Below are 65,986 nucleotides of genomic sequence, written 5' to 3'. Positions count from 1 at the left end.
CCACCAAAATTACGTTTCCAGGAATGTTCATAACGAGATCCTTTTTAAACGCTAAAGCATTCCATATTTCATATATATTTCGAAATGGCCGTGCCGCCGTATTTAACATTCCATGTATATGGGAGCGCAGAATAAATATTTTAATTTGAAAAATGTCGACCGCCGAAACGGAAACAATTCGAATTAAATTTGTTTCGTCGGTTTCGGCCGCTACTGACGGACCAATCTCCTATTCTATTTTGTATTATTCTCCTTCATAAATTCGGGAACAGATGTGACTCAACCCGGATAATACGGAATGGCTGTTATTGAGGTAAACGTACTGTGCAAAACATTCTTTTATGATAAAGGCAAAGAAATATTTTAATAATAACGCGATGCGTATTTAAAAAAACAGTATAAAACCCGTTGACAGTATTTTAATTAATTCCTTTGTGAGATATAAATACAATTTTGTTTGTGTGTATCCTGAAAACGAAGCCTTTGTAGTGCTTTTGTACAGGATGTTTACGAATTTGGAGATTTGTAGCGGTTTTAAGGTTTCCGCGGCCTGTGCTGCCCTTGTTGTTCTCGGGCTAGCCTCTGTGGGGCCTCTGTGTGTGTTTATAAGCCATCTATTTTATACAGAGAGTATTTAATTGGAATTGTTCCTATTCTAACGTACGTAAATGTGCCTCTATCTGCGATAAAGACGCTCCACTACGCTTCTCCCTTTCTCCAACGGCAGAAGAAGCGCGTCGGCACTTACTATTCATAACCCTATTGATTATACGTTTTCGACCCAAGACGCGGCCGAGGGAAAGTCAATATTTACGGGCAATATCGTCCGAGGGCCCCCCAGCAGAACAAATAATGAAGTCCGTCTCCTGTCCCCACTAATAACACCTTTCGGTCTACCACGGACTAGGGTGGAGCAATTACCGAACACGGTTCGATGATTTTATCAACGATATTGGAATATTACACGTACAACACGCGGTGGAGGTATCAGATTTAATGAAACCGCCCTGCCAGTCCTTGATAGAGGATGATAATTATATGTGAGAACACACTCCCTGCTGTGTTAACGTGATGGATTATTACATTCTCGACATGGTTAAGGTGGAGGTTGACTTCAGAAATTGGAAAAAGTTCGGAAAAAAGCTATTGTAGTGCTGTTGCCAACATATTTCTTAATGTACAAGTATTTGTGGAATTGTTTGCAAATTTTCAATATCAGTTGCATAACTAGAATTTGATTGGAATCCCTTTGGAATTGAAATACAATTGGAATTTTATTAATTTTATTAAACATCTAATAATTAATAGCATCTATAGACAGCTTTTATCAATTTTTAATTCGATTTTTGTTTCCAAATATTGGAATACAATTGGAATTTTATTAATATCTACTAATTATTGACAGCTTTTGATGATTTGTAGGTCAATTTTCTTTGCCAGATATAATCTGTATTAAAATCTATTAAATTTAGACGCATACAGAAAATTTTCACCGATTTTTATTCCCCAGATACACTGAATGGAATACAATTGGAATTTTGTTAAATTTATTACAAAAATAATTTAATAGCATTTGTAGACAGCTTTCATCAATTTTTAACCCTATTTTTGTTTCCAAATAAATTGGAATACAATTGGAATTTTATTAATATCTACTAATTATTGACAGCTTTTGATGATTTGTAAACCAGTTTTGTTTGCCAGATATAATTGTATTAAAATCTATTAATTTTAGACGCGTACAGAAAATTTTCACTAATTTTTAATCCCCAGATACAATCTGAATGGAATACAATTGGAATTTTGTTAATTTTATTACAAAAATAATTATTAATAGAATTTATAGACAGCTTTCATCAACTTCTAATCCTATTTTTGTTTCCAAATATAAACTGATTGGAATAGAATTGGAATTTTATTAATATATACTAATTATTGACAGTTTTTAACGATGTTTAGATTAGTTTTGTTTGCCAGATATAAACTGTATAAAAATCCACTAATTTTAGGCGCACGTAGAAGATTTTCACCGATCTTTATTCCCCAGATACAATCTGAATGGAATACAATTGGAATTTTGTTAATTTTATTAAAAATCTAATAATTATTAATATCATTTATAGACAGCTTTCATTAACTTCTAATCCTGTTTTTGTTTCCAAATATAAACTAATTGGAATGCAATTGGAATTTTATTAATTTATACTAATTAGCTTTTAACAATATTTAGGACAGTTTTGTTTACCATATATAATCTGTATTAAAATCCACTAATTTTAGACGCATGTAGAAGATTTTCACCGATTTTGATTCCCCAGATACAATCTGAATGGAATACAATTGGAATTTTGTTAATTTTATTAAAAATCTAATAATTATTAGCATTTATAGACAGCTTTCATCAATGTTTAATCCTGTTTTTGTTTCCAAATAGAAACTAATTGGAATACAATTGGAATTTTATTAGTATCTACTAATTATTGACAGCTTTTGACGATTTTTAGGTCAGTTTTGTTTGCCGGATATAATCTGTATTAAAATCATTAAATTTAGACGCATACAGAAAATATTCACCGATTTTTATTCCCCAGAAACACTGAATGGAATACAATTGGAATTTTGTTAATTTTATTAAAAATCTAATAATTAATTGCATTTATAGACAGCCTTCATCAATTTTTAACCCTGTTTTTGTTTCCAAATAGAAACTAATTAGAATACAATTGGAATTTTATTAATATCTACTAATTATTGACAGCTTTTGACGATTTTTAAGACAGTTTTGTTTGCCAGATATAATCTGTATTAAAATTCACTAATTTTATATGCATGCAGAAAATTTTCACAGATTTTTATTCCCCCAGATACAATTGGAATAAAATACAATTGGAATTTTGTTAATTCTATTAAAAATCTAATAATTAATAGCATTTGACAGCTTACATCAACTTTTAACACTATTTTTTGTTTCCAAATATAAACTAATTGGAATACAATTGAAATTTTAATTATTGACAGCTTTTGACGATTTTTAGGTCAGTTTTGTTTGCCATCTGTATTAAAATCCATTAATTTTAGACGCACATAGAAAATTTTCCACGAATTTTATTCCCCAGATACAATCTGAATGGAATACAACTGGAATTTTGTTAAAATCCGTTAATTCTATTTTCCAAACCTCTTCCTAACTCACTTAAAACAATCTCTACGCCAACGTATTTCCCCAATATTTCGATACAAGAAATCGACCAGCTCCGTACGGGCCGCCGAGGTCCAGACGGGCCCTCGAAGCTCGATGAAGCAGGTCGTAGGCCCGGGATATGCGTTAACCTGCTCACCTTCTTGTTCGCCACGCCGACACAGTAGCTGCTGGCAGGTGTTGTTCTACATGATCGCTGGTGTCGGAGGCGTGATTATGCAAATGGAACAATAGCAACAGATGGCCGGGACAATATTGTGGGGGGCGGCGCAGCATCCCGATGTACACGCCGGCAATCGGGTGCTGATGTTTATGAAAACGGGGTTTGTTTATGCTGGTCGCGCGGGGTGCTAGCGCGGAACTACGGAAAACCGGGAAAAAAGGGTGTTTGTATTCCTGGCGGGGGCGGATTAGCCACTATTCGCTCCTCTGGGCTTATTGAATATAATATACTGGAATATGTATACGTATATTTTTTAAATTGCTTGTTCTTAACAGTTACAGTTTTAGCATTTCACTATTCTGTTTGAAATGCACCATAGTTCATAGAAAATATTGATGCCTAAAGGTACTTAAGAGAAAAACACCGTCAGTGAAAATAACAAATCAATACCAAGAATAACAATTATACTAGAAATTTTTCGATACAGGGTCCCCAACTTTTATAGTTAATATCACCGGAGTACAAATCTCCTTTAACTGTATTCCTGCATTCCCCTGCCCGCCGGAATTGATTTCGTCCTTGTTAATTTCGCTAGGAATTTTTGTTTGCGACGATGGTCCGGGTGCCTGGCAACAAGCTTTACAAGTGACGCTCGTCCAGGTGAAGCACCACTTCAACAATGCATTTCATAACGTCGTTCAGAATATCATCGCCCATTATATGTGGATCGGCTGAATAAAATTATACTGTCAGTGCTCAGGGGGACAAATAAGGGCACTTGATACAATGAAGGCGCATATATTTCCATATATTCGTCCCCGAAGCCACTCCAGAACCTATGGCTATTTATTTATCACGAAAATATTAACGTGCGCATAAAAATGTAATAAATAAGGTTACCTGGGACTGTCAACCAGTTTTTTTTTTGTATTTTGCTTTGTTTCGTCTCTTATTTTTCTATGTTCAATTCAGTGACTATACAGACAGAGGAGAGCATGCAATAGCGAATATTTTTCATTGAAAAATGATATGAATAAAATAAAATACAATAAATCTCTTCTTTCCTTGTCCTCTCTGTGCATATTTTTAAACATATAACTGTAAAACAAACCGAATCAAGTCGCCATCAATCACCTTCGCATAATTAAATTTCAATTATGCATCAATTTTTTCCCACCGCATTCAATGCAGGACACTAACATTTGTAACCATTAGAAGCAAGTACTTATATGGCAACAGTCAAATTCCAAACCGGAATCTTTCTTCTTGATAAATTACCAGAAATTAAAACTGTGATAAAGAATACTTTGTAAACATCTTCATTAATTTCGAAATATTCCATTATAACATTTTAGGCTACTGCACCTTAGTGTCGCAATCAATGAACTATGCTTTCCCTATGTACACAAATCTGTCCGTAATCTCTACTGGCTTTGATTTATACTCGGAACGACCAGAAGTATCTAAATTAAAAGCCCATTAAGATATAATATTCGTTTAAGTAGCGCCTTGCTTTTGAATAAATTAATTCCTGTCGACCGGGGCAAACAAGAATATTTTTATCGCGTTTTAATGAAATTCGTTTGGAATTATTGATGACAACCACCAACATAACTCCAATTCAATTGTTCAATAACAGTTCCTAAATTAAACTGCAGGCATAGAGGCTTTAACTTACCATTTAAACCAAATAAAAACAGATACAGTACATAGTAATTTTTATCAGTACGCATTTTAGCAGCTAGAAGTTATTTCTATTGTCTTTGCATAGCAATATCCGCTACCGGTTGCTGAATGTTAATGTTGGTATTAAATTCACACACTCAAATGAGTATAGTACTTGTTCCTGGGTGGTCTACTGGCCAAACTTAGTCGAGGCAGAGCTTTGTTTTAAATTCTGGTAGTAGAACGCCTTGATATGTTTCTGTTCTATTCAGCTGCATTAACACAAAACAATGAATACGACATGTGCCCTGAATTCCTTGTTTTAGCTAAAAAGCTCATATAATTCCCGAAAACAACTTTGATAAATACTTAGACCGTATTTTAAAGTATACATAGGTTTTACCTGGCATAAAAATTTAGTTCAATTCCGATTCAATCGTATGCAATTGGTTTTGTTAACTGCACCGTAGGTAACACGTAAGCTTTATTCAAATTTATGTGAAATTGTTTATCGTACCTGCAGAATTTAATTTGGTGCTGTAACTGTTAGAGTGACGTTGCCACGTCATATATTAATTAAATTTAACTTTAATTAAACGAATACGTTGCCGTGCGATTAAATTATAGCGGATACTATAATTGATACTGGAAAATCCAATAATGGGGACCTGTAACGATGAACAAAAGTGAAGTGTCTTTTGGGCTATTTACAAAACACAACAAGACCTGCCTACTATTTGCCTGACGTCATGGTAATATGCAAATCGTTGATTTGTAACAATTATAGGTGGAAAAGTTAAGTGTGTAAATATCCCAGTTATTTTTTTTATGTGTACAAAGTAAACAAACGTGTTACATTTAAGTCAAACTTAAATTGGTGTCTGGCTGTAAATATGACATAACGACCACATAAATCATTGTGCGATGACCTAGTTTCTACTTTGGTTAAGTTGCTAAATAAAAATTTTATATTCCTTATTAAAATACACCGCATAGTAACAGTGAAGATTGATTTGTTCGCCTACCCCTCGAATAGTTACTGTCCTTCGGCACTTTAATTACAAAATACACAAAGACCTGGAATCGAATGAGAATTGGTGGCTGTTTCCAACAGGTACCTGAATTTTATTTCAGTATAGCTATTAAGACCTAAGAGAGATCGTAAAATATCTGCAGTCTCATAACGAAATAACGGAATTTCAAAGTAATGTAACTCTACGTATCTTCTATGACTCTGGACTGATTGATCTTGAAGTCATTGTTCGACATATATTGTGATTGCCTGTATCTATTCCGACTTCATTTACATTTCAATGAACTTTGAATAACCCAAATAAAAACACGCATTCGTTCCACGAATATACACAATATCTAGTTGCGTCGATAAAAAGACGCCAGTTCAGTAAACTCACTGATATTTACACAGGGTGCGGTAGCCGTACGAGGTACGAATTTTGTTTAAATTTTGAAGCAGATTGTACTTTGGAACGTTTTGGATGTTAAAAAAACGACAAAGTAGCTATGGGTATCTGTTCAACGGAAAATTAAGATGGGGAAGAAAATTTTGAACGACAACAATACTTGTTCTGCGGTTACAGTAGTAATGTACACCCTGTAGATGAGGCTAGCACGGCGAATAACTTTTCATCCGATGCGATAAAGCTCCTCTCCCCTTAGGTGTATCAGGAGGAGGGTGGAACGTGTTTGGAAAGTATAAGAAAAGTAATAAAAATTCATTTAATAACGGGTATGCATTTATACGAACCCTTACGTCTATTCAACGTACAAAATACAGAAACGCTGAAAATCTCAACAATAGAAATGAGATTGTGAAGCGGCCGATGAGTTTTTCCGTATCTTCTTTGGTATTCAGCAGGAGAATCGCTGCGAGCATTCTATCCCCAACTTATCGAAGTAATTTAAAAGCAGTTCCTGTCCGGACTTTTTCCAGCCGCGCTTTTAGACGTATTGTCGCAACAAAAATAATTAAAACACTCCATCGGATTATGCCTACTGTCGTCGTCGAGTTGCATTCGGGACTGCGCGTGGAGCCCCGTTCAAAATTTTCGCTGCCCGTTTGCAACCGATAATTCCATTAGACGCGAAGTGTCTCTCTGGCTTAGCGGGTTTCACATGGAAAGTGTTTTAAACTGAATCACTGTTTGCTTTTTCGATAAATTTATCCGCTCCGATCTAATTCCGGCAAATTACACGGGTTCTATTTTGTTTTTTCTTCTTCGGCCACAGCTGGCTTTGCATAAATTTCAATTTTTCATATACAGGGTGTTTTTAAGTCTTTTACAGGATATAGTGTATTGAGAAATATACATGGTGTTTTGAAATGAATGGGCCATACTGTAATGGTCGTATTTCCTCATTATTTTTTGACATACGGTAGATATTTGGAGCAAATTCGGTCTACGGGAGTTCATCGTGAAGCGGAATTCAAATTTGATTTGTATTTTGCCATATTTTATAGGCGGTCCTACGATTGGCATCTACAGTACAGGTAAAAGGTATCAACTCTATTAGTACTCACAGTATCTGATTTCTGATGTTAAACATTGGTTCTTCATACTTTTCCACGAATAAAAAGTATTCTTAGAAGTTATATTCCTTAGGTCTGCTAGAGACCAGTTATGTTTCAATAATTCAAATGTATAAATCTTGTTTCTTTTTTGTTTTTATAATAATTCTAAATTAAACAATATTTTAAAGTTTTAAAGACAATGTTACCATGAGAAGTCCAAAAAACAGACATAAAAACTTTTTTTTTTGGTATTTCTAAAATAATCAAATGCCTACGCCAATGATTTTTGTTTCTTTATATTAAAAATCGAATTTCCAGCAAACAATTTAGGATTTTTTTTTGTGAAATGAATAGTTCCAGTTATCTTAAATTTATTTAGTTATATGATGGACCTTTATCTTAAATAATTCGAAATAATAATAGTTCATCGAGGTATTTTTGATAAAAATTATGCAAGGAACAACCATCACAAGTTACAACATAATCTTAGTGTAATATGTTTTTTCAATACCTTCTCTTTCATTTTTATTCTCTGGACGTAATGAATTGTGTACTACTGACTATATTTTTTTTTGTATACGAGTCACGTATACATACAATATACATCTCTTTCCTGTTTAAACCTACTTTTACTAAGAATATATTTAAACTGATCATTTTATAAAGATAAATGTGGTATTAGCCATCGACGGCTGAATTTAGAATAGGTTTCTTTTCCACACTATGAGATTCTTGCCTTTATAAAAGGTTTTAGTTACATCCAAACGAAAATTTGCAAAAGAAAAAATGACTTTATTAGAGAGTACATTTTTAACAGTTTTATAAAATTCTATAAATAGGTTCCAATTATTGGTCAAGCAAAAGCTTCCCAGATTTTTCGAATAGGTAAGAAAAATATAGCAAAATATGAGCATTTAAAATACGGACAAGAACATTAAAAAAAAGGTATAGGTTTAATTATTCTTGGTTTTATAGTTTACGACTATTGCTACTGTTTCAATAATTTTTCTGATCATAATCAGAATTGAAGACAATTACGATGAAACCAGCAGTATCAGATTCCCTTTCAGTAAGGCCTATCTCAATCGCATCGTTTAGTGCTTATCCGAGTTTAATCCTCGCCTCCACTCGATCCGATTTCCTCTTGTTTGTTTATAATTAAACGTTAAATGTCTGTAATTAACGAGTTTTCCTTATTTAACTCCTTGGAGAATGCAAGGTTCGAGATTTCGAGATTCAAAGATTTGTTTTCGATTTCACCAGTACTTTATTTCCGTAAAGATTATTTCGAGGGGGGATTGCTTGTTGTTCTATTGTTCTGCGGTTCTCGTTCTGTGAGAATACGTATAAATTTAGAACGTGAAACATAAGAATTAAGCTGAAATTTAGACGTTCGTATGTACCCTCGACTACTTCTCACGATTTAATAAGTCGAGCTGTATAATTCGAATTGTTTTCATGAACACGAACGGAAAAAAGTAAATGTTTATATCCCAAGACTAATATTTAATACATAATTATTTTATATAACCGTTATGCACTTTAAGGAAAGGAATAAACTTGGGACTAAACATGTTCTTTTCACAATATGTCTTCTGTGGTTACATTTAAATGTAATAATTCTTGGAAAGTCACTCCATCTGTTCCGTGACTCCTAGTCCTTTTTATTGGTCTGTTACAGCACAATCAACATTACCGCCATAAAAATAAACAAAAATCCTCTCATGAACCGTAATCTTTCACGCCATAAGCGTACGGTTCACTGGATGTGATCTAAAGACCCCATTCAGTACGAGAAGGGGATACATCTGTAATAAAGATGTCACCAAATAAGTGGAGACACTATGTACTGAAACCAACATAGTGGCAGTGGCCAAGAAAAAGAACTAACATTTTATGAATAAAATTTTTAATATCGAATAGTGGTTTTTCTCAAATGTAAGGTGTAAAATGACTTACTTCTGAGAACAATGCATATATTGTTTCGTCGCCATAAAATAAACACCATTGTTTTTATGAAACGTGTTCGATAATCAAACAAAGACTTGTTATAATTCACTCTTCAGTCATTATTTTTTATTTACCGAGCCGTCCGATGGTACTTCATAAGCTTTAGCGTCGAACGATTTCCAAAAAAAAGAATCTCATTTTAGCTTTTAATTTGTAAATTCTTTCAGGTCAAGTAACTGTAAATAACAAATATTATATAGCTCGTTTTCCAGCCTCGAGCTCGCTTCCCGAATCGCTCTCGCGTTTCGTACATTTAATTACACAGGACGGGCGGGATCGTTTATATTTAAAAAATATTTATAAAGGTAGATGAAAAACGTAAACTGTGAAACCTGCTGCGATACCCGCTTTTGCTTCCCAACTTCAAAGGTCTTAATATACCAGTAATTGGAAATACTTATGAAAGCAAATATTGCTTCTTCTTGGGGGGATAAATATTTGCCTTCTTAAATTCTTGTTTGGATAAACAACTTTAACGATATGAGCATCGGGTTATGGATTTATGACGACCTTTCGAAATGCTTGTCCTAATCTGGATCGTGCCAACATCGACTTGCATTTTTTACTCAGTAGGAATTTTTGGCGCTTTCCTTGTATCTATCAGTAAAAATTGGATTAAAAATCTTTTCCTCAGTGAACAGTTTATGTCATTTATAAATATTGTCGTGACACAGTAATTAATAAAAAAACTACCGAATGGCATTATTTGCACTAAAGTATCTGACCCGTGGATTAACAAACAATAACAAATATCATAAAGTTTCAATTACAATGATGTTTACAATCCACATAAACTTAATATTCAATAAAACATGGGTATTTATAGAAGATATGCGGGAAACGGGTCAACTATCAAGGCTGTTTTCTATCTGCTCTGATTAAAACATCGATCCAAGTCCGCATCTGCAGTGGTACGGTCTGATATATATTTGAAAATAAATAACTGCAAATAGAATGCTAATTTTTGAGATTTCTTAATGAATTTTTAAACTATTTTAAGCTAATTCTGTACAAAGCGTCACAAAAAATATATACTTTGTTATTCTTTTTCTTTACAGATGAAGTAAATGGAATATTAATGACAGCGACTGCAAAGGCGACCCCGCACACTCAGTGGCAGCGAAAAGTCTGAAGCCTCTCAGGACTAGATTGGGATGTTTGGAAGGACAGAGACCGAGCTTGTTGCTAATCCAGTCCAATCCACACCAAAGCGTCCGGTGACTTTATAGGATAGGTAGCGGCCAGTGACAAATGCGATTGGCCGGACACCTCATTAAAGTTGCACGAAACTTTAAACATATTTTCATCCGGCTTTGCCGGGCGACGCGACGTAATAATGTCCAGATGAAATCGGTTTGAGTTTATTCGGGTGGCAATGCAATAAGGAAATATGTCAGTGTTAAAATCGTATCCTACTAAGAATAGTTAGTTTGTCGGTTTGTAGGATAAAATAGGTAATAAAATAACACGAGTTTTTGTGCCAAGTCGACGTTTCGATTCAATTTTAAGTCTTCTTAGGGATTACAAAACCAAAAATACATTTAAATTATTGTCTAATTTCGATTATTCCTCTATAGACTTGAACAAAGGCAAACAATTTTGGAAAACCAGGAAAAATTGGAAGAAATAAAAAAGTAAATTAGACTAATAAAAAAAACATAAACTCTTAATTTTTCAACAAAACCTGGGCTCAGAAAAAAACATTGCCACACAAATTTAAGTACATCTATGATGCTTCTGAACCTGCTAATCCCATATTAGATACTCTTTATTATCCCGAATTTTAACTAATGATACTGTGGGAAGCAACTACTCTGCGACTACAGGACCCATTCAACAGTAAATTACACCCCCAATATCTAGTATAATCTTTCCGGTAATTGAAGAACCAAGAGGTTGGCAGTATGTACCAGGTTCGGTCGCTGACGTAGCAACTCGGCATTGAAATATTTGAAAAACTTATTCCCATATTTATTTAGCCATACCCTTATACAGGTCTGGCTGAACTAAACGTGGCAGTGGTAGAAATGTATACGCCCAGTTGAAGAATGCTCGCGGGGGCAAACGGCGTATAACATAGCCGCACTAGGCAACTGGGCAATAAATTTCAGTTGTTGATAAGTGGTTGACAAGTTGCCTAGCAGTGCAGTGCAGCAATGCGGAATTTGGTGTGATTCAGGTAATTTTAATTTATTATAGACACCTTCTATTAATCATTCATATTACAATTGCGAAAAGGAGAAATAAGAGGGATATTTTGTTTTGGAGACCTTTTGAAACGGATCAAAACGAAATTTACCATCAATATAATAAAATTGTTTGAGGACATAAATAATTAAAATATGTTGATGGTCAAATGAACATATAACAGAAATTTTTTACACGTTATACAGAAATTATTATAATTTTTTACTTTTAGCAGAATACTTCAGAAAGACTATAACTACTATGTACAAAGTAACCATTTGAGCCAGTAGACAATGGCATTTAATATATGACATATACTTTATAGGTTATATATCACCCATACCCTGATATTCCAATTATTTACCACTTCCTAAAAACGGAAGTAGTCGATTTTCTTATTGAGATAATCGTTTCTAATAGTTATTTTGCTTTTAATATGAAATAATATTGATATTGGACGATGTAATGGCTACAATCATTTTTTATATCCTGGATTGGATACAAAAGTTTAATTTTTTCGCTTTTTTTTTCAAATTTTTTGAGAAAAACAAACGGTTCTTTTCCGATATTCGACTTCTCCGGAAATATTAGACCTCTGAAGAAGATTTAAAATCAAATAGAAACGTCGATTTAGCTGAAAAAGAAACAAATTAACACTAGACATTTTCTGTGTTTGTAATGCAAATATAGATTTTATTTTCATTAAGCAGTTTATCATTGTAAATATAGGTGTTATTTGTAGTATTTCATCATACGATACTTGTGAAAATATATTATCATAAATTCTAGTTTAACAAAAATTTCAGTAAATGTATTTTTTATGTATTTATAAAACATAAGATATATAGGTATTTTGGCTATAAAATTAGATATCTCGTTTATTATTTCTTTAACAAAAATTTGGGTAGAAAAGCATTAGAAATTTTCCAATTTTTTTTAAGACGGTTTAAAAAAACATTTTATCGTCGCATTAATAAAAATATAACTAGCAATTGTTTTTAAATTGTTTAATGCAACATTTTAGAGATTAGTGAAAACTAATCTTAAAATTGCTTCTGGTCTATATTAGCCCGAAAAATTAAAAAAAGAAATTGTAAAATTGTATCTGAGATTCGACAGATTTATTATCCTCAAGTTTCTAGGTATTATTTTTCAAAATTAAGTGGACATTAGTATATGTTCAATTTTTTTCAAACCTACTTTGTCATTTCATTTTCTATTCTATTCTAGAATTGCTGAAATATTTTTGGTAGATGGAAGGAATAAAGTTCGCAATATTGAAAGTATTCTTCAATGAAGTCATTCCAAAAACTTATCAATGGATCATGTACCTTTTAAATACTATAGTTGCAAAACTTTTTCGGTAAAAATAAAAAGTAAAATAGAAAATAAGCAGGGAATGTTATAAAGATAATAGTTTTTAACCTACAAATCAACAAATTATAGCTCCGCAAGACATGTCAAAGCAAACGTGAACGACTGGCAAAAATAAACATTTCCCCGCATTAAATATCGATACAAAGCTATACCGCCATCGCAAAAACCCCGCAAATCACACGCATTCGTACAAATGCCCCCCCATCGAACCGGCAAAAAACTCTCACCTCAATCGAAGCAGAAGTAATCCTCAGGCAATAATAATTCACACCACACTAAACTCTACTACCACCGGAACCATCGGAACTGGCACACAATTAAACAATCGATCGGATCCAAATCCGACAGAATGAAAACAGGCTCTATCCCTGTCCAGTCTAATCAGTTATCACCGCGAAATAGCCCGCCTCAGTACAGGATCACAGGAATTTGGGAGCGCGTGTCGGCAGGCCTGTGGAACATGTTGACGGTAACCTCACCATGCAGCGGCCGCCAACGAACTGTCACTCGCGCTTGCCCAAAGGTTGGAGTTGCCCCTTCTAGAGCCAAGACTACCCCACTATCGCGTTATGGATATTTTATATATGGCCAATTTCGGGGTGTGCTCCCTGAATTTTTAGCAGGTGAGCCGCGCAACTACAGGTTGTTCCTGCCGGTGTGTTCCTGCCGAATCGTTCCTAGTCGGGGTCCTGAGCATTATCGAACACCGGAATTAGAACGAAACGAATCTCGTGCGATGTACGTTGATATTTAACCGTTTTAAACTATGCAAGATGCTAAAAATACAACCCTATATTCCTTCCGATTGCTGTATTGTTGTCTTTCTTTCAAAAATAGTTTTCTCGAACACTGTTACAGAAATTGACATTTAATTTTGTTTCCTGACTGCTAATAGGTGTTAATAAAAGTTGCTCGTTAGGGGCTTCTTGTATAAATAGCCTCCAAATCCTTCTTCAATTGATAAATCGTTCTGTTGTAATTTGTAATCATAGCAGTTGTATTCCTAGATCGCGCGCATACGTAAGATGAAGAATTACATCTTTAACCACCCTTTTATAACCCACCCTCTCTGTTAAAGAAACAAATAAATCTCCCAAGCCAATTTGCCTATTTCCACGCCACCAACTTTGATGGGCTCATCTGAATAATTGAATTTATTCCGGTGATATTCAATTTTCGATCGCGGGGATGGCAGCATTCCTCGGCAATCTCCCGCGACTTTTATCTTGTCGTTCTGAAAAATAAACACGCATGGACAACGCGCGTGATGGAAATACTAACTCGCTTTGGCTATTTCCCCCCCAGACCCAGTGGAACTTCCGGTTTGGAACCGTGATGTTATGTAAGCGAAAATTCCGCAACCGTTTCCTCCAGTTCTGTGGGAACGTATGACCGATGCGAGTAGGCAGCGGTGGTCGGTAGGCCTACTGTAGTTTTGGTATAAATGATGTCATAAATTACTAGATCAAACTATATATCAGTGAAAATAATGACTATACAAAAATTCAAAGGAAATTGGTTGGATTTTGATAAGTATCCCACTTCTGATCAATATCCCACTCCTGATTAGAGGCAAATACAAATTTCTTTAGCCTAGTAATTTATAAAACAATAATCATATCTGCAAACCGACATACGCAACTAAAAAGTGTAAGTAATATAATTGCATAGGAAGGAAACGAAAAACTAAATCAAGGCGCCGGACTGGCACATAAATTGGACCCAACTAAATTCGGTTAGAGGCCCATTCGGACATAATTATGACACCTAATTGGTCCTATAGATCAGGCCCATCGAAGGACCGTATTGGCAGTCCGACGCCGGTCGAATTCACTCGGTCCCTTTTGAATAAAATTATTCGCGGCCGGCGACTCCATTAGAGTCTCCTTTAACCCCGTCCAGAAGTGAAGGATAAAGGGAAGGACAAAGTGGCCACTTGGACGTATCGGCCGCTCGGCAGTAATTGCGTTTGCGGCTGTGTCTTTACCTGACGCAAATGGCGCATCTGGCTCTAATTACATTTCCGTGCGAAAAACTCCAATTACCGCTCTGTTTTCCGGGATTTATTTTGGCGGCGATAATTTAATTTGATTATCCCGCCGGAAGCTCCTCACTGCGAGCGGTTTTCAAATTATCGGTTCGAACAGAAGGCTCAGAAATGGCAGAATATTTGTTTTGAAAGAACTTCATCGATGGCTCATCCCAGAAAGCAGGCATAGGAATTTAGTAGCCTTGTCAAAGTGTTGACCAGACGGAGCTTTTCCTCCTTTAAGGATCAATTTTTTGAGCTAACTAAGAAGCACTTATCCTGTTCAACATTGTCTCCAGCTTTGTCAAATAACCTTCCAGAAGAAGATGCATATGCTTATCAACAGGAAAGCGGATAGTATCTTAGTGCATAGCGTTTACAAACAGCCGACCCACTTTGACAAATATCTGAACACTGAATCACCATTTGCTCCAGAAACAAGGCATTATCAACTCATCAGTTCAAGTGAGCGAGGAGGATCAAAAGGATAGCTAAGAACAGGAAAAAGGAGGAATATCTAACAACGAGAAAACCAAGACAAAGGCCTAGAACTTCCTGGAATTTGGAAACCAATCAGGAAATTGTTTAATCACTGACAACTCTTGTAGAAGTCTAAGACCAAGCTAGAAATGCCGGTGTAGGTCCAAGACTGGTCCAATCAAGTCATCAAAATGGTCCAATTTGATAATAATATTACTGAGGAGGCCAATACGTTTTAAACTACCAGAATACTGTGGTCTAATGACCACTAAGGCATAATCAGTGATCAACAATTAAATTAGAGAATTTTAGAGTTCAAGTTGAAGAAGACAATCTGTCAAAGGTATTATACAGTTACACGTTTGTTATAGTGTAAACTAGGAATGTTGTAAGTTGCAATTTTTTTTAATTGGGCACAATGATAACTGCTTCTTGGTCCACATTGCACGACCAAAAATGGACCCATCAATAAAATGTCTAATGTAGCTCGCAACAGGTGTAATTGCAATAACTTTGGTATGCACCTTACTTCGTTCCCTACGCCGCGCCGCTGTCTTCGTTTATCCAGATTTGCCGATTCAGACCAGTACAATGGAAAATTGCAGCTACCAACTTCGCCGTAATTGATACTTCATGGAAAACTTACCGCAGAAATAATTTGCATCCGCACGATAAATGCACTCCGTTTGCTTCTATTTATCCGGAGCGGGCGATGGTAATTCCAGCCCGCGGAAATGTTGGCAATCAAATCTAGCGGCAGCGTTTGTTTCCGTTAGATGAATACAAGTAATAAGCTCCATCTGAAAAAGTGGCGTTTGGATACGGATAACTAATCACGAAAGCCATTTTGCTAGGAACTTTAAATAATGGATGGTACGTCTGCGTAAGCGAATGCAAGGAAAAAGTAATTGAAGAAATGTTTCTGTTTTATACATGCAAGATATGCTGGTGGATTTTTCAGTGTACAACGTACAGACACGAAACAGAAAATGTTCAGTTTTTTTCAGAAAAAAATTTCCTGTCCCTGCGAGAGTCATTTGGAGACGAAACTCGTGTTTATCTGAATAACGCACGTCGTTGAATACTATGAAATGTAGGTTCTTAGACATTTTTACTTTATTTTACGTTATATTCTGTTACACAGCCGGTCTGTCGCGTCTGCCAACTTTGTTCTTCTTATTGTCCAGCTACACTTTCCTCTGCCCAAACGTCACGCCTTTCTTGGAACGGACCGAAAAGCAATACTTTTATTTCGTTAACATTTGTCAACACCTCGATCGAAAATAAACAACCCGGACAGAAGTTTCAGCAAGATCGCGAGCCACTTCAGCAACTCGATGGCAGCTGTAATATAAGTTACTGAAAATATAAACATGCTCGTATACCAAACGAGGAAACATTAATAATTTTATCAATTTTATCATAGCTCTTATGACAGTCTTCAAACATGTTTAAATACAAATTGGTGGGTAGAGTCTCACTCACCACATGACGTCACAAGTATCAAATAAAACCAGTTTTAGCATTTACATTTTATTGTAGACACTTTAATAAACAAGTATGTTTAAAAAAGTAGTCATTAATTAACACTCATGTAATTAATGTTTTAATAATGTTTTGCTCCTTAACTTTTGGTATTTATGTAAAAAATAACACTCGTTCCCTCAGAAACAGTCGTCGCGTCTCTGAAATATTCCATGCTCGTAGCCTCTCAACTTGACCGGGTCACAGCGGCCAGTGGAAGCTGCAAACAAGCCGTAGCTCTGTTCAACAGTTAATTACAGTTTTAAATATATAGAGAGCTCTGCGACTGGCAGTTAAAACAAGTTCATTTGAAATTAATCTAGATGCACAGCAGTTCTGAATAATCAGGGAAACATGTTTTATAATGTTGTAATTACGGTTGGGAATCGAACTCAGAACGCCGGTGAAAAAATGGAGGTCAGAGAGTTGCTTCAAAGTTCGTCAATTATATTTGGAATTGGAATACATACTGATGGTGAGATGTATGATAAGTCATTTATAAATAAGGAAAAAGGTATGGGTCCCCGATAGGAACACTGTAGTAGCCCTGACAAGGCAACGTAGTAGAAAAAAAATAGGGTTTCATGTTCTGGAATATCAAGTTTTAATAAAAAAAAAGATGTGTTTAACAGTCATGATCTGGTAACTTTTTAGATCTTCCCTTCAACACCACTTAAATGTGATGTACTAGCAGCTGATTTTTTACTAATTTTACAACCACGTCAATTTTTCTTAATTCCACTCCTACAGCCCAATTTTACTCTACGACAGAGTACATTTTGATGTGATTTAAGTTAAGTTATTATAAATTTACTTTCTCAAGACGTGGCTACTGGCGAATTACTTCCAAGAAGGCAATTTGGCCGAACTAATTGGTTGATGATTTGGAACGGAAATGTGTGGGATACTTTAATACGGCCCACATCAAATGTGCAAAGAAATCTGCACCTATTTTGTGAGTCAGTCGTACCCAGATAAGTAAGTTAATTAAACCAAAGTAATAAAATGTCAATTAGATTTTTAAACAGTACCAATCTGGCAGGGAAATTTATATGAATAGTTACAACTATAACCTACTTTGAGTTAATGCCAGTTGAGGTAAATACCTACTAAAAAGGTCTAAAGCTAATGAGTCAAGATAGTACAACAGTCGATAATCTCAAGTCAACTAATCCAAATATCACACTGGGCTTATAGTCCAGTCCCTTAAGGCGAAAATAAAGTAAAAGCTCCCAATTTTTTCGGATAGCATGGATTTTCTTGAAAATTTGCATACAAGCTCATCTGACCCCCCATTTCAAAGGTTATATTGTCTAGATGTGTGTTTTTTCTATTTTTTTCTACCCTTGTACGAAAATAATGCGATAATCGCACGATTTACGTATTTTAAAGGTTCAATTCATGTTCAAATATGTTGGATCAAGTTCCTTTCATATTTTTTAATATCATTTATGAAATTTAATTACTTTTCAACCATTAAAAATCCTTAAAAACTACCCTCCCATGGCCAAAAAAATTGAAAAAATGTTTCATTAACAGTTCAAAATATTCTTTTGGTGTTTATTGACCATGTTAAATTGCATACAATCTTTATGGCAAGTCATATACAAAAACAATAATGTATGTATGTATATAATGTATATGTACACAAAAAAATAAATTAATAAAAAACATATCACAATAAATATTACAAGCAATAGAACACAAACGAGAGAAAAGAGATTATATAAACATCTTAGTCTAAGATAAAATATTTAATTTACATCACTATCATCATTTTACCATAACTTTTGTAATTTTAAAGTTATAAATTAACTCAAAAAACCATTTCGTAGGGAATTTAAAGCACTTTAAGTTCTGTGATTTGCAGTTTTTTTGAGGTCTTCGTTTTTTAGATTTGTAAGCTAAAAGGCTCAGGAAAGGCAGTCCTGGAGCTTAGTTTTGAGTTTCTAACTCAGTCAAAATTTTTTCTACAAAAATTTTAAAAAAGCAAATTGTTCAGTAAGAAAAAAACCTACAATTTTTTATTCTCTCATTTTTTTATAACTTTGTTAGTTTTTGAAATATGCTGGAAAAAAGGAGATTTTTTAAAAAATTTAAAAATTTAATTCAAAAGTAAATGAAATATTTTTTTAAATTTAGGTTTCTAAAATCGTTGAAATTCCCAGAATCTACGGTTAATATGTACATAAATAAGGTAAATTGCAGAGGGAATACGTTTAATTTTTTTTTTCTGTCAAGGCATTAATTTTAATACCGATTTTTTTTTTCTCAAAAATCAAGACAATCATTTTATTCTGATTGTAACTTCATTAGTTTTCATGTTAACGACTTCTACCACCACTCAATTTAAAAGTCTTTTCAAGAACTTTAATAAGTGTTACATAAGTTTTCCTCGAAAAATCTTTAAATTTTCTGCTACAGGACGTTGAACGTTTCAATTATCTCTGAAATTGACTTCAACTTCTGGGAGTCATAACTCGGGTTCTATACCACCTACAAAAACGCAATCTCTTTGCTATTTAATTACCTTCATTTTTGCTTATGATAATTTTTTTGATAAAACTTGTAGTTTTTGAGATATTCGCGAAAAATGGCTCAAAAACATGCATTTTTGGGTTAAAAACGAACATGTTTAGGCGCAAATAACCCAAAAAGTATTGACTGTACACAAAATTTTTAATAGTCCATTTTTGCTTAAAGTTCGTCCTTCTATCGAATCGTGAGGTTATTTTTAATAAAAAAAATCCCACCCTCCATCCACCCCTAGGGCAAAAGCACACATCGGCACTATTTCACGTCAATCCATTCCATCCGAAAAAATTGGTAGCCGAAATGCTTCAGCGACTGGACTGGACCAAAAATCAATAATTTTGCGTTTAACTAAGGACGCCGCGGAACACCGAACCCTTGTCTTTCGTCGCTTCCTCGTACCCCAATATTCGTCGGCATAATGAAGGGGGCCGCGTGGCACTCTTTTCTTTGCAATGCCCCGTCGAGAATTCTTCATTATGCCGCTCGAGCTGGGACACTGCATAAAGTAAACTAGTTATTTTTCGCTGTGCAGGTTGGCTGTATCTCTCCCAGATTTAATTAGTTTTTTTCCGGAATAAAAATATCTCCTCTACGAAAAATTCCAGCAATCTCCGGTCGCGATTAATATTCTCAGGATGCAGAACGTCGTCTCGTCATTTGACGGGATTTTAATTTACAAAATATGCAGAGTAGATTAATAAAATATTTCCTAGTATAGCGCAGAGTAGTTTTTAAATATATGAAGGGTATCCGGAAGCTATGGACAAATTATTTTGTAGGTGGTTTTGTGAATTTTTTCGGAAATTATATATCAACGGGGTCACATAACCTCAACGGACCAATGGACAGACATCTGGTGCGCATTTAATACACTCTTTTGACCTTCAAGGTAGCCCCTAAGCTGTTGTTTTCGTTCTAAAACCGTGAACCCCGCCCTGCACCCATCAGGCTGCACTGGCAACATAAAAGAGGCAGAGAGGCAGGATTTAACTGCCTCATTTTGTGACACCTGCCAACTGTATAATTCACAACACTTAATTTTAGAACTCTGCCCCAGTCAGGCGTCTTTTCAGGAGTAAATCGCTCCTAAATGTACGTTCGGGGAGTTTTTTATTTTCAATTGTATGCCGTCTCAGTCGGAAAAGTTTGGAATTATGCTTTATTAATGACGGCTGCATTGTGTTTAAATGTTTGGGACGACGGATTACTGTTATTTAACAACTAGGACGTAAATGTTGCGCGAAAGGTAATTTCAGAGGACGGGAACGAACCGTATTATTATCTCAGATGAGATAAAATCGTAAAAAGTAGGGTATAGAAGAAGTGCCATACAGGATGTTAGTTACAGCTACGAACGTTACAAAATATCATTTTGTGTAGAAACATATGTTTCGAATAACAAAATGACGAGAGATTTCCTTCATCTAGATCTGAATGAGGATTATAATAGACTAATAATGTGAAAAGCCAATGGAGATGCGATAAAATGAGCCGTAAACAAATTTTTTAATTATTCTTACCGCAGCCAAAAATTAATTTGGGTCCGTAATTATCATTTGTAATTGCTAATACCGCCTGATCCGTCGAATAAACGTCCTTACCGCCCTCCCGGAACCCCTCGAATTATTAAAACCGTCACTTTATATAAACAATTTTCCAGGGATTGGTTTCGCCGCATAAATTATCATCTGAGCGCATTCTTAGGCCAGGAAAATAAGCTGGGAAATGTTCATTTCGCGACTTTTTGTTTCGACAAGCTGAATTTATCACTATGGATGCTAAATATTGTGTACAGTAACATATTAGTTTCCACAGTCATAAAAATGGGGTAAAGATTGTTTACAGGGTGGTTAATTGTATAATTTTTAGGTAAATTCACGATTTTCGCTTATAACTTTTTTCCGTTGATTTCCACAAGAAAACAGTAAAATATATTTTTTTTTCGCCTTCAAAAGACCTACAAAACTAGCCCTCGAGCGTCAAAAAATATTGATTAAATCAAAAGTTATAAACAGAAGAATTTTATTTATGACTTTTGAATTAAACATTTATAAACTGCGTTATTATTACCAGAACGTTTTGGCATCGCATCCTGTCATTCCTTATCACTGTCTAATAACTCACACGAAATCTGAAATCGGTAAGTTGAATAGTTTACAAGTTATATTTTTTTCATGGTATATTTCATAATAATACATTGAAATCTATAATTCTTTTTAAATTTCAAATTTGCAACCTCGAAATTTTTTTTATTTTTTAGCCTTAGTTTCAAAATGAAATATACAACGTACGAGCGTGATCTAGTTATAAATTATTACATATTCGGAAAGCTTATGAAAAGAGCTTTATGCTAAAAAAAAATCGCCAAGATTCGTTGAAAAACAACGGAGTTACAAACTTTCAAAGTTGATGGCCTATTGTTAAACAAATTAGGTTGGTAGCGGCAAAAAAAAATACTGTCATAACCGGCAACCCAAGTACTTTCCCAGGTAAATATATTTTATTTGTGGAAGTATGTCAAGTACATAAGAAATATTTTCAAAAGTCGGTGGGTCGCTTGATTTTCGGCGAGCCGTGGCGCGGCGGAAGGGTAGGAGAAGCGAATCACAGCGAGTCCGAAGAAAATTACGATAATATTCATGGTCCTGCCGTTAAATAAGCGAAATTCGCTAGAAAATAATATATTTGATAGTCTGTAACTCCGTTGTTTTTCAACCAATCTTGACGATTTTTTAACTTAAAGCTCTTTTCACAAGCTTTCCGAATATAGTAATATATAACTATATCACGCTCGTGCGTCGTATATTTCATTTTGCAACTAAGCTTAAAAATAAAAACAAATTCCAGGCTGCAAATTTGAAATTAAAAAAAAAGATGAGATTTCAATGTATTATCAAGAAATCTACTATGAAAAAAATCAGTGCGATTGTGGAAGATCCTCGGGATCGTCCAGACTAATAATTAGTTAATTTGTTTATAAGGCCATAACTTGTAAACTACTCAACTTACCGGTTCCAGATTTCCTGTGATTTATTAGACAGTGATAAGGAATGAGAGGATGCGATGCCAAAACGTTCTGGTAATAATAACGCAGTTTATAAATGTTTAATTNTAATAATTAGTTAATTTGTTTATAAGGCCATAACTTGTAAACTACTCAACTTACCGGTTCCAGATTTCCTGTGATTTATTAGACAGTGATAAGGAATGAGAGGATGCGATGCCAAAACGTTCTGGTAATAATAACGCAGTTTATAAATGTTTAATGCAAAAGTCATAAATAAACTTGTTCTGTTTATTACTTTTGATCTAATCAATATTTTTTGACGCTCGAGGGCTAGTTTTGTAGGTATTTTGAAGACGAAAAAAAGTAGGTAACTTACTGTTTTTTGTGGAAATGAATGGAAAAATGTTATAAGCGGAAAACGTGAATTTATGTAAAAATTATACAATTAACCACCCTGTAAACAATATTTCCCCATTTTTATGACTGTGCGGAAACTAATATGTTATTGTACATAATATTTAGCATCTATGATAAATTCAGCTTGCCGAAACGAAAAATCTCGCCCAACTCTATAGTTCCTGGTCTATCTGTCTGGCTTTGTCTGAAGAATAAATTCAGTGCCGCCGTACGAGGTATATCTTACAGAAAAATTACCCCTTATAATCCGTTTGAGAGTCAAATTAAAGGAAATTTATATTCATACGAGCTATTTTGTCCACGCCGTTGGCTCCGTCAGGGAAACTTAAGAGGATAAGACCCGGTGGCTTCAAATAGCCGCCTCCCCTTAACGTTGCCGAGGTTTTTCGCGATTAACCACACTCTCACACTCTCTCTCATGCCTGAGCAACGACGTAGACTCCCGTTCAAGCCAGATGCATGTGCGTATACGCGCAAAAGTTTTTGTTATCAACCCCGTACAATATGCGTGCCATTATTCTTGAGAACTTGCACGTGGTAGATAAGAACGATGGCGCGTCCCGCGGGTTACCTTGCTTTTTAAGTAGCCAGCCATTGTTTAGCGGGAAAATAAGAAGATGCTTACCTTGGCGAATAGCGGTTGCTGTCGTGGGGAAATAACGGTGATTTATCTTTGATGTACGGGGTCCATTCCAGAACGCATCCTCGGCCAGGTGATTTGCTTCTTGATGGCCGAGGAATCTGGAAGTAAAAGATTGCGAATGTGATCTACTGTTGCAAGAAAATAATGAATGAGGTGATATAATGTAGTTTGGAATGTATATTAATATAAAACACACGCTATGGGTTTGGTTTTATTTTATAGTAATGGCAATGCTTCTAGAAATACACATGGTAGTGTAAAAATCAAAATTTAAGTGTAGCTTCTTGATATTGCAATCAGAATTGTTAGTGAAAGTTAAAACAATTATTTAACAAGAGCGATGGTGGTGTAATGGTCAGCATAGTTGCCTTCCAAGCAGTTGATCCGGGTTCGATTCCCGGCCATCGCATCTATTTTTACATAATCTTAAAAAAATTGTTAGAGGAATTATTAGTGAAAGTTAAATAAATTATTTGACAAGGGCGATGGTGGTGTAATGGTCACAGCATAGTTGCCTTCCAAGCAGTTGATCCGGGTTCGATTCCCGGCCATCGCAGATATTTTTTGCGTATAATCAGAAAAAATAAACAAAACTGAAAAGTGTTAAACTATCCATTTTCCAAACAATATATAGCCCAATCGGGTTGTCATTTAACCTGGAAAAAATTAGGCACTACAATTTTATTGTTCTAACCTTTAGGTGGGCTCAATAGTAATGTAGAAGTTGTTGCAAATGCGATTTCCTACAACTTCCTTTATAACAAATTTTATCGTGAGATCGATATTTTTCAAGTTAAGGGGGAAAATAGTGACAAAGTATAATTATTGAATTATCTCGTTTGTTATTGACTTTACGACATAAATATACATAAACAAAGTTGGAAAGAATTATATTTTCTACAATTTTGGTCTCTTTGATTTTTTCGCTACTACCAACATTTAAGGTCCTACGCCTATGGCAAGCCTAACTAAACTAAAGAGATCAACATTCCATAGGCCTGACGTCTCCGCAAGCGTAGGACCTTAAATGTTGATAGTCGCGAAAAAATCAAAGAGATCGAAATTGTAGAAAATATAATTCTTTCCAATTTTGTTTATATATATTTATGTGGTGAAGTCAATATCAAACGAGATAATTCAGTAATTATACTTTGTCACTATTTTCCCCCTTAACTTGAAAAATATCGATCGCACAATAAAATTTATAATGAAAGAAGCTGTAGGAAATCGCATTTACAACAACTTAAGTCCTTACCATTTTTGTTGTAAAGTTGAAAATGGCCGAGATATTGAGCAAAAACGATTTTTCCTTAAATTCAAGATGGCGGCTGACGCAGAGGTGGAATTCAGTCGCGATTCTGAATTTACACCACTATTGACCCCCCTAAAGGTTAGAATAATAAAATTGTGGTCCCTAATTTTTTCCCGGTTAAGCCCTTTTTTTTGTCTAACACGACTGGAGTAATAAGCTTCCGTTGGTGTGTCGAACGGAGGGTCCTTCTAATTTATTAAGACTTCAGGACCACGTAGTCTATTATGGAAAAGGAAAGTAATTTTGTAAAGACAAACAGAAATGAAGTGAATTCTAAAAAAAAACTTCAGTTCTACAATAGTGAAGGTAAAAAAATAAGATGAAGACTTAAGCGTGAGGGTATTTCTTAGCAAAAGCAGTTAAAGAAACGGTCATGGAAAATCTACATTTAATTGGTTTTTAGTTTGTCTGACTTAGTTTTGTATTGGGGTCAAAATTAGATGACCATTTAATGACGTCTTTCTTTCTTTACTTTCATATTATGCGAAGGAGAAGAAGATATAAGCGATGGTGGTGTAATGGTCAGCATAGTTGCCTTCCAAGCAGTTGATCCGGGTTCGATTCCCGGCCATCGCATCTGTTTTAAACAATTTTTAAAAATAATTAAAGAAAATTATACCAAAGTCGTAACTAGTATGACCCTGATAAAATTGTGACCAAACCAATGGAAATACTACAATATTAGTTTATCTGGAATTTTGTTTTTTTTTTTGAGAGAAATAAAGAGCTCTGTATTGACTTTAATTTTTAAATTTTTAATATTTTTCTTGTCTTCTTCGTAAGTGTCTATTGTGAAATTTTCCCAGTAATAACACTGAAAAAGTGAATAAATACTGAACAGATCAAATTTAAATATCCTCATGATAGTTTTATTTGACACGGTTATTTTCCAGCTCGAAAATATGACGAAATGAATTCTGAATAAATATAAATACCTCTGCTCTGCAACAAAACGCCATAATAACATTATTTGGACAGTTCCCCGACACTGTAATGGCTAAATTGTGTTTTGCCCAGCAAAAACCTATTTATTTTAAATATATTCATATAATCCGGTTTTATTGTTTATTTGCGCTAGACAGTGGAGCAAAATTTTAGTATCAATACACAAGGGCCGCTATAAATTTTAATTTTATAATCTCTTAACTGACACAAAATTCAAATTCTACCAACTATGGATATTTTACTGTCAGTATTAAAGTTGTCAGTGAACTCTTTGGTACGAATTACCATTTGTCCGATATATCTGCATTTGTAGGTTATAAAAATGTGTATTTTTAAATGAAAAAAAAAACAGTTTAATGTCACAGAAACGTTAGTCTTAAAATTTTAAGGGAAATTAAATTTTTTTCAGGTGAAAGGAAGATAAAACAAAAAAGAACGATCAAACAAAAACAGCATTAATTTAACTATTATTCAATGTACCCTACTGATTTTCTCTATACTTACTATTTATAGTATCTTTGAGACAATAAATGAACTGAAACTTTATTACTTTTGCTTGAAAAAAAGCTGCGATGGCCGGGAATCGAACCCGGATCAACTGCTTGGAAGGCAACTATGCTGACCATTACACCACCATCGCACTTGTAGATAACTTTCCTTCTCTAAGAGGCGATCATATTCATTAAATTTTATTTACATAGTTATATTATGGCAAAAATTATTAGCTAAATTGAGTTTTGCGCTGTTTTAGTACATGGGATAATAAATTAGCTATAAAACCATGCTACAAATAATCTGTTTCCTTGTGTAACATAAAAGTATTAGTGGACAAGTTTTAGACAGATTTGTTCTTTTTTTTTCATTAAAATTTAGACCACCCCACAAATACACATAATCTATACAACGTATAGATGTTCTGTGTGTCAAAATTATCTGTAATAATTTATTTATTTCCAGATCTTTTACTTATTAAGAAACATATCGTCTTTGCAGCAGTGTAATCTTTACATGTCACATAAATAATTATCAATGCGTTTTTGGTAGTTAATGAGGTGATTAGAATTAGAATAATTAAAAATTATCTCATAATTATTTATAAACACTTTTTTATACACAGTTTAGCTTTTCCTAATCCAAGAGAATTGATAATTTTGTCGTAACGAACATAGTTCAACATTCTATAAAGTTCAAGATGAAGATATTTGAAAAAGAAAGGGAAATATTACTAAGGTTATTTATTATTTATACATTTTATATATCTGAAAGTCTGTAGGTATTAAATGAAACAGGTGCTTACTTTACCAGGCAATATCAGAAAACTAATTGATAAAATATAATATTTTTATTGCAATCTAATACCCTTAACAGGGGAAAAATGTAATATACGGACAAAAGTGGTATTTTGTCATATTACAATTATATTTTGTAGCCGAGTATAATATATACTGAATCAACAGTTATAACTGGGTCAAAATCGACTGATTAAATTTGAATTAATAATATCTCATTTATATTTACAACAAACAAAACAGATGCGGTCGAACGTGAAGCATACGTTTGAAATTATTTAATATTTCATAAGTTATTTTTATAAATTTATGTAAAATACAATTAATTTATTTATTAATTAATTAATTATGATAAATTTATTTAGAAATGATTTATTTCATGCCATTGGAATATGGAACAAAAACTATTGTTCCAGAATTAATAATTAATTATCATGATGGTTTTAAATTGAAAATATTCAGCCCTGTGAAGAATAAATGTAAGAAAAATGTATGAATTCTTAAAAAACCTCGTAGACTTTGCAAAAATAAATGCGATGGTCGGGAATCGAACCCGGATCAACTGCTTGGAAGGCAACTATGCTGACCATTACACCACCATCGCTGTTGAACAATGATTTCTTAGATAAAAGTAAGTGGTTTTCTGTTTACTTTCTCGTTTTTTTGCTCTAAGCGTAGTTAAATCATGTTGCAATCTATTCTAGGTCAATGAACAATTTGGTTTTGTTCTAGATTTGAATATGCTAAATCCTAAATCCTCATTTGAACAAGCCTGACGAATTTTTAAATCTTGTATAATAAAATCCAATTTGTTTTAATGATTTTGTATCATTGTAAGCATTTAACTTAGACCCTCATGGCTCAAACCTTGGACCTTTATTATTCCTTCTTTTTATTAATGACATTTGCTAGATATTATTTGCGGATGATATAAAAAATCTTTAATATTTTTTTAATCTTTATAATTTTATTTATTCCACAGGTGACTGCTTTACACATTGTTTTTAGGTTTCGTTATGGAGTAAAAATGCTGTTATTATTAGAATTATTATAATTACAAACATTTAAGAAATTTTAAGACTAGATTCCTCCATAAAAAAAAATATCAATACGTTATATCAAGCGGCTGAGGTATTTGCCAATATTGGTTTCGAATTTGAGACAATTGAAAGGCTTGCACGGCCGCTTTGATTAACGCACCGGCAAATGAACAATGTTTAAATTTTCATAATGATTTCGGCATATTTTATTATCGCCACGTTCGGCAACGGCGTGAACAATAATTAATTAAACTAGAACCCGTGGGGCACGGGCGATTTGAGCGATAAAATTCGTGATTTTTCACTCCTGGACTTGGGCCTGCAACTAATTTCCGGAAAACCGGCGATGAATTATTCAGCATGTATGAAAATTTAATAGACCTTAAAAGCTCCCAATTTATATTACTTGTTATATATTATTATGACCGGATGAATTATTCATATCGCGCTGTCACGATAATCATAGTAATAATAATTATTTATTTATCGCGATAGGAAGTTAATAAAGTTTGTGTTGAAAAGTGTTAAAAAATAAATATCTTCTTGCTTGTATACAGGGTGTGGCGTGTATAATCTATAAAAATTAAACTACAACCTCTTAACGATATTTGTAATAGAAAAGTCTTATACGAAAAAGTTCTATTTTTGCGGTTTTTTTCCGTAAATTAAAGTTCAATTATGGATCAAAATATTTTCTTAATTCTGACCAACATTTAAAAGATTGTTCTAAACATACCACGTGACAATAAACAATCGAAGATCAGAAGCACATTTATAAGTAGATTTGATCTTAATTTTTTTCTGACTTTATAGACAGTATTACAGATAGATAAAAAAAAACACCACAGAATTAAATTACATCTTGGTTGTGCCTTCCCGTCGCACAAAAACAAATGAATGCTTCGTAGGTAGTCTAGACTCCGCCATAATGGAGTTTTCTAATTATATGCACCCATCGGAAACCTAATCGCTAACGTCAATCACTTGATCTGCAATCACAGGAGAGATAATGAAGTAATCTTCCCGACTGGAATTGATTTACCTTTCTCCAACATCTTTATTTTTCCCTTCACGCACGTGAATGTGTTATTGTCTATATACAAGGCGATTACTTTTGTTAGAGCCACCGTCGATGTCGTCAAACAAAGAAAAAATATACAAATTCTAGATATTCATTCATTTTCGTTACATCAACCCTCAGCTTACGTACCTAGCGACATTATTATATCGACTGATGCATTAAACATTATTTTTATTTCATCGCTAGGCCGATACGGCGTCGCACAAAGCAATTTTAAACCCCATTTTTCAAACACGACAAAGCCCACTCCAAACATTTGTTAACTCGTTGATTCCATTTGACTTTTAATATTCGGAGACATCGTCTAACAGCACAATAAAATGGGGAAGTTGTATCTGAAAAATTGCACAATGGCATTAATGCCGATGGTCATTTATAAGAACTGTCGCCGGCATCTACGGCTTATTTCTTGTATACGGATGCCATTGTGGGAATCTATTCGATTGATTAATGGCCGGTTTTAATTTGGAATGAGTTTTCTTCTTGTCGGAGTGAGCCTAATGCATCAAGCTGCTCAAATAAATTAACTTGAAATAATTATACACCTCAGGAAGATCCAGCAATAAGTACAAAAAAAATTGGGAAAAATTTGAATGTTTTACATATTCTTATTTGGAAAATTCTCCATGACTTTTTATTATATCCCTACCATATCCAATGGGTTCAAACTCTACTACCTCGTGACTTTCCATGACGAATAAACTATGCCTATGAAGTTCCATTATTTGACACTGAAATTTTATTCACCGATGGAGCCAATTTTTCCAGAAACGCCATCCAAAACTTCCACAACAATCACATTTGGGCTGAAGAAAACCCACATGCAATCTTGTAATCCCGTTACCAGGAGCAGTTTTCCGTTAACGTGGGTTGGAATATGCTGTGATATGTGATTATTTAATTGGACCCTATTTTCTTCATGAGAAGTTAAATGGACATAATTACCGGCAAGAAGAAGAAGAATTGTCAACTATTATAACCACTTACGGCATTTTTCAAAGAGTACGTGGGTCCATGAGCAGAGACATGCATATTTGCAGGAGGTGGACATTTCCAACATCTGATATAATTTATTTCTTTGCGCGTTCAGGGTAATTTTCTTTTACCATTCCAAAATGTATGTAGATTACTGTAATTTCATAATTTCAACGTTTAAAAGTTATTATCTTAAATAAATTATTGTTCAGTTACATAAATCTTTTTTTTTTCTCGTAGGTGGTCCAATAAGATGCAAATGAATGAATTCTATTTTTTTATGCGAAAACCGTATGTCAAACGAAAAAAATTCAAGACACCACATTTGCTCAGAAAGGAATGAATTGATTTTTTCTTTAAGAAAAAAACAGTGGCGTAACATTTTTCTTCAAAAATATTCAATATAAAACCTGTATAGACGCCACTGGCAAAAATAATAAAATTGTTTGTACATCAGAAAATGCATCTCGATGAATAGAAGGCGCAAAGACAATGAAAAATAAATAATCAATTTATATTTGCAAGTTATTTTTACGTTTTTGCAGTCCTGTAACCCCTTCTGACGAATCAAAGCCACGCGCGCCGCATTGTCAGTCACAGTGGGCCCTGCCAGAGCTGTATCCAACAACGGATCTATAAGTGGCGACACCGAAACATCGATAAATCATGTTCGGCGACTGCCGGGTGTAGATTTCGGATAAACGCTGAATAAATTATCAATTTTATCCCCCCAATGTATCTCCGATGGAGCATATTTCTGAATATGTTGCACAATTTATCGTCGCACTTAGCGGATGAGTTATGGCCGCTGGTTATGTGGTGTTAAAGTGTTTTAATAGTCAGCATGAATCGGGTGTTGGTAAATAATAAAATCTAGGAAGGTATTTACGGGCGGGTTATAAACTCACGCAGGGAAGTTTAGGAGCAGAAAGAGATGTTTTATATAACGGAATATTACGGCTTCTGGCATAAAGGAGGGTGTTGGACGTTTGTGCGACAAGTCGAGATCAATTTCAATAAATAACTGGTAGGTATATTAGTCATCATTAAGAAAATGTGGACTATAAAAAGTTTCAGACCTTAATCGCTTATTGTCCGTCATAAAACAGTATTATTTGTTTGTATTTTATTTTCAGACACATTCGCAGCTGCTGTTCTGTTAAATTATAATATTTTTTTTTTTTTCATTAAAATAATGGATAATAAAAATTAAAGACACGCAGCGTCCCAGCCGATAACGAAGAGCAACTCCAGCAGTTCCGTCTCTATCTCGCGAATCGCGACGCTGCCTCATTACCGCCAACGTATTCCACACATGCCAGCGAAACTCTTATTCAGCGGCGCGCGATAGCGATCTTCATGACGGCCGAAAACCGCAGGGCGCGCGTTTTACCAAGGGCCCGTGATTAATTTGTATGCCCGCTCGAATTAATATCGGGCCATATTTGCTACGGCAGTCATTTAGGGACGTCGCCGGTAAACAGGCTGTACGTAGCGATACGGCCGCTGGCTGTGTGCGAAATGCCAAATTACCCGCCTGTAAATATTTGCCATCGGAGGAGGGAATGGGCAGAGGCTGCCTCTCGCGATCGGCAGAGTGCGCTTTTCGGTATTTGTTAATGTGTCGCGCCTTATCTGCGGAAAACCGTTCGCCCTGTTTACACTTTTTAGTACCTGTTACGGCGGTTATTAAAAATCGATGTTGTTGCCTGAAAGATAAAGTTCACCTCAGTTTTGAATCTAATAGGTTTGTTCCTGCAGCAGTCGCTAACTGTTGTCAACCTTTCAAGTCACGTATGTACATACATTCAGAAAATTTAAGAAATTTAAAAACTTGAAATTGAAATTATACTAATAACCCCAGTTAATGAGTTGAAAAGCACCAGGGTCTACATTCGATCACCTTCTATGTTGGGTCTGCAGATGCTCCGCAGCGGTGTCCCCCTAATGTAGTTTTAGACATTTGGCCTCTCCGGATTTTGCCTGTCTTTGGAATTTGTTCCCTTCGGGCGAGTTGTTGACCTTAGATGAATATGGTGGCTTGTTTTCATGTTGTTCCCCAGTTCAAAATTTCATAATATCGAATTCGGAACTGGGATGATTTGTCTCCGTATGTGTCGTCTATTGTGGGTTTGCTGATTCGAGATGTCTAGTGAACGACTGAAACGTAAACTGGGAAAGCTCTCTCCTTTATTCGGTGGGCCCTACCGATTTCACTTACGGTTCTTTATACAAGCTCACATTTTTATAGTGATTAATAATGCTTGTAGTTTTATATTGCTTAAGCGCGAGAAAGAATGCACCAACGTCTGTTTTAATAACCGAGCGCAATGAGGAATCCCACATGCACGATTTTTCCGTAATCAGCCCTTTTTATTTCCACTTGTGGAATTACCTCTTCCCGCAGGTATGGGCCTGTCGCTCACCACGTAACGAAGAAGGGAAAATAATGCACCATAAAAACACTGTCTCATGCTTAATTAATCGTACCGAACCCTCTTCAAATGAACGGTTAAGGATTTTTATTGCAACTTTTTACGGCATCCCATTTACGACCGGCCATATTTGCTAAATGGAATATATGAGCCAGTTTCTCGAAAGCTGTTTTTGGATAATGAGATATCGGTAAGAGTGCACCTAAATGGTACAATTTTTTACTGGTTGTTAATATAAAAGAATTCTTATATTAAGATGTTTGAAAAAGCATAAGTGTAGAAGTAGAGTAAAAAAAAATAAATATGCAAATGTGCAACCTAGAACTTTTGTAGGGGCAGTATAAAATTGTGACAACATATGCGTTTCCTTCTAGGAAAGCGCTGTCTCAAGTTACTATCCCCAACAAGGAACCAGAGAAACCTTGTCAGCAGCGTGGCGTTTGTTCTCGTATGAAATGAGTAACGAGATAAAGAACACGTCTCTAATCTTTTTACAGCGAGTTATCATGGCCGTATCACGTCGAGTATGAGCGGAATAAAGCTCCGAGTTGATGGTAAACACAACCTGTATCTATTACGGGTCGCTCGAGGTAAATAAAATGCGCCGTAATCCATTCTGGGGAAGACAAGCGAGTTAAAAATGGGTGTTCGCCTTGTTGACATTAAGTCTCCGTTTAAGAACGTATCGCGTGTCTTGCGGTGGCTCTGATATGTGTCGTTTCAGGCCGAAGGAGAACTAGGTGACGCTTTATTAGCACATCTATGGTGTAGCTGTCAGACTGTTGTTTATCGACAGCTCTTAACAGTGATGAGCGATGGTACCCTCTTGAATTGAACAGTACACAACATTAATAGGTACACTTGCACACAATGAATTTTCGAATTTAGTTCTTGTTTATTTCAAAATTGTAGAATTTATGATACAACTATTTGTACCAGTTTTTCTGTTTGTCGTCTCATTTTTATAGATTTCATGAATTCTGAAGAAAAATTTATTATACGACGCGTTTTGAAAGAGATGCTATCGACTCAGGAGCTTTTTGAGCACCGAGAAATACGTTTTTCTCCATTTCCTATTTATTATTTTTTGATGTACCTATAAATTTCTGAGAATGTTAGAACCGTCTTTATTTGTACCAAAGTTCATTGCAACACACTGTATTGTGTAAAAGACATGATAAAAATATTTAGTACCATATATTTCAAAAACAAAACACAATCGACCCTGGCACTTATTTCAAAGCACCCTAGTTATATTTTCAATCCTCAATTGCCTCTTCAGTTGCGTTATCCTTTTACAATTTGTATTATTCATTTTTGTAAACTATAAAGGAATTATTGCATCTATTTTTCATGTGAAAAATTCCTCGGATAACGAGTTCGTGGCACACTGAGTTTCAGCCTGATGCCTCGTATGATTTGAGAAGCACGTCTACTACCGCGTTATGTAAAATAGCGAGCAAGACGTCCTTAGTTCTTTTGTTTCTCGAGCAGGTAGGTGTAGTACATGTTTCAGGAGATAACGGATGAAAATATCATGTTACACGAGAAAATGCCTTTGTTTTTTTTCTTGTTTTATAAAAATATAATGAGCAGCGCGTTGTGTACTACAAGTAGTATTAGTAGTAGTTGGTCGCTCGAAATGCATGACGAACCATGCATATTTCAACTGCGCTGGTTAAAAAATTTATGTAGAAATTCTGTAAGTTTAATTAAAACCAAGTTAAATTCCATAACTCAGCACCCACACCGAACTACAGTAACACACGTACAAAATACTGAGAATCCGAAGTCTGTTTATAAATAAATATGTCCATCTGTCTACAAACTAGCAAATATTCTTTACAGAGAAGCTTTTTGAAGTGGATTTTAATCCAATTAGCACCTCTACATTATTACTAACCAGAAAATAAGAAATAATCGTTGGGATAGAAGCACTCGCCATCTCATATTTCATCATGATACCAAAAACACTTATACAAGAAAAAGGTACTTGTACAAGAAAAAGGTGAAATTATGATCAGTACTTTATATAGTGCTTGTGCATAAATGATTTGATTGGTAATAAACTAATAAAGAATCCAAGGTAGACGTTCGTCCACGCGCGTTGCTGGCTTCGCCAGAATTCCCAATATAAAACTCGCCTGGTTCATTCGAAAGGTACGAGCAAATTTTAACCTTATCATCTTCGCTCAAGCGCTTATAAATGTTTGTATGGGGACATGAGTGACTGCTTCTTGTGGATGTGGATGTGCATTGGTCCTCGACCTGTTTCGCTGAAAGAGCTCGAAAATTAGAAAGTGTTCTCTTTATTATCTTCTGTTGCTCAATAGGCTTCTCCTCTTTCAACAGATACTATAAAAGCTTTCTTGAATAAACCTTTATAATTACAATACAAAATATTTATAAAAAATATCTGGATAAAACTTTTTAAAAATAAAAATTGCGATGGCCGGGAATCGAACCCGGATCAACTGCTTGGAAGGCAACTATGCTGACCATTACACCACCATCGCACTTGTTAAATAATTTTGTTAACTTTTACTAATAATTCCCCCAATAATTTCTTCAAATTTATCTAAAAATAGATGCGATGGCCGGGAATCGAACCCGGATCAACTGCTTGGAAGGCAACTATGCTGACCATTACACCACCATCGCACATACCTTTCTATTTCCTTAAGAATTAGTTGCATTGTATAACACATAAGCGGAAGAACTCTTGTCGTGGATCGCTGCTCATGACTGGAGATCTAATAGTCATCGCAATACAAAGCAACTTCATACCAATTAAGAACAATTGAAATAAATTGATGTTTATGTTTATTATTTTAAAAGCACTTTTCATCTGGTGCCTATTATTTGGCGGCAGTTATGCAATTATGATAATTTGATAATTAAACAAAATATTTCTAGATGTTGCTTGTGTTTACAGTCATCGCAGTACAAATTCTATTACACTTAAGAGCGTAACTTCTCCATTTTTGTTAAAGAATCTCAATTATGTAACACAATTTCAATAAATATGATATTTTTAAGTTCTCAAATATACAAATTTTCTTAGATTAAGGAACACGCTTCTGAAAAAAATAATTGGGAGCAAAAACAAGATTGTAAATAAGCAGTAATCCTCAGCAATAAATTGGAATTCATATCGACTGGAATGGAAGATACTTACGGCGGATAAAAGATAAGCTCCTCTTTTTTACAAACTTCTTTCCCCGATATTTTTGCGGACGTACAACCGACCGATTTGTACCGCTGACTCACCGTGTCAGATATCCCCGTAATGCGACTTAACTGTTATTAAATTATGCCAGATGTGGCCCGAAAAAGGTTAAATCCAAATAAACGCGGTGGGACGTAAAAATGATTTACGAGGAAGCGTGTCCCATTACGATTCAACCTCACTTAGGGATTAGGCAGTGATTGTCAGCCGCATTGTTCGACACTGGGATGACTTTGCGTGAAACAAAGCCGGGGTTTTTGGGCGGTTCGGTAACGGACATCTGGTGACTTACATACACTTTATGCCCCAAATTTACAATAAAACCCTCAGAACGAGGTCTGGGTTAAAGAGTTTTATTGCTGAAGTAAAATAAAGGGCTGCCAGAAATATAAATCGCAGCGGAATTTTATTGGGCGGGTGCTTAAGAGTTTATGTTACTGCCTTGAAAGCTGGAGGAGGCTTTAAAAAATGGAAATATTTTTTATTATTAAAACAATAAATTTAGTCTAATAATCCACTTGGGATGTCGTTGGTTAAGCAATAAGAAAGGGCATAACATAAAGTCAATATTGGATGTCAGTCACCAGGACTTGGAAATTATCAAGAAAAAGGAAACAAGAAGATGACCAAGAAGGGCGAAAAGGACAAAAGAATATCATTGGTCAGTTGAGGAAGTGAAAGACATTAAATATGTTTATATATGTTGCTATTTCTGTTTTTGTCAGAACCCTCCAATTGCAGCAAACCTAAATTCCATTCGTACATTTTATTTCAGAACTTGTTGCCTCATCTAGAGAGAGAGAGAGAGAGACAGTAGCACAAAAGTGGAAATCAATCTTATGATTGATGAGGAACGTACACAAAACATAATTACATTAAGAACCGTCAACTTTGAATACAATCCGCATCCATTATCTGGATTTTCCCATCAGTTTGGGAGTACATCGGTCTATTACAGTAAGTTACAAGGTGTCCCGTTTTCTCACTAAGTAGTAGCTTTCCCTCAGGAGACAGTGACATATGGAAACCATATTGAGTAGATCTGAAGATCTAAATTGTTTTCTCTGCACATATTTTTATAAAATAAAATTTAAAAAAATAACAAGTATCTTTCAGAGCCTTTGTATATATTATTAATTAACTCTCGTTATTTTTTATTTACTCCTTCAGTTGAAGGTGGCCATATGCCATATCCCTGGCCGAGAAATGGTGAAATTTCTGGCATTTTTAGGTACTGAAATCTTGAAAAGTAAAATGTGTAGAACAAAAGTAAGCACAAAAATAAAATCCTTGATGTTTTGTTTATTCATTGTTACCATTTAAATTTACCCAAATAAAATAATAACTAAAAAAAAGCGTTTGTAAAACATGCGTTTTCTGTTATCCTAACCCCACATTTTAAGAATTATTTTCACGTACTTATAAATAAAAGTAAACAATTTTATATGTAGGACTAAGCAAGTAAATGTTATAAGAATATTTACATGTGGAGTTATATATAAAAAAGTTAGTATTTTCGTAGATTTCAGTACCTAAAACCTTGATGGTTTGATCGTTTTTTGCACCTGTTTATTCGTTTTACTGCGGCGTCTTTGAAAATACTCAGGTGGCATGACATAACATTCCTATTATTTGATAAGCTTTAGATTATTCAGTTATTAAATGTTTGAAATCATTTGTCTTTGCGGAAAACACTATTTAAAGAATATGGGGCCCTTAAGTTGTGAATGCATTATTTTATCATTAATTCCTTCCAAGCGAACCTCATTGGCTTTTAAGCGCTCTGTAGACTGCGAATGTCACCATTCCGCCGAATGCGACTGCAGAAACAATGAACCCCCCCCAAGCCCGAGGGCTAAGGCTCGAAACAGCAGCGATTAAGGGCTGATGGATCGACTTTAATATCAGGGCAGATATCCGAAGGTGCAGCGAGAGCTTTGGTTTGCCGCTCATTACAGTCATTACTCCCGCTTCTAATAATACCTGTCGCCGCCAGGGCACGCTGCCACTTCCCCATCGATCACCGAACAAGATAAACACGTACGGTACTTAATTTCTGCGAGCAGTCGGCGAAAATTGCTGCAGTCGGCCTGGGTCACCCCATCTAATGAAACCGCTGAATTGTCGGTGGTGATGGGGGGGGGGGTCTTGTCGTTGCGATTCAGATCTTGAATTAAAACGAAAACCAAATCGAAGCAACGTATAAAACATACCCAAAGCTGCAAATGTTGCATAAAAAATTGATAATTAAAGATTTTTAAACATCAAGATCTTCTCTTATTGTTAGGCGAAGTCAGGGAGTCTTAGATCTGGTAACGGAAGGGGCCGGTATCTTTATAATTTAGGCTGTGTCTGAATCTCCGTTCACAAAGCTATGGTGGATTGATTCAAGGAGAATCCTGAAGAAGCAAGCAATGTAAAACAACTTTTATGTTTTTGACCTTAAAAGGCAATTATATCTCAATAATTAAACATGTTTTTGCATGCATTAGCTTACGTCAGTTGCATATCTGTCTATTTAAATCGACGTCTTATTAAGTTTTCGCTTTAAAGGATGGTGTATTTCGTTACTACACAAACAGAGAATGTTAATTTATTATGAAAACCCTATTTTTCATAATTCCCTTTTATTTAGCACCCCTGCCGCGCGCTGACGATAAATCGGGTCTTTTTTCCAGAGCTAACAGTTAATTATTTACTTGAGAGAATAATTAAATGTCCCGAAGTAAATTTTAATTTGCCAGGGGCATTAAACGGGGTATAAAAATGGAAGCATTTAGGTAAAAAGTAAAAACCGACCCTCTTGCTCTTTTTTATTAAACGTAAGATATTAAATCAGTTTATCATAATATCCTGGAACTCGTTGGCAGGAACTTTTCCCCGCTTCTGTGAGAACATTATTAACTCCAAACTGCTAAACGGTTTGCATCCGATACGCCTAGATTGCTGTTCCCGGCGAACAGTGGCGGGCGAATTTTTAATAAGACCGCATAAATTTCAATACTCGCGCGCGTAATGGGTGTACATGGTTCTTACTGGTCGGTTCGAGAAAACTCTTCAGGAAAATGTTGCCCAGGAAAACGAGAAATACAAAATATTCTGCAATCTTGACACCGGAACAAATTGCAGCAAAATCAGTGTAAATGTCAGCAGCAAACTAACTGATAGGAAAAGGAAGTAAAACGCCTTTCAACAGACTTAATACACATTTTGAGATGCTTGATTTGAGATTACGTTTAAGTTATGCAGCATTTTGAACGACATGGATACATAAATTGACGAATTGCACTAAACCCATAAAGAAATGAATCCTTTGGCTTTATCGTTCAATTTAAAACTGGAGTTGGACGAAACAATGGACGCAAAAATCACTAAAACATCAAAGACTCTGTCCCAAACAAATGAACGTAATTAACCACCGAGATAGAGCCATTATAAAACGTTTTGTGGCGTTTAATGGATAGATGCTAGATACGTTATTCAATTAATACGAACAAAGGATTGCTCCTATAATTGGGGGACACAGAGCAGTGGCTATCGTTCCCCACAATGAACGTTTTACGCTTCGTTTCTACCGTTGTGTTTTCCTTCTTTCCTCGGTAGGACTTAATGAAACTACTTGAGTACGCATTTGAATTTCTATTGCGCGATGGGTATTATTATTAAAATTTGAGGTAAGTTTATTACCTGTATACGCTGGTGGGTCTATTAATATTAACAATCGAAGCTACAGGAGGTTCATATCTTGCAATGTATGCGAATCCCCAAAAAGGGTATATTATTGCAGGATAAATTCTCTTCCAAGAAGCTCATAGGGACAATTAAATGAATGTCGAATCTAAATTTCATTCGGATTCTCATCTGACCAATGGTGAGAAAAAGATTTAACAATTTTTTCCATCTTTGATCTCAGGAACCACCATAGTTCAGATTTTACGGAGTCACATTTTTCACCACGACATGTGTTTTTTGCCATACAGTAATTTTACAGTTTACAATACGCCTGGGTATTAATAAAATCCTTTGAAGGTTGTACGAAATGGGGGTACGACTCTACACACGTGTTAATAAGAACGCTTTTAAAAATGCGATTTCAATACTAGCCAGAAATGATATCGCAGAGCTCATCACGAGAAAGGGAGCGAATCCCTTTGTAGGGGATAAAAAGCCAGACGCTTTCACAGAAATACATCGCGTTATAATGAGATCCACGCGACACCTTTGAGGAAAATGTATTTTAATCCAATTTTATATTTGCTGCCACTTACAAAAGCTGGGGTATCCGGTTATCAGAAAAATAACGATATTTGCGAGATTTTACGACACTTCATTCCGATGGAAGGCACTTCGCTGCAGATGCCTGATTTATTGCCTTTTTAATTAATTTTCGACACCGACACGTCTCTTCTGGAGTACATTTTCAGTCGAGAGTTCTTCAGGTAAAACGTTTCACGCCAAATACAATTTTTTTTTGTATAAAATAATAAGAGGCAAGAAAATATTTAAAATTTCAATGGAACTAATTGTATCGCCCTGGTAATTCGGTACTTCAACCTGGTTATGATCATGACAGTGAACATTTTTTATTTAACAGCAAATTATTTTTAGACGTGCTAATGAATATACGCAAACAAACCGCTAAAGTAAGTACAAAGAAAAATCCCCATATCCGGTTAAACAGAAACAGTTTATCACCATAATTTTTATAAAAAAACAACGACCTTTAGATAGGTGAAAGCAATAATAAGTTACACCGTGTATATGGTGTTCTTTGAAAAAAATTGAATGAATTTAAAAAAAATCTTAATCAATAAGAAAAAAGGACAAAAATTCAGGCAAAACTACAAATTATGTTAAAAAATGTCAATGATTAAAAAAAATATATATGTATACTATACATAATGAAACAGGACAAAATACAAACAATTACGTTGAAAACATATTGCCATTAGCCCCGACAGAGCCTGGCTCGAGAGTAATAAGGGCAGGTCAAAGATCCCTAGTGCAATGTAAGCCTTCAGGTCAATTTGGGACTACACTATAAAAAAATGTCGTGGATACTGTAACTACTACTATCTGCAGCCAGATAATTCGATTCGTAATTGTTTTTCAGAGAAAAAAGATTTCTTCCATTTTATTAGAAAAACTAGTAATTTTCTAATAATTTTTTCTTAATTTAAAATGCATATGACTAAATTGAAAAATTACTGGAAAACCAGGGTTCTTAGTAATAATGTCACGATGTCACCAAATATCTACAATTTTTTATCTCTATTTGTTTGAGTGTCCTTAATTCCCCTCAAGCATATTTCAGGATATAACAAAACTAAACTGTTTCCTTTTCTCTCCTCTTTTGAATATCGTGAAAAAAGTCACACATACTCAAAAATATGATTCAATACTAGATGATATGATAAAATTACAAAAATATAAACAAAATAAGATTATTATATTACTATTTAATATAAAAATTTAGGTAGAGGCAACATGAATCTGTACTAACAATGTCCTCCTTGTATCTAGCATGTCTGTGGAAGCAACAATCACGCATAATTATAAAATAACAATTGTACAGAATGCGGTGGATATGATGGGCATAATTGTTGTTTATGGTATATAATCAGATTATGTGCCTACGGATCTAGAGAAAAGTTAAACGAATCGTTGATGTAACTTTGGTGAGTTGTGGTCCGAAGCTGCCAAGTCGAATTTTGTGAAGTATACGGTATGTCACATTAATCCACCTTTAAAGTGTTTAAATAAAGAGTAATTTTGTCAAATATAGAACAGTTTCCTAGTTTAGAGCAACCTTAGTTCAGATAGGATTGTTTGTTTACCTTTATGGTTGGTCTCTGCTTTCTGCATGTAAGGTTTGCTTTTATCTTAGTTTTTTTTGCACGAAATTAAAAATATTGCGTTTTTGTTGCCCTGAATACGGTTGCAGGGCATTTGATATCTGTAATCCGAGTCAGATATTAGAGACAACAGACATTTGATATTTACCCGCGGATATCGACCACTCGGCTCTAATTGGTGGAATGCAAGAGTTGGCGGCAGATGATGCTACATCATTAGCACACCTGAGATAAGCCCCTAATAGGACCGATAATTAGTGGAATCCGTTTATCCATTTTCCGGCAGTATCGCCGGAATAACGGGGGGTAGAACAACGGTCATTATAAGGGAGGGGTGATTCGGTATCAATTAAAATTTGATTTTTCATTGCGTTCGTTCGCGATTTCCCTGCAAATTCGATATAACTTTTTAAGAATAATTGCACGGAAAAAAATGAAAATAATTAAGAGTATTTACCAATAAATTTGTTTGTATTAGGGAGCTCATCAAAAAATTGCAACTACACAATTCAAAAATGAGATAATTCAGTGATTTGCATCATTATAAAGCACAAGTAAATATTTTCATACCATTACTTCGTTTTTGTTAGCGATTGTAACAATTACTGACATAACAAGTCAAATTTTGTGTACCTAAATGTTTAGATAACCTTTCAAAAACAATCTTAAAGGTCAACTTAATAGGTATATTTTTGGGACACCTTATATAAAAACTTTCGCTTCAGCTTGTCATGGTCGTGATCAGCGGACCGATACTTTATTTACAATTATCCAACCATAAAAAAAAGGATTTATGGTTTTTATACAGAAACTAAACTTGTATCGCTAAATACCAAATAATTATCTAGCCATTCGTGTTATGTAACGGGGATGTACCACTACATTGTTAGTTGCGCTCGTGTCTGTTTTTTTTTTTTAGTAATATGTCATATAATTATTCAAAGCAATAATTTCCTGTAAAGAAAATTGCGGCGCATATCATCAATCCTAACGAGATTTTAATGTAACCCAATAAAAAAAATATAATCAATGATTTCAAGAGGAAAATGAGGCTTTACTTTGGGGAGTCTTAAATGGAACACCATGTAACTGTCCTATGTTCAATATAAGTCAAATTTACTTGTACCAACTCAAGTCATCACCATTAATAAATATATCTCTCAAATCAAAATCAATAACACAGGCCGACAAAATTAAAAAAAAAATTCCAGAGATCACACACTACGCTCCCGAAGGCATTTGGCGCGCTGAATCCGAATCTGGCCTCAGAATTGATCCATCACCCTAGGTTTCCGAGATATTCTAACCTAAAAGTGCAAAAAACACGTACTTTTGCTATATTCAAGGTTATGTAACTTGGCGAAAAAAAATTCTGAAAACATCATTGGAAACGACTATCTTTCCCCTTCAAAACGCATTCTTTTATTTGGAAAAAGCTCTATTTTTCGCGGAGATATCGTCAGTTTAAGATGACTAGTATGGCTATATTATTACATCACGGCTAACCCCATAACACTGAGCGCTGCTAGCCCTAATTGTTAGGAACGTTAACCCCAAGCCCTATAACCCCACAACACTAAGCGCTGTGAGCCCTAATCGTCCATGAAATGTTACTAGTTATCCTAAATATTGTAATATATTGAGTAATGTCATGATACACTTATTATATTTTAAAGCAATCATTTACTATATTCAATGAACCAATTGGGTTATTGGGTTATTTGGGTTATTGGGATTAACCTTCCTGGTGGTTAGGGCTTGTAGCGCTTAGTGTTATTCAGTTACAGGGCTTGGGGTTAACCTTATATCTCGGAAACCTAGGGTGATGGATCAATTCTGAGGCCAGATTCGGATTCAGCGCGCCAAATGCCTTTGGAAACGTAGTGTCTGATCTCTGGAATTTTTTCCTTGTTGGCCTGTGTAATTTACCATTTCGTGCAGTAATGAGTTCTATCTTCATTTAAGGTCACAATACCCTTCGAAAAAAAAATATTTACTCAAACCCGTCTGACAGTGGTTGTGTAATAAAGTGTTTTGACTTTCCCTCAAGCCCATTTCAATCCCCTAGTTACATTGAAGACCTCCGCAATCGATAATGCAAGTGCATTTGTATAAATCCTAAGACTCAGGTGCAAAACAGATCCTAGTCCGGAAGCATTTAATTTTAATTGGATGAAGCTATTGGTCTATAGGGAGGGTAGGTGGCTGGAGAAAAAAAATACGTCGGAGGGTATTAGAAGTAGGTGTATCCAAACTTTTTATTGCCCAGACCAGACAGAGAGTTCAGAAAAAATAACACTTTGTCATTGATCAATTGCTTCTATACAATATTTTGTTGGACATCGTCTACAAGAGGTGATACTTTCCTTATACCTTTGAGGACTTCTTTATACAGTTTTCTTTGACTTGATACTTCTTGTTGTACCTTGCATTGTCTATACTCCTACATTCCATGATTCCTCATTTTCTCCAAGCAGGAGAGTTCTAGCGACATTATTCGCATCGTCCCGTCAGAAGACATCCAATGAGAGAAAAACGCTGAAAGAGTATAACCTCCCTGTATTAATATCTGTCGCGGCGGTCGAGTACGACGATTCCAGTCAGAATTTATGATGATAGCTAACAAGCGCATGTTTCTTGCTTAGAGGTTTGTAATTCTTTTGCATCGCATGATAAACGATTTCCTGCCTACGTTGTGGTCCTCGCGTTTTCTTTGGGTCCTTTCATTTTCATTGTCAGCGTCGGCGGAGTGACTTGATGGTCGATATTAATCGCTGGGAATTTTACGGAATATTTTTAGTGGTTTACTTTGCATCGGGAAGGGGAAACAGACATATTTGCCTATCTTTCCAATATTCTCGCTTTGTTCTCTTTAGGTACTGGCTTCCTTGAGTTGCGTTCTTGTATTTTCAATACAATTTACAAAAAAATTTACAAGCAATTAATATACACCATTGAAAGGTTCGTCTTGTACCGAAGAGACTTCCCATGGAGGTTTTCTATGAGTAATGTTCCAATTACCGCCCGAACAAAGTTAATACAAGCGCTTTGCCAAAGAACCGTATAAATAACATTAAAAAATCGATATAAATAGTGGCGATAAATAATCCCACAGCCATCGAGGTACATTCCAACGATTTTGTTCTGGTGTACGACGGGGTGGAGCATGTAAATAATATTCATAGACTGTGTTCATAAATATTTTTGTGTTCTGTTAATAATGGAGTGGAATATGTACTCCACTCTACCGACATGAATTATTTTGAACCGGTACGAGCGCGAGCTCTGGCCGCCTTCCAGGAGGATTTCAGCGGAACTATTTGAAATTTATGAATTTATAATTACAGACGGAGAGGGGCAGAGAGGCACATGTCATGTTCGGACAGACTCCAGAAAGGTTAACCGTGAACCAGTATTTTTATTGTTTTTCTTAACAAGTCTTGTTTGTGTATCGGACAAGTAGAAGACATGTTCTTTTGTAATGCTAATGCTTCTCTCTAAATGTTCGATTTTCTCGAGTCGTACTTGTACTGGCAGACTCTGGTTAATTAATTGAGGAAAACTAGGGTCGACGTTCGATCACAACTATAGAAGGTTCCGCCATTACTCGTCCTGGATCTCCGCTGTCGTTTCTTGCTTTTGGTCTATCTGGATTTTGGCGATCCCTGGTGCTCTCTTGACCCACCATTTTACAGAATTCGTCTGCTTTGGCTTTCTGTGTCCGATCTTGGTCTCTATGGACTGCTTCAATGGCAAATTTGGAAAAGTCCGTGAAAATATTAATTCCCCACCATCGGATTCTGCATGTGTTCGAACAAGCACAGTTTTGTCTGAACGTTTTTATAACCTTTTTGGGTTCTATGGGTCACTTTCTGTTTCGATTCAGAACATGGGTGAAATTTGAAGATTTTATTTATTGGATTATTTCCAGTTTTACATCTTCTGTGATCGCTACGGTTCTATTCAAAGTAACCGGCTTTGTCCCGCGTACGACAAACACAAAAACGCTTCCAAAACCGTCAGAGTTGGACAAAAGCGTCCTGTAATCCGCAAGACCTGCGACAGCGGCAATGTCAATATTTGCCGACATGTAAAAATGCGCGATGCCGTGCGCCGCCCCCTAATCGTAAATAAATTTGTCAATATTTCCCGTCCGATCTGGAAACGTTTCATATTTTGTTTGCGGATCGGCCGGTGGCAGGCACACACGAAGCGGAGCGACGTAAAAACACGGAAAGCTTTTTAAACATTTATTATGCACGGCACCCGCCTTGCGGGGTCCGATCGACTGCCTGGGCACGCCGTTCACACGTAACGCGGTAAATTTTAAACAGAAGCCGAAAATTGGGACGAGGGTTTTCGGTTAAATTCCTGGACGCCAAATATTTATTACAACGTCTGTTTCTACGCCGAGAAAACAACTACTTTTGAAAAAATTTACGATGAAGTTCGTCTTGGTATAGAAACATACGTCTCAGATTTCCAAGTGGAAGCGGTGGTCATTGGTTAGGATCTCACAAACGATGTGATCCTAGGATATCAAATCCTAAAGGCTAAGGAATGGACTCATCCATCTCTTGTACCATTACTAGTAGATTCATGCAAGAATTGGTAACAAAACAACGCACCAATGATGGTAAGACACTGGATCAACACAAGCTGAACAGTTCTTCAAAGTACCATTGAAGGTTACAGATGAATATGGGCCACTGAAAACATCCGAGTAAAACTGGTCTGGTCGAAGACAGTCTGTGCAGGTTCTGCAAGAGAAAGAAGAGATCACAACTTGTTTATAGTGCTAGGTGGCAGTATAAAAAACTTATTATTTCTAAGGGTAACGTCATCAAATGATTCTAGAAAATCTCATGTGATGTCTCCCTTGCTACGTATAGACTACAATTCTCAATATTTATTGCAGATTCCTTGTTACACTTCTGTAAACTACTGTCCGTCACACATAAATGCTGGCATCTAATGGTGATAAAAATAGTAACTCTAATAAATTGTTAATATGTTTGGAATGTTTAGCGTCATTTATCAAACCTCTTAATCAAAAACCGACTTCAAACGCTCTGGGTTAATAAGAATAACAACATACTGCCACCAGTCTTTCGACTCGCACTTAATCAGTTGAATCTCAGTTTATGCTCCTTTACAATAAGCCCCACACGTGCTGGAGGCTTCTAACGGAGTAGATTATATAAAATTTAAAAAAACTAAATTTATGTGCATCTACCTTAAATATAAAAAAATGTAGATCTCTTTTAGGCACCCTTTATATCAAAGAAAACTAATTAAAAACTCAGCGTAGTTGATGTTAGTAGAACGTATATGGGCTTCTGGTTTTGCGCCATCTACTGTACAATCATTAAAACATACAAGTGCGCTGTAATGTAAGCTAAATTAACTGCATTATAAATTGACCAAAATGTACATTACGTCGACTAAGCTTGTTAACGAAGCCTGAGTAGGTTCAACATTGCTTCGTTTGAAATATGAAATTTTAATGACGTAGATTACTACTGTTAAAAAAGTCCTCGCGAGAATATTACCGTGATTATAAAGTATTTACTACATAAATGATGGTTTTAAGAGAGGTTTTAGTTTACAATTAGTTTCGTGATGTAACAGCGTACAACAAACTGGTTTCACATAAAACTAATTATAAATACATATATTTTTTATATTCAACATTTTTTATAGTTTTCTTGTACTGTTTACATGAACTTAGTCACTCTAATCTCTGTCAGGGGAAAGAAGATAAACATTTTTTTTGCCCTTTAATAAAATAAACCGGTGGTGTTTCTGGCGCACGGTGTTTTAATAATAATTTAATTCAAGTGACTGAACAAACAAAATATTTATCCTTTAACCAAGTGACGATGACTTTTAACTCTGGTTCTCCGACTTCCACGGTGGTACGGAGGCATTAAATCACTATTAAATATTAAAAAGGATTCTTAATGTGTGTCCACTGCGTGCCACACACAATTTATGGATGGTATATGTGCCCGTGTGTACACGGTGGAACGTGGAAAGCTGCCGATGAATTCGGGAAAAGTTTAATTATGAAGAAACCGTTGTTGATCCCAGATACACAAATAAGAACAATTTACAACAACATTTACATTTACAATCATTCTGTAGTTAGTAAGATAAATAATATTTGATATAATTTGAGGAATCATTCATACTTCCACCCTGTATACGAATACTGGTACAAGGATTGTATAAAGAAGCTTTCGTGCTGTCTGCTTGCATATTTATTTTGTTGTCAATTAATACTATTGTTGATAATAATTTAGTGTACCTTGGGTGTGTATTCGACAAGCACTAAAAAGGTATGTTGTAAATAATGTTCAATTCTGCTTTAATTATTGTTAGCAGTGCAAGTGGATTTAATTTTGCATTTTAACCATTCATAAACAACATTCAAGTGAAGCTACATGCGGATAGTCAGTTCAAAGATGCGCGTTTACTTATAGTTTTAATTTTTAACGCGATGGCTTGTTATTGCGAACTATTGACTTAAAATCACGCTGCCTAGCAAGGCAATTTCTTACTGCATTAAAATTTATTATCCGATTCTTTACCATAATCCCATTCGGAGTTCACGGAAGCGGAATAGATGTTGTTAATTTAAAAATATTCCATTCGATCTTGACAGGCTCTGAAATTGTTCCTCTTTGGGTAAATGTGTACGAAAATGGATGGAGCTATGAATGAGGTGAATGACTGGCGTTTTACCGCGGTTTCCTTTCAATTGAAAATTCGCTTTGGTCTTGCTGGGGGGTTCTGTTTAGCTGATTTATGGCGGATTATTAATACAGAACTTAAGCGGCATTCCTTTCCTTCTACCCGGCGACAATTTAAATTAAATAAACGTATTTGTTTAGTAAGTCCTAGAGTCAATGCTAGTTGCAATGTCAACAATTAGGAGTGTTGTCTCTAAGATGATATTTCAAACCTATGCATTATTGGATAGTTTTTACAGTATGTTACAATTCCACTTGACGTGTTACAATTAACACCAGACTACTGTCAATTGTAACAAAAACATTTACATGCTTTCCTTTTAAGTTGTTACAATTATATGAGATGTTTGTTATAGAAATAATATTTTAGACGTTAATATGTTTTAATATAGCTTCGTTTCACCGACTTTGTATAAGCTAGCGGGATGCCGCAAGGGGCGCATCCCGTATACATAACTAAATGATGCCCCTGCGGTAAACACCCCATGCATCGGAAATTTTATTAGCCCTCCAACAAGCAGAAATCAATTCGAGCCTCAGCTACGCCCTGAATAGAGATTTAGCTGATATAAAACGACAGAAGGGCTTAGCCTTCCAGGTTTCGGTGGATGAAAACTCGATTTAATGCCACGAACTGTTTTGTGCGGGTAAGGGAAACGGGGGAAAATATTTAGAGCTCCGGGAGTAGTTTATAAACTTCTGGCTGACGAATTATGGATTCGGAGTTTATTTTGAACGCCGAGCTTCGGATTTCAGCTTTGATCGTACACGGGCAAATGGTAATTTCTCGTAAAAACGGCAGTATTTGTTGGAGAGTATCTATGTTGAATCAAAACAAGCACATTACATTATCCTTTCCAAAATACTACAAATATAGTTTCTATTCAATTTTTTATGTTCCTTCGAGATCAAACAAAATGTATTAAAAGTGCTAGATATACCTAAAAGCATAAAATATAGATTATTAGTTTGTTTTCCGGCATTCTTTATAAAATTTTTGCTTTTCTTGAAACTTTGATTAATAGTCTTATAATTCAAAAACTTTTACAGGGAGTTCAAAAAATTCGAAAGGCCAAAAGGTATCTTAGTTTAAGAGACAAAAAAATGTTATTAAAAATTTTTCACTCTGTTTCTACCAGTTCCCGATATTAGAAATGGGACACCCTGTATATAAGTTTGTAATTACTTAAGAATAGCTATTTACTTTTTTTTACTGCGTATCTGATTAAATTTACCACTTACATAAAGTGGAATCCTGTCAGCATTTATTTATTAATAAGCAGGCATTTGCGTTTAAACAAGGAATTGGCCTTCACAACTTAACTTACGTTTTTAATTAGTTTTCTCAGTCCTATTTCTCGTTTCAATTAAGGTAAAGTAAGCTGACTTTATTAGTAACGTTTAAACGAATTATTTTTTTACAACTTTTTACAAAAAAGTACTCCGTTTTATTTCTATATTCTTTTAACTGTAAAAGTGCGCGCTATTTAATATCTTTAAGTATTTCATCAACATTTTTATAATCCAGTCACTACTGAAGCATTTTGCCTACCATTTTTTTCGGATGGAATGGACTGACGTGAAATTTCAACTGTAGCTAGGGAATAGCCCAAGAAACAAAAGTTATATAGTGCCGATGTGTGCTTTTACCTTGGGGGTGGATGCCACCCCTTCTGGAGGATGGGAATTTTTTTTATTAAAAATAACCTCGCGATTCGATAGAGGGACGATTTCTAAGCAAAAAGTGTTCTATAAAAATTTTTTGTACAGTCAATATTTTTTGGGTTATCTGCGCCTAAATATGTTCTTTTTAGCCCAAAAATGCAAGTTTTATCAAAAAAATTATCATAAGCAAAAATGAAGGTAATTAAATAGCAAAGAGATTGCTTTTTTTTGTAGGTGAATGAAGTTACAATCAAAATAAAATGATTGTCTTGATTTTGAGAAATAAAAAAATCGGTATTAAAATTAATGACTTGACACGAAAAAAATTAAACGTATTCCTTCTGCAATTTACTTTATTTATGTATTAACAGTAGATTCTGGGAATTTGAACGATTTGAGAAGCGTAAATTTAAAAAAATATTTCATTTACTTTTGAATAAAATAATTCAATTTAAAAAAAAATCGCCTTTTTCCAAAATATTTGAAAAACTAACAAAGTTATAAAAAAAATGATAGAATAAGAAATTGTAGGTTTTTTCTTACTGGACAATTTGCTGTTTTTAAATTTTTGTAGGACAAAATTTGACTGAGTTATGACTGTTAGAATCTCAAAAGTAAGCTCCAAGACTACCTTTCCTGAGGAAATTTTTCTATAAGGGGTAGGGTTTTTTATGAGGGGTAGGTCTTCCATAAGGGTTTTTGGGTGACTGAAAAATTGCAATATATCATAGATCATTTGAAAACCAATAATTCCCGTTAGAGATGTGATCAAACGTCGACTTTGACTACTTGACCAGTTCGTGTGATGTACGATCCAAAATTAAAATTGCCAAATTATGAGAATCGTGAGTAGTGAGTAATACAGGTATACGAAAATGACCGATTACTATTACTGTTATATAAATATTTGTGAATTTTTCGAAAGTCCTATTCAAAATTCAATTTTTTGACTTCGCTAACACCCAATCAAATACCAAGCACAAGTTGCAAGAAAATTAGAGTGTACCATACGCGATGTTATAAATTATAAGCCTATTTTCTGTGCAAAGTGCAGATATGCTAAACATTTTATAGCCAAATTGTTACTAGGACAAATTAAGTATTTCAAAAGAACCGTGTATAAAAAAATCGAGTAAAACATTTATTTGAATTCAACCATTACAGTGATTATTTATACATAATATCCGTATAAAAATATCTCCGCAAAATAGCCTGCAACTTTTTGCTATAAAAATGTTATTAAATTCCTACATCTGTTAGGAATTGAAATTTTTTAATATTCCAAATGGACGCAACCCCCTTCTCCGTTAAAACATCTGACCTACACCGTCCCCCTTTTCCGATTTACATCCTAGCTGGCTTTGACACGACTCCAACGCGAACAGCACAACAAGAAATCAATCACCAGGCCATGATCGGGCCTGGGTAACCCGAGGATCCAATCAAGCAGGTCACGGTCCACACTTGCCATACATATAAATTCGCCAGCTCGGAAAGGTACCTACGATAGTCCGCGGCAATAGCCCCAGCCTTGGCACTGTTTTTTTTTTCCGCGCCGTAGAGAGTGAAGCGCGGGATTTTCTTGCGTTTAGTATCACTTAAATTTTGAAGCGGATAATGAGGATACGCCAAATTAGAACAAGGCATTAAACAATTAGGACTGTATTATGAAATCAATGTTAATCCGTGAGCCGCCTCTTAACGTGGTTCGTCTGTTTTAGTGCGATGGTTATTTTCTTCGGGTAGTTCGTTGTTCGTGGTGCGATATGGATCACTGCTTGCGGAAGGAGAGGAAGACCAACCCGAGGGAGACGGCAAACGTGCTGTCCTACTTCACTTTTGGGTAAGAGCTTGGTTTTTATGCTTTTTACTCCAATTATCTAGTTTGGTGCGAGGGAAACGTTAATAATACTAACTATATAATGACGCAGACAAGCCTTTCAAGTTTTGGTGGTCAAGAAATACAAAAAAGACTGTTGCTGCGTTAAATAAATAAGTGTTGTGGACGTTATACAGCGTGATACAAGCCTAGGGGCACTGGAAGATTAAATGAGATACGTTGTTGCTTATTCAAAATTACAAATGTTGATTTAATCAAAATGATTAATTAAGTATGCTTATCTGGAACTGCGATGTTTTAATTTAACAATCTAAGAAATAGAAACAAAATTAAATGAGTTAGATCACAGTTCTAGTATTGTCTTTCCTCGAGGTGGGAATAGTTTTCGAAAGTGAGTGAATTAATTGAGAAACAACTAAATACGCATCTAGAATATATGGATGGAAAAAAAATTATATAGTTCTGACGTTATATTCAATCATTTATTTCTTTTTTTTTTTAATTTAGAGATATAGACATTAATAAAATATTGATCTACTTTTATATTACGCACGTACCTAAAGATTTAGATACACATTTTACTTTCACTTTTTTTCTAACGCTTTCTCTTGTATACCTACATATTTCTGCATAACAATACAATCCTCGTGACTTATGACGTCTGAAACAGTGGTGTACTAAAATATGGGACCTATATCGAATAAAAACTCCAAATTTGTCTACCAATATATTTCGGACGGAGAGAACGGTCCAACGATTATGTCGTAATCTAATCGGTCATTCTCTCTGAAAGAGTATATGTATCAAAATTTGATTGTATTTCGATTTTACAGTTACACATTTGGACTGTTCAAAAGGGGCTTTCGGAAAGATTTAGAGGAAGACGACGTCTACGAAGTCATCAAAAACTGCAAGTCGAAACAATGCGGTGATAGAACTGAGGAGCAATGGAAAAAGTCCACGTCAATATACAGGCTCCTGTGGAAAAGATTTGGAAAGACTTTCATTGTTATAGGCATCATTACTATCGTTTGGAAGGAAATTTACAGGTAATACAAGTATAATTTAACTACTCTCGTTAACAGCATTGACGACAAAAACTAAGTGAATACTTTTTGGTTCAGCATTTTGCAGCCTTACACCATGAGTCGCCTCATATCATACTTCGAGAAAGGACAAACCAAGATAACGAAGTCCAGCGCCTACTACTGCGCAGCAACCGTCATTTCATTGAATATATTTAGTTTTTTATTCAACCATAACATCTTCATATACGAATACACCTTAGCCTTGAATATACGCACATCCTTAAAGTCATTGCTATACCGAAAATCTTTGAAACTGGCTCCTAGTTCTTTTTCGGAGACTAACCTTGGAAACATCGTCACTATCCTTACCAAAGACATAAAATCAGTAGAAGAGAATTTATGGCTGATTATGGATTTGATAGTTTATATCATCCAGTTTCTGACCTCGTGTTATTTGCTTTGGTCTAGACTTGGCAACTCTGCCTTTATCGGTATTGGTTTACTTCTTGTGGCACTGCCCATACAAAGTAAGTAAAAACGACATCTAAAAAATGACAATAATACTAGCACTGCTTTTTAGTTTGTCTCAGTAATTTGCTCACCAAGATGCGACTGAAGGTCGGAAAGAATTCCGACCAGAGACTTCAGGTCACTCAAGAGGTTCTGTCTGCTATAAAAATTATAAAAATGTATACCTGGGAGAAGTTCTTCAATAATAAGATAGCTGAGTCCAGGAAGTATGTATTATGTCACCTATCATATCCCAAATTTTATAAACACAACACTCATTCAACGCTGATTCTGCTATTATCTCTTTCACTTTTATAATTTTTAGCACAGAAGTAACGGTGATGATGAGGGCATTCTACATCCACATCGTCATAGTATGCATAGGCATCTTAACCTCCAAAGTAACCTTCCTCATACTAATCCTATCCTACATTTGGATGGGGTACACCACGAACACCGAATTGATTTTCTACGTGCTCAGTATATTCCACCAACTGACCATATCTTTTGGGATTCATATTCCTATAAACATTTCTAAAGTAGCTGAATTTCGAGCTGCTTTCATCAGACTGAACAAGCTTTTACAGAGCCAAGAAATACAGCAGCGTGAAGAAAATTTGTCTGGAAAACCATCGATTTATTTGAAAGATGTGACTGTTCACATCAAAGATAAAGAGATCTTGAGTAGTGTCAGTTTAAAGATAACCAACGCAAGTCTAACTTTAGTTACAGGAGCTGTTGGGTCAGGAAAAAGTTCGTTGTTGAAAGCAATCCTTCAGGATTATCCCACATCGAAAGGTAAGAAACCGAATGCTTCTAGAACTGTTGTAGATTTGTGTCTGATTCCAGGTGATCTAGAAGTATGGGGAACTGTTTCTTATGCTTCACAAGACCCTTGGCTTTTCCCATCATCTATCAAACAAAATATACTGTTTGGTGAAAAATACGACGCAAAAAGATACGAAGAAGTTATTAGAGCTTGTGCCTTGAACTACGACTTGTCTCTTTTTGAGAAAGGAGATGAAACAGTTGTAGCGGACAGAGGATTAAATCTGAGCAAAGGGCAGCAATGTAGGGTCAACTTGGCCAGAGCTATTTATAGAACTAGCGATATTTACTTGCTAGATGACTCTCTGACCGCTTTAGATGGACATGTGCAAGATTATATTTTCAATGAGTGTATTAAAAAGTTCCTAAGTGACAAGGTATGCGTATTGGTAACACAAAACGTCAACCACATGAAACAAGCCGACAATGTCCTGGTTATGGACCAAGGAAGGATATTAATTTCTGAAAAGCCAGACAATATAATACCAACAAAAATCAACGGCATTTCCAGTAAATTTGAAGAAAAGGAATTAAATCCAACCACACCAGACAGAAGTGAAAAAGAAATTCCACTTTTGGAAACAGAGCAACAATCTTCCAGAAAGCAGGTGTATCACGAAACGAAAAAAGTTGGGAAAGTTGAATTAATTGTATATAAAAGGTATTTCCAGTTGGGGGGAGGATTCCTTATATTTTCTTGTGTGATTTTCCTGTATGTTATTGCTCAAACTTGCGAGAGTTTCGCTGAAAAACTTATCACGCAGTGGTAAGTAACAATGAATTAAATCACTTTTGTAAGTAACAAAAAAAAAATAATTTTAGGATCGATTTGCAGCAGAAAGTATTAGATCTTCAGTTAAATGCAACAGTGAATGAGACATATTACAAAGATACAGTCTCTAAGAAGGACGATACTTTCGGCGTGTACACAATACTGGTAATCCTCAAAGCAACGCTGGGATTAGTAAAGTATTACGCCCTTTTAAGGTTCTGTCGCAGCGCATCCATAAATATTCATAGAGTGATGTCGACCAGAGTAGTTAACGCCGTTATGTCGTTCTTTGATACGCATTTTATCGGAAATATACTTAACAGATTCTCCCTTGACTTGAATAATATAGATGAGAGCCTTCCCTTCGTGTTTCCCGGTTTGTTTGGGGTAAGCTTCCTCAGTTCTATTTTCCATTTCAATAACAGTTTCACTTTTACCAAAAATCATCTACCAAAAAAACGTAACATCTTTCGAGTTTAAAAATTTTTCGTTTTAGGTGTTCTTCAGCTGTATCGGTGCTGTAATTTTAATAGCAACAGTGAACTGGATGTTTCTGCTACCAGCTTCTCTATTGTTTGTTATTCTGTTACTTATACGAACGATATACATGCCAACAGGACGAAGTTTGAAGCGACTGGAAGCTGCAAGTAATGCCAACATCATTGTCAATAAAGCATGATAAACACGTATGATTCTTTTAGCAAGAAGTCCTTTAGTGGGCCATATAAATTCGTCCTTGGAAGGGTTAACGACGATCAGAGCCTTCAAAGCAGAGCAAATACTAACGAACGAATTTGATAAACATCAGGACCTGTTCACCTCTGCTTTTTTTATGCGGATATGCTCGTCCAGTGCTTTTGCTTTTTATATGGACTTCATTTGTTCCATTTTTATGATCACGGTGATAGCAAGATTTTTATTTTTCGAACATGGTAATTCCTAATCTATTATTTTGCAACTGCTCTTTATTCCATTTCAAATTTTACAGACATTTCTGCTGGTAACGTGGGTCTAGCTCTAACGCAAGTCCTCATGCTGTCCCACCATATCCAGTGGGGTATGAATCAATGGGCCCAATTAGAGAACCACATGACGTCAGTGGAGAGAGCTCTAGAATATACGGAAATCAAACAAGAGAGCGTCTCTGGCAACGACGTTAAGAACTGGCCTAGCGAAGGTAGTATAAAGTATGAAGAAGTTTCGCTGTATTATGAGAATTCAAAGAACCCAATGTTGAAGAATATTAATTTCACTGTGAAACCAAAGCAGAAGATTGGAATTGTAGGAAGAACTGGTGCTGGAAAGTCTTCCATATTGTCGACGTTGTTTAGACTCTACGAATATGAAGGCAAAATTTGGATAGATGGAGTAGATATCAGCAGTTTATCCCTGCTATTCTTAAGGTGGGTACCACTAGACTAATATAGTGATCAACAGTTCATCACTTCTTTATTTTTAGATCCAATATAGCGATAATACCTCAAGACCCCGTTCTGTTCACTGGGACAATTCGGGACAACATAGATCCAAAGAAAAAGTACACAGACGAAAGAATATGGAAAGTCCTAGATAGAGTAAAAATAAAAGACCTGATCCCAAGCCTGGATTTCGAAGTAAAAGAGAAAGGATCGAGCTTCAGTTCAGGACAAAGGCAACTTATATGTCTAGCTCGAGCAGCTATTGGCAAATTTAAAATAGTGGTACTAGACGAAGCCACCGCTAACATGGATCCTGTTACCGATAAAATGCTGCACGACGTTATAGAAGAGATATTTTCTCAATGCACAATACTGATAGTAGCTCACAGACTGCATTCAATTCTAAATTGTGATCTGGTTATGGTTTTAGACAGTGGTAGATTGGTGGAGTACGATAATCCCAGGAAACTTATCCAAGACGAGTCCACGAGTTTCTATAAAATGTGTAAAGAGTCCGAAACGTGACAATAAAAATTAAAATGTATTGCGAATGCTTACTGCATATATTAATTAGTCACAGAAACTGTACCGTCCCTAACGTTACATATGTTAGCTTTTGCCTGGGAAAAGAGTTAAAATTAGGCAGCTTAAGATTTTTGGACACTTTACATATTTTTTAATTTGTATGCGTGTTTACTAGTGATTTGTAGGTAGTAGTACTGTGATAATTTTTTTACAGAGTATGTATTTGGAGGTTCAGTCAAAGGATCGATTTTGTAGTTTGTGGACTGTAAATTTCTCACAATATTTGAAAATTTATAAACATGTTTTGTACATTTAATTGTTGTACCTGATGAATTTTACTTGTTATACATTGAACAAATAAAGTAATATAGAAAATGAAGGGTAGTTTTAGTAGTTGTAGTAAAATATTAGACATGATTTAAAAAATACAATTTTTTTACTTTAATGCAATAGTTGTAGTATATTTCTGATTGTGAATATTTTTTTTAACTAAAGGTACCAACCAATTTGTTCAAATTTCACCGCAAACAGAATTTGCAATACATGAAGAACACATGTTTCTGATGGACATATCAAAACTAGACGAGTAAGATAAATGGTATTCGTTGAACTTTTGAACCATCCCACAATGGCCCTGACATGTGATTTACAAATACCACAAAATCGCATATTAAATAATACTTGCCAGATGCATGAATCAATACGAGTATACAACGGCAAAAAGAACAAATCCAAGGCAGAAGACTAGCGCTTTTTCTGTTATGTTCTTTGGGCGAGAACAAGTATTGTATCTCTTGTTTTATTTTCTTCAAGAAAGGTTTGACAAAAAGCCTGGCGAAGAAGATTTATTTGGAGTAATTCTGGAGATGAAACTGAAGAACAATGGAACAATACTAAATTTACTTATAAACTATTGTAAAAAAGTCATGCCTGGAAAGCTTATATTAGAAGCGGTTCCAAAACTGAACCCTGAGGGACTTAAAATGGAATCGAAACAATTAATACCTTACCAACATCTGCGAATTTTTGTTTTGTACTAATATTTCAAGCCTTCTAAGTTTGGGTTTTACTTGAACTCTCTTTCCGTCGTCCTACTTCCTTGGTCCTGGACCAATAAAGCCCCCGAAGGTAATCACAGCCATTCGACGTCGCCCTGCCGGCTATTAACATCATTTACTTTTCTCATAGGTCCTAATTACTATTGCCCTGTCGAGTTCTCGGTCTATTATGACAGACTTTTTAAACGGTTGGGCTCATTCTGCCGAATACAAATTAAACGTCGGTACTTTGTCGCGCTGATCAGGATATCGTGAAGATTGAACCCTTGAACTGCCAAAAAAATTATAATTTTCGTTTTTAGGTTCCTTTGCTTTTGTAACATGCTTCAGATTTTAATATCACCAAACATACATCAGAAAATCGTACAAAATAATGGAAGCTTCTACGACGCGGTTCAGTGAAACATATAAATCGCCCTTTTTTCAATTAAAAAGTGTTTTTTTGGCGCCCAACGTGGGGGTGACGCTTTAATCATGGTAAATAAAATTAATAACTGACTTAATTATATAGGTACTTCTGCAAAAAAATAAGGAAGCAAAAAAATTTTTCGAATTTTTAGTGATTTTTCAGAATGCTGTATCTCAGTTAAAAATGATCGTATCAAGGTTTTAAAAAAAGCATTTTAAAGCGTCGAATGCCTAGTTTCCAGATTTCTTAGCTCAAAATTTTTAGGAGGGACAGTCATCGCGAAATTCTAAGAAATAAGACTAAACAAATTTTTTTTCAATTTTTTGCGTTTTTTTTCTCGGTCCACGGGCTTGGAAAAATTTTTTACACAAAAATCATGCTATGGACTTGATAGCCTGTTCATTCAGCTTTAATTCCTTTTTTAAATTTTTCTCTACGTTAATTAGACCCGGAGATATTCGACTACGAATATAAAAGCACCCTTTTGGCTTTAACCATCGATATCTCAGCAACTAATGATCAGACAGAAAATTGACGGGCAGTTTCGAAATCTCGAATAAATGTCCTCCAAGGCTATGAAGTGTTCTTGGAAGAAAAAATTTCTTTCATCCTCGACATCAACTTTTAATCAATTTCGTTAATTCAAAATAACGGAAATTACGGTACGGAAAGAGTACATCGCTTCAAAAATGACTCAATATTTTTATCTTGAGTTGTTAAAAAATAAAGTAGAGTAAATTTTTTTTTTCAAAACTTAATTTTTTTTTCAAATTCAATGAGCAAAAATTGTGAAAGAATTAAAAAAAAAAAAACAAATTTTTCATTTTTACGAACGTTACAGGGTGCTCAGAAATGTAAATTTTGCTCCTTTAAATTTTTCTGAAATTTTGATTAAGCGGTCCGGAAAAACCGTTCGATAGATCGATCTGCCTATTTATGGAGCTTTTGGGGGTACATCGAGGTGTAAAAATTCGTACAAGCATTAGACTCTCCATCGATATTAGCAAAGATGCGGTCGACTTAGCAAAACAAGTCAAAAAATCACTTTTTTTCACTTTTTTCAAGTTAATGTCGAGGATGAAAGAAATTTTTTTTCTTCCAAGAACACTACATAGTCTTGTAGGAAATTTATTCGAGATTTCGAAACTGCCCGTCAATTTTCTGTCTGATATATCGATGGTTAAAGCCAAAAGGATGCTTTTGTATTCGTAGTCGAATATCTTCGGGTCTAATTAACGTAGAGAAAAATTTAAAAAAAGAAATTAAAGCTGAATGAACAGGCTATCAATTCCATATCATGATTTTTGTGTAAAAAATTTTTCCAAGCCCGTGGACCGAGATAAAAAGCAAAAAATTAAAAAAAAAAATTTTACTCTTATTTCTTAGAATTTCGCGATGACTGTCGTTCCTAAAAATTTTGAGCTAATAAATCTGGAAACTAGACATTCGGCGCTTTAAAATGCTTTTTTTAAAACCTTGATACGATCATTTTTAACTGAGATACAGCATTCTGAAAAATCACTAAAAATTCGAAAAATTTTTTTGCTCCCTTAATTTTTTGCAGAAGTGTATTAAAACAAATGTAGCTCGAGGTTAATAAACAAGACGACTACATATTCCTTTTTGAATGTAAAGTAAGTTCTTAATACGGGGTGCTTCACCTAAGAGCGATTCTTCTGTAACTGTAAAATTTATAAAAAATGGTTTTAATAAAAGTTGCCAGGAATAATGTGGGTCATGTAAAAAAAATATTTTTAGCTTTGCAGGGTGTTCCATTTTGTGTGGGCGCTACATCACTTTGTTATTTTCAATGGAACACCCTGTATATTAAGGAGAAGTCGTCATAAAGACTACAATTTCGACAAAGACGTTCAAAACTTTCATTCTGTGCCTTTTTGACATAACATGCTTCGAAATTAGGGAGAATAAATACTACTACTAGCACAACAAGTAAACTGTGTGAAATATACGACCATGTTAACGCGTGAAACTGATTCCGACTGGACTTCCTACCGCCTCCTCTTAGTTCTTTGCCGAGCGTATACTTCCTTCCCAGCGAGGCGCGAATTCGAGCGTGATACTCGAAAGGAGTATTTGCTAAGCTTTATTATCGTCGAGCCATAAAAGTTTTTATGATTTTTAAGATGTCGAGTCGTAAATGGAAGCCGATCTGATTTATGCTCCGCCTATAAAATTAATATTGGTATTATAATGTGGGTTCTTAACCAGCACGTAAGATCTGTGTAAGATACACTTTCGAAAAGTTAATGGGGCCATAAAGTCTGGAATTAGCGGACTAAACGAGGTTTGTATGGATTTTATTGGGGGGATTTCGTGGGTAATCTTCTTTGCCGGTCTATCACGCCGATGCCAAAAGCATTAAGGGCTCTTGTTCGTGATACAATGAAGAAAACTGCTTCGACAAACTGTTCAAGTGTCGATGTAGAAAGAACCGATTGTTCTGGTCTATGTAACTTGTCCAAAACTGTTTTGCTCTGCTAGAGCTTGACATTCGTGTGCTGTGTCACTAAGAAATTTAAAAACAACATTTTGCAAACATGTTTGTAATTTTGAATCTACACTTTTATTATGCGAGTTGTACTGAAGGTAATTCAGAAAAAATTGCCCCCTCTCACATCCACCTCAAAACAGATCCGTCCTGGTCTAATATACATTTGTCAAAAAAATATAAATTCCCAAACCCTTTCGAGCATCGCAGATACTTAAAAATATGTGTGTAGGCAACGCAACAGCTCAAAGGCATCTTTCTATGTTCGCCTTCGAAGCATGTTGTATGAAACGACGACAGGCTTCCCCAGATAATATCCGTTGTATTTGTGTTTGCAGTACCGGATCGTTCTCTCGAATCGGGTGAAAAATGCCGTCGAATTAAGCCGACGTCCCCCGGACGCAACGAAACACGAAAAAATCACGTTCTCTGCTGTTTGTGTCAGATAATGTCCACAAAAAATAGAAGTAGTGAATCAATCCGTCCTGCCGTAGACATTCCGCCGCCCCGAAACGGTTTTAAACCAAAGTCCTGGCATTTCACGCATGGCGGGCTAAAGGGAAAACTGTTTCCGAGTGAGAGGGCGGGAATGGAGATTTCCCGGGCGCGTATTCCCAAAATCTCGACCCCCAAAACAGAGTCGTACAGCACTTCTCCTTAAAGCTGTTCTAAACAGTGCCCAATAGTGTGATATCTCTGTTTTTGTTCGAGATACAAAAAGAACGTTAACATAAAAATTGGAGGGTATCAAAAAAAATGTTGCGTGTGGTGATACCATATAAATAGTTATAGTTAGTTACGATGTCAATTGGAACCTGTAAATCTTACAGCACAGGAGCGTATGCACTTCTCCTGAAATTTCTTCTTATGCTTTGACCATGATGTGTCTCGTAATTTATACTCGAACAGCAATTCGGCGAGTCCGGAATTGGTAAACTAGTCCGCCTGATGTAGAATTGACAGCGGCGCGCTAGTCATCAAAGCAAACCTGTGTTGGTAACTTATTAAAATAAATGTTATATGTAATTATCTAGTAATTTAGCTTGGCTCTCTGGAGACTCTTTGAAGCGGAGGATAACGAAATAACTCGGGAAAATTCCACCAAATAGTGGAACCGGTTTTTGTCGAAAGTATCGAAACAAACTTAGAGTTTAAAAACAAAGATTTACACGTAAAAAGTCAACGTATTATATTAAATATATATGAATGTTTGAAAATTGAAAATAGTGAACAAAGTGATAAAAAAGTTAGGAAACGGATTAACGAATTAACTAAGATATCCAAAAATTGACTATTTAACCAGATGTAATGCGGCGCACAATTTATAATATGTATAAAGAAAGTAAAGTTCCCACTTTAAACATGATTCGAGATAAATTAAGCGATTATCCTGATTATAATTATAAATCTTTAGATATTTTACGACATGCTTTATTACAATGCGATTTTAAACATAAAAAACTTGGCAATCGTGTGGTAATTATACGGCAATATAGCTCGGAATATAGTATATCTAGACGAGACAGGGCTAAATTTTTCTGGACGTCTATGAATTCGGTAGAATATATGAGTTAAATGTTTTTATGCGGTTCCAATTGAGATCGTAATAACTATACAAAAAATTCTTTGATTTTTTTGTAATACGTGTTAAAATTTATAATAATCTTAATTGTCACTGGCTGACAGTGAACAATATATTTAGTTAAAAAAAATATTTCGCCCAATGTGAAAGTACGTGTACTTTCACAGATACACATATTAGTAGGTTGCTTTCTGTCAGTAGGCAGTGAGTGATACTGACGATTAGGCTAGGACATACTGTGCAGGTTATATCTCACCCATACCCATTCATTTAATTTTCGACGTCATTAAAATTAAATCTAGTTCTTTAGCCTAATAACTTCATTAAATAGGACTAATGTAAAATAACAAGGTAAAAAATGTATTAATGAGAAATAAAGGGTCTTTAAATCTAATATCACAACTGAAATGTGTGTCACATAATAGATTTTACACGTAATATTATAGCAATAGGCACAAATTTAATAATGTAATGGTATGGCATGATTTGATAATGCGCTACCGCGTTACGATAATGCAATCAACAGGGTGAGAGTATACGGAAGTCTGAAAATCCACGTGTTTATACAACTTGAAAGTACGCCAGTAATTATAGAAGGAATCTGCAATATTTTTGCATTAAGAAACATTTGAATTAATTCAATAGTTACTTCTCATTTACAGCTTGTAAAAGCTGTTTTACATTGACAATTTATTGATCAATTAATTGATGAAGTCGCTTCATCAAGAAATTGGACAAGTGTAATGCACCAAATCAGCTGTCAAATAACTTCATCAATTTATTCATCAAGTTCTTGACGAATTAGAGCATGTTCTAATTTTCGTCAATTTCTTCGTGATGTTCGGAAGCACCAACCCAACAGATTTCTAGCCTCAGATCAGTAATGAGGCTATGTTATTGGAAAATGTAAATAATTGTGTGGCGTAGTACTAGTTTTGCATTGTTTTTACTGATTTGTTACTTACAAAAACTAATATTTATATAATATGTGTCAGAACGATACCGCTGTTGTATCACTACAATTATGAGTGGAAAGGTGACATTTTTGAAATTTATTTGCTTCTTTGATTCATTGGTAGAACTGATTCATGCGTCAAAAAACTTGACAAAGTCTGTAGCAGTGTAAAACCACACTGTTTACCAATAAATTCGTGAATTAATTCATGAAGAATTTCGTCAATTTATTGATGAATAAATTGTCAATGTAAAACAGCTATAATGAAAGTTATAATGAAATGTAAACAGAAGAATAATAGTTAGGATAAACTTTCGAATTACATTAAAGACGCTCCTTCCGATACAGAGGTTTATTCGTACCTTTTATTTTTTACTCCTTTCTAGTGGGGCAAAATACCATAATCGAGCGAATCCAGCTTATCCCAAGACCTCCATTGTGTAGAGCGGACTTAACCCAAACATTCTAAATTCCCCGTTTCCGGGAACAATCCCAATTTATCAAATATTTACCAAAGTAAAGCACAATAGCCTGCACGATGCAACCACGTAGGGCTCCGGGTGGCGCGGGGGCACCGAATCCGCTGTAAATGCCGCGCCGTTTAACAAAGGCAATTACAAGAATGCGGAATGAGCTGAGCAAGCACCCCTAAAGCCTCCGTACGGCCAAAAGGGGCACCTGTAAATCATGTCCCTTTGTCTGGCTTCCATCAAATGTTATGTGCAGCGTATGCCAGAAATGTAACATCGCTATGTGTTTAATTTAAACTGTAATTTTCGGTGCGGTAGGGTAGATTAAGTTTAATACGACACGGTGGCCGTTTTGGCTGGGTTTGGGGGGTATAGGCAGTCGCAGATATTATACCGTACGCGCCTAAAGTATGGAATAAATTCAGTAAAAACGAAACAAATTTTTCTTTGGGAAAAATCCTCGAACGGGTCGATTTTTAATTTAAAAAATACATATTCTAGCATAAAAGGCGATTTTCAACCGTCAATTGTTTTCGAGTAATGACGTCATCGACATTTATTTTTAAATAGCAACCCCCTATTTTTTTTCTTGATTCTGAAAGATCGTTTCATTGTCGATCCGACAATATTAAAATGTTGCCATCTTACATAGGAAAGTTTTCGAGTAAATGACGATTGAATGTTAGAAAACGTAAATTTTATTCATTAAAAAAATAACAATTCCTATGTCAAGCAAATACAATTCATTAAGTCTTTGAATTGCCACCCACCGACTTCTTGTCAATACGCAGGTCTGTGTAGAAATTCTTATTGCACATTATGAATTATTTCTGGGCTAACTCTGTGTATTTCATCTATAATACAATTTTGGAGTTTTTCTAAATTATGTGGTCTATTAACGTACACTTTGGACTTTAAGTAGCCCCATGAGAAATAGTCCAGGAGTGTAAGATCTGGGGATTTCGCTGGCCATCCCATCGGTCCTCGTCTGCCGATCCACCTCCTAGGAAAACAATTGTCCAGAAAATCTCGAACAGGGCGCGCATAATGCGGAGGTACACCGTCTTGCTGGAACCATATGGTGTCATCAGGAAGATCAGGGTCATTATCGTTAGGAAAAATTACTGCAAGCGCTGGAACAAGGTCACTTTGTAAAAACTCTAAATATCTTTCTCCTGTAAAGGTTCCTTTAAAGAAGAAAGGCCCTACTATTCTGTTGTCAACTATTCCAGCCCAAACATTTAATTTCTGGTGGTGTTGGGTATGTATCTCTGCCATTCAATGAGGATTTTCCCGACTCCAATACTTGCAAGTTTGACGGTTCACTGTACCATTGAGACAAAACGCCTGAAAAAAGTATTTGCCGGTGTAAATCTCTATTTACTTGACATACATCCATTATCATTTCACAAAAGTGTAAGCGGCGGTCGGGATCGTCTTCATTGAGTTCCTGCACAAGTTGAATATTGTAGGGATGATATTTTTCCTGCCTCAGGATACGTAGCACTGTGGTCTGACTAATTTCATTGTTTAATGCAACCAATCGTGAAGTATTATGAGGATTATCTACCATACTTATCAAAATGTTCTGTTTGTGATCTTCACTAACGCTTGGACGTCCAGGTTTTGGAATATCTACAACATTGCCAGTTTCTCTAAATTTAGATTCTATCTTACTGACTGTTGATTGGCTGATACGGCGATCTGGATGTTTTTCATTAAATAAATCGCAAAC

At 35.2% G+C, this 65,986-nt stretch overlaps 1 protein-coding gene and 7 non-coding genes across 8 annotated transcripts; 4 read left to right on the top strand and 4 right to left on the bottom strand.

The window, feature by feature from the left end:
* The first annotated feature begins 24,103 nt into the window (after positions 1-24,103).
* On the top strand, positions 24,104-24,175 carry Trnag-ucc. Its single transcript has one exon. It is a non-coding gene; the product is annotated as a tRNA-Gly (tRNA).
* A 73-nt stretch (positions 24,176-24,248) lies between these two features.
* On the top strand, positions 24,249-24,322 carry Trnag-ucc. Its single transcript has one exon. It is a non-coding gene; the product is annotated as a tRNA-Gly (tRNA).
* A 1,260-nt stretch (positions 24,323-25,582) lies between these two features.
* On the top strand, positions 25,583-25,654 carry Trnag-ucc. The gene has a single exon. It is a non-coding gene; the product is annotated as a tRNA-Gly (tRNA).
* Positions 25,655-26,591: 937 nt separating this feature from the next.
* Trnag-ucc lies at positions 26,592-26,663 on the bottom strand. The gene has a single exon. It is a non-coding gene; the product is annotated as a tRNA-Gly (tRNA).
* A 1,181-nt stretch (positions 26,664-27,844) lies between these two features.
* On the bottom strand, positions 27,845-27,916 carry Trnag-ucc. The gene has a single exon. It is a non-coding gene; the product is annotated as a tRNA-Gly (tRNA).
* A 7,371-nt stretch (positions 27,917-35,287) lies between these two features.
* On the bottom strand, positions 35,288-35,359 carry Trnag-ucc. Its single transcript has one exon. It is a non-coding gene; the product is annotated as a tRNA-Gly (tRNA).
* Positions 35,360-35,432: 73 nt separating this feature from the next.
* On the bottom strand, positions 35,433-35,504 carry Trnag-ucc. The gene has a single exon. It is a non-coding gene; the product is annotated as a tRNA-Gly (tRNA).
* Positions 35,505-50,027: 14,523 nt separating this feature from the next.
* On the top strand, positions 50,028-57,615 carry LOC108906545 (multidrug resistance-associated protein 4-like). Its single transcript, XM_018709857.2, has 12 exons — positions 50,028-50,054; positions 52,069-52,190; positions 53,021-53,236; positions 53,312-53,742; positions 53,796-53,952; positions 54,051-54,523; positions 54,575-55,319; positions 55,376-55,712; positions 55,822-55,972; positions 56,027-56,257; positions 56,314-56,728; positions 56,785-57,615. Exons 2-12 carry the CDS (start codon positions 52,114-52,116, stop codon positions 57,266-57,268), a joined length of 3,717 nt encoding a protein of 1,238 aa, XP_018565373.1. The 5' UTR covers positions 50,028-50,054; positions 52,069-52,113; the 3' UTR covers positions 57,269-57,615.
* The last annotated feature ends 8,371 nt before the right edge of the window (positions 57,616-65,986 follow it).

The sequence above is a fragment of the Anoplophora glabripennis genome, unplaced genomic scaffold, assembly GCF_000390285.2.
Source record: "Anoplophora glabripennis isolate ALB-LARVAE unplaced genomic scaffold, Agla_2.0 scaffold116, whole genome shotgun sequence".
Lineage (NCBI taxonomy): Eukaryota > Metazoa > Arthropoda > Insecta > Coleoptera > Cerambycidae > Anoplophora > Anoplophora glabripennis.
This window is presented reverse-complemented; position numbering and strand designations above follow the sequence as displayed.

What these genes read in the sequence shown, in the direction of transcription:
- LOC108906545 (XM_018709857.2), top strand. Translation starts at nt 52,114, where the DNA reads ATGGATCACTGCTTGCGGAAGGAGAGGAAGACCAACCCGAGGGAGACG. An exon ending in CTGTCCTACTTCACTTTTGG is followed by an intron (nt 52,191 to 53,020) that starts GTAAGAGCTTGG and finishes TCGATTTTACAG; the next exon opens with TTACACATTTGGACTGTTCA. An exon ending in GTTTGGAAGGAAATTTACAG is followed by an intron (nt 53,237 to 53,311) that starts GTAATACAAGTA and finishes TTTTTGGTTCAG; the next exon opens with CATTTTGCAGCCTTACACCA.